The sequence below is a fragment of the Bidens hawaiensis genome, unplaced genomic scaffold (assembly GCF_021521415.1).
Source record: "Bidens hawaiensis isolate Kalapana, Puna unplaced genomic scaffold, B.hawaiensis_p1.1 tig00004931_1, whole genome shotgun sequence".
In the NCBI taxonomy this organism is placed as follows: Eukaryota; Viridiplantae; Streptophyta; class Magnoliopsida; order Asterales; family Asteraceae; genus Bidens; species Bidens hawaiensis.
In genome coordinates, this window is record NW_027491311.1 from 310,784 (window position 1) to 382,872 (window position 72,089).

A 72,089-nucleotide genomic window follows, 5' to 3' on the forward strand; every position below is an offset into this window, starting at 1 on the left:
ATATGATAAGTTCACTATTATATTTTTTATGACAAAGAGTAGTTTCTAGTTATTGATGACTATTCCTTTGATTTTTTGGAAAACTAGTATGAATTACACAAACTAATCACCTCAAATCATAATTGTAAGTGAACCTTTATGTTGAAATTTAAGGATTTAGATTATCATTCAATTAAGAGACTCAAATCTAACAACCGGTTGGAAAGATCACATGAAAAACACCTAATCCACCTATGGTTGATTTAATTAGACAAAGTTCAAGTATTCCTTTAATTTATGAATTTTCAACCCAAGTGTAATATCAAAATAGTTGTGTTAACAAAATACTTATAAAATTACTTAACAAGAATATCAATTCATAACAAATGTTCAATCTTTTCAAATCTAAACATGAGGATATGTGTTTAACCAATTTTCATGTTAGCATACAAGAATTATTTTAACTATTTCTAGATTAAAAGTTATAAAGTTGTATGAACAACATTTATAAATAAATGGTAAAATCAAGAGTTTTTCAACATAACAAGACATACCATTTATAATTCTTAAATACTACTTTCAATTATTTAAACACAATATTTCATCAAAAGATAACCAAGAACTTAATCAGTATTTCAACATAAAATTATCATATATTAGTTTTAACCATCAAAAGTTATCAAGTTTCATTATAAGTTAAGGTTATATGATAAATTTAGCTCATGATAGTAATGAAATATACATCAAACTAGAAGAACATAGCATCCATAATTAAGTTTAAGATAATCTAACCAAGCTAGATGATTATGTGAATGCTTAGAACTCCTTCTTGATGTTGTATGGATCTTCAAGAGCTTCTTATTGCCTTCAAACTTCTGGAATAATAAGGTGAGAATGGTGGGTTAGAGTGTGATTTCGGATGTGTCTTGGCGTGTCTTGAAATGTAGCTTGAAAGGCCAATTTATAGGCAAAGTCTGCAGGAGGCATGGGGCGTGCCTCACTAGGCACAACACTGTGCTGAAACCTAAATCTCTGACATAATATCCTATTGTACTTGGAGCACATGGGAGCATATGTATGTACTTGACATAGGGCTATGCCAAATCGAAGCATGGGGCATGCCTAGCCACGTCACCAGACAAATAGTACATCTTGCATATGTCATTAGGCATGGGGTTGTGCCAAATCATAAATAGGGCTGTGTCTTCCTGGGCATCGGGCTGTGCCTGATTGAAGCATGGGGCGTGCCTGTCCACCCCACCAGACAATAGTACATCTTGCTTATGTCACGTTAAGCATAGGGCTGTATCTTTCTGGGCATCGGGATATGTCTGACTGCAGCATAGGGTTGTGTCTTCCTGGGCATGGGGCATACCGAGCGTCTGGAAGTTTATTTCATTGTATTTCCTTCTAGAAAGTGCTTGTTTCTCATTTATTAGCTCGTTTAACCCTGGAATTCAAATTAAACAAGTTAAGTATCAATTCTAACTAAAATCAATGTTGTAAAAGTAGGTTTAGAAGGCCGAGTACTCCCCGAGTACTCGCTACAAGGTATGTCACCGAGGCGAATTTCTTTAAGTCCGCCTAGTTACTAAGAATCGATCAAATGTGGTCAACCTCAGTCAAAATCTCATCTAGTCGGTGAACTTGGGCCGATTTTGACTTAAAAAAATAAAGCATTATTCATATTTCTATAATATTAAAGAGAAAATATCATTTTTTTAGTTAATGGTTAATAATCTTAGAATAATTTATTATTTCAAAAATGTAATTATGTGATTTATATTGATATTCACCTATTTTGTTATAAATATTAGTAAACTTATGACTGTTGACATATATCTAACATCCAAAAATGAATTTTCTTTATATTTACCATGTCCGAGTACTCTCCGAGTACTCCCCGAGTACTCCGAGTACACTCAACTCCCCAATCGGTCGCCTAGGGTCCGCCTAGCGACTTTTGCAACCTTGACTAAAATTCCCAAGAAATAACAAAGATTGGAGCGTATTTGATGTATAAAAGATGTATAATTTTGTGTACATCAAACATCTCCACACTTGAACCTTGCTTGTTCTCAAGCCAGCTAAACATGAAAAATCTTCAAATGGTAAATGATAACAAGACCGTAGCTGGTGCATCCCCAAAAAGTTAAGGTGGCCTCGTAGAAAGACACTAGAACAACACAACCAACGGGGATCGTATGAATATATGTAGTGACATATGAAAACATGGTTTGTATTTATGAGTTTCTTTTTATGCCAAACTACACGTTCTCACAATGTTCACTCACACCCAGTTTTATATCTGATCATACATGTAATGTTGTATGTATATGAACACTCGTGTCAAAATGTGACTTGTGAAAAATAAGCTTGTCGAGGGATCAATTCTCCACCCGCTTATTGAAATGATTGTATAAATAGGGAGGTAATATATGTTGGTGTCTGGTTGTAGTGAAGGTATGGATAGTGCGTGGAAGGTTTGTTGGTATGAGGTTTATAGCTTTAAAAGAAAAGTATTTACAAACAAATATAACTTGATCGGGAGATGTGATAAATCTTTCATGATTTTTGAGTTCGCACAATTTTCTATTTCTCCTTTCATCACCTTTTGTGTTTGGTGATTTCTTCCTTTTCTTTTCTTTCTTTTTTTTCCTTTTCTTTCTTTCTTTTTTTTTGCATCTAAGTAGTGACCAACAATTGAAATATATGTCTTGATTGTCGTCGGTCTTCTTGAAATTGATCTTAAAATAAAAAATGAAGCAAAATAGTTTGAAGTTAAAAGGGTTTATATGACTAGATGATTTTATGTTGGGTAAAAGGGAAGGTTTGCTTGGAGTAGGGTTAATGTGGCTTGTGATGGTGTTTGAGGGAGGTTTGGGGGTAGGTCATATATTACCTCCCTCTTTATACAACATTTCGTTCGGATCTCGAAAAGTATACCCAAAACAAGTTCTAAATCACAAGAAACAAATGACTCACTCAATCCGTCAAAACATAAGCGATGATATCTTGTAATAAGGCTTGAAGCTTTGCTCACGGAAACAGAAGGATTGGGTATAAACGCCACATTTTGCATAATTTTTTCTTAAGAAATACAAACCATATTTCGGTTTTCACATTAAGTTAAAGTTGATTCGGTGGTTGGTTTGGACGAGCACTTTTTGAAATGCAACCTTAACCCTTGGTTTTGTCAAAAATTCATTAAAAGCTTAATGGTGTTTTATTATAACTTTATTTTATTTTATTATTATTATTATTATTATTATTATTATTATTTTGCACAAAAATTATAATTTGGAGAGTTTTTTTTTTAGAAAAATTTTAGACAAAACAAAGTTCAAGTAAACCCCTCCCCACACTTGAATCTCACATTGCCCTCAATGTGAAAAGAAATATAAAAATACAATACAAAAATGTAGGGTAAAGGTGAAAACTAACTCCCCTAAATGCCGGCGACCTTGGGTTGTGTCCGAAATCCATAATTGTCTTCCAGGTAGATGTTCCAACGAAAGAAGCAACAACCATCCAAACAAACAACAAAAAGTAAAAGTCATAAAAATAAGATAATATGATGTCAACACTGGGCACGGAACAACTAGTACCCAAATATGCAGAAAATTTTATAAACTTTTCCCGAAAAAGGTTTTTGTTTTTTTAAAGCAAAAACTATAGACAACTGCCAATTTTTAGTTACGGGTCTCTGGCTAGACCCGAACCTTCCTTTCAAGGGTTCGTGGTATGAAGGACAATCACCTCCGAGACGGATCCAGTTTGTCCTTCGACGTAGAGTTTTAAACGATGACCATTAAATTTGAATGACTGGTCATCCTCATTTTCGATTTCCACAGTCCCGTAATCGAAAACCTTCTTTACCAAGTAAGAGCCTGACTAACGGGATTTCAGTTTTCCTGGAAATAGACGAAGGCAGGAGTTGTATAACAAAATGAGATTACCCACTTGGAATTGCTTGTGGTCCTTCAAGCGAGCATCGTGCAGCTTTTTTGTCCTTTCCTTGTAAAGTGATGAATTTTCATAGGCTTAATTTCTTAACTCTTCGAGTTTATGGATTTGAACAAATCTGTTTTCACTTGTGCATGCAAAGTCAAGATTCACAATTTTAAAGCCCAATAAGCTTTATGTTCAAGCTCAACGGGTAAATGACATGCTTTCCCATACACAAGTTTAAATGGTGTTGTGCCTATAGGTGTTTTATAAGCAGTGCGAAAAGCGTAAAGAGCATCGTCAAGCTTTTCAGCCCAATTCTTCCGGTTCAAACCAACTATTTTCTCGAGAATTCTTTTGATGCCTCTGTTTGTGACTTCAACTTGTCCACTAGTTTGTGGATGATATGGTGTTGAGAATCGATGGTGCACTCCATATCGGGACAAAGCTTTTTCCATTTGGGTATTGCAAAAGTGGGTCCCTCAATCACTGATTAAAGCTTTCGGGGTACTAAATCGTGAAAACAACTTTTTAAGAAATTTGACAACAACTCTAGCATCATTAGTGGGGAGGGGCTTGTGCCTCAACCCACCTAGAAACATAGTCAACCACTACTAGGATGTATCGGTTTCCAAAAGAACTTGGAAACGGTCCCATGAAGTCAATTCCCCAAACATCAAAGATTTCACAAACTTGAATGCTCTTTTGAGGCATCTCATTTCTGGATGAAATATTTCCTGTTCTTTGACAATCATCACAAACTTGGATCAAGGACTGGGCATCTTTAAACACTGTGGGCCAAAAGAATCCTGAATCAAAGACCTTTTTTCTGTGAGGGTTACACTATGGTGTCCTTCAGTAGGTCCTTCATGGCAGTGTTTAAGAATTTTCATGGCTTTATTTCCAAAAACACACCTACGTATAATCTGATCTGCCCCAATTTTGAACAAGTATGGATCTTCCCAAAAATAATTCTTGAGACCAGAAAAGAATTTTTTACGTTGTTGGTGTGTTAAACCTTTTCGCATGATACCACATGCTAAATAGTTTGCATAATCGGCAAACCATGGGCATTCGTCTTCATCTTCTTTCAAAATTGTTTGAATGTGCATAAGAACCTTATGGGGGAAATTGTCATTTATGTGAGACCCCAATGGTTCGTGTGAAGTTGAGCACTCCAAACGTGAAAGATGATCGGCGGCAACATTTTCCGCGCCCCTTTTGTCTTAAATTTCGATATCAAATTCTTGAAGCAGCAAGATCCAACGAATTAGTCGAGGCTTTGCATCCTGCTTGTTGGAAAGATAGCCAATGACTGCATGGTCGGTATAAATAATGGTTTTTGAAAGAACAAGATAAGATCTAAATTTGTCGAATGCAAACACCACGGCCAATTACTCCTTTTCGGTGGTTGTGTAATTTTCTTGTGCATCGTTGAGAGTCTTGCTGGCGTAGTAGATTGGGTGAAAATGCTTATCTTTCCTTTGTCTAGAACTGCTCCTATAGCAAAATCGCTTGCATCACACATGATTTCGAATGGTAATGCGCTATCTGGAGCAACCATGATTGGAGCATTGACAATTTTTTCTTTCAAACGATTTAATGCTTTCAAACAATCTTCAGAAAAAACAAATGGTGTATCTTTTTCAAGGAGTTGGGTCATTGGTCAAGCGATTTTTGAAAATCTTTTATGAAGGGCGGTAGAAACGGGCATGACCAAGAAAACTCCTAATTGCTTTGACAGATGTTGGAGGTGGGAGTTTGGAAATTATTTCGATCTTTGCTCTATCAACTTTAAGTCCAACTTGGGAAATCTTATGACCGAGAACAATGCCTTCACGAACCATATGAAAATTTTCCCAATTAAGAACAAGATTCACCTCTTCACATCTTGTTAACATATTCTCTAAATTCTTAAGACAATGATCAAAAGAGTCACCAAAAACAGAAAAAAATCATCCATGAAGACTTCCATTGAGTGCTCGATCATCTCATGGAAAATGGCTACCATGCAACGCTGAAAGGTAGCAGGTGCATTACACAGCCCAAAGGGCATTCGCCGGTAGGCAAATACACCATAAGGTCATGTGAATATATTCTTTTCCTGATCTTCAGGAGCAATGGGAATTTGAAAATAACCAGAAAAACCATCAAGGAAACAATAGAACATTTTCCCAGACAAACGTTCAAGCATTTTATCAATGAAAGGGAGTGGAAAATGATCCTTCCTTGTAGAGTCATTAAGCTTGTGGTAATCAATGCATACCCTCCATCCTGTGATGGTTCTCATTGGTATAAGCTCATCTTTCTCGTTCATTACCACAGTCATTCCTCCCTTCTTGGGTACAACTTGAACCGGGCTTACCCAAGGTGAATTAGAGATGGGGTAGATTAGCCCTGCATCAAGGAGTTTGATTACTTCTTTCTTCACGACATCCTGCATGTTGGGATTTAGACGTCTTTTATGTTGAACTACAGGTTTGTATTCTTCTTCCATGAGGATTTTGTGAGTGCAAAACGAAGGGCTGATGCCTTTGATATCAATTATCTTCCATACGATGGCTTTTTTATGAAGTTTAAGAACCTCGTGAAACTTTTCTTCTCGTCAATCGATAAGTTTTCCGAGATGATCACAGGGAGTTGGGAGTTACTTTCTAGGAAAGCGTACTCCAGGTGAGATGGTAGTTCTTTTAATTCTAAGGCTGGTGTTTGCTCAGTGGACGGTTTATCTTTGGATTCGAGTTCACGATCGACAACTTCGAAAACTTCTTATGGTGAAGACGTTTCTTGGTTCTCCGGTTCGATGATTTCTTTGACGATGTGATCCTCTCAAATGGATTCAGAGATAGGTTCCTCGAGAATTTATGTATCGAGAGCATTTGAGATGATGGAATCTTTCACATGGAAACTCACAATCGAATCAATAACATCAATGCAATAAAGTGAATCATCATGGTGTTGTGGGTGCTGCATGGATCTACCTATGTCGAATGTAACTTCCTCATCATTTACTCTAAGAGTCAGTTTGCTCGTGCAAACATCTATGAGAGCTCTAGCCGTGGCTAGGAAGGGTCTCCCTAAGATGAGGGGTACATTCTTGTCTTCACCCATGTCCAGGATCACAAAATCTACTAGGAACACGAACTTGTCAATTTTGACTAACATGTTCTCAACAATGCCCCGTGGGTATTTATGGATCGGTCAGCTAACTGGAAGCTCATGCGGGTGGGTTTTGGTTCACCTATCCCTAATTTGGCAAAAGGCATCAAATTGATACTAGCTCCTAAGTCGGCCAGGGCATTGCTAACAGACAAATTTCCTATAAGGCAATGAATAGTGAAACTTCCTAGATCAGACATCTTCTTTGGAAGTTTGTTTTGCAGAATGGCTGAGCATTCTTCATTCTATGTGACATGGGATAGCTCCTCTAGCATCCTCTTATTGGTGAGAACATCTTTAAAAAAACTTGGCATATTTTGGCATTTGTGAAAGAGCTTCAACAAATGGAATATGATGTGGAGTTGCTTGAAATACTCGAGAAACTTTTCATATTGAGCCTCCAACCTTTCTTTCTTCAAGCGAGCTGGATAAGGAATTGGTGGAATGCAGGTTCTAACTAGTTCTTTTGGTTGTGCGGTACTTGCTGGGACTAGCCTCTCGTGTACCTCTACAGGAATCTCAGCTTCCTTTTCCTTGGTTGGTTTTGAAGTTGGCTTAGCAATTGTAGTGGTTCTGCCACTCCTAAGGGTGACTACATTCACAGCTGCATTCGGGTTATTTACCGTGTTGCTTGGAAGGCCACCTGGCTGTCTTTCAGAAAGAAGTTGAGCAAGTTTCCCCACTTGAGTCTCAATGTTTTGCAAGTGTGACTTCTAATTCCTTAGCTCTATCTCATTCTTCTGGAATCTCTCTTCGATCAGTTGGTTCCTTTGCTCAGCTAGTTCGTTTGCAGTTTCAATGCTGACTAACAATTGTGCTAAAAGACTATCTGTTGTAGTTCAATTGTTTGTTTGTTGGCTGGTACTTGGCTCTTGGTTTTGGTTGGGAGGTTAGATTTTGGTTGAAAGGGCGTTTATCAAAACCAGGTGGTGCTTGATTGTTTGTTTCATCCTTCCAGCTGAAATTAGGATGATTCCTCCAACCAGGGTTGTATGAATTCCCATAGGAGTTGTTTTGACGGCTTACGAAATCGACTTCTTCAACCTTCATGCTTCGCTGGCAATATTTTGTTTTATGTTCACCCCCATATCTATCGCACTTGGTCTTGGCTTTCACCAACTTCGTTTGTAGCTGCTCAAATTTCTTCAAGAGTGCTTCGAGTTGTGCAGTGACAAGAGTGTTGGAGTCAACTTGGTGCATACCCTTCTGTGATGGGGTGGATCTTGGTGGGTTGTAAGAAAATATTTTCTTGGCTGCTTTCTCTAGGATTTCGAATGCCTCATTTGGAGATTTGGTTCCGAGATCTCCGCCGGCAATTTGGTCAATAGCCTGCTTATTTTGGCTTGATTGGGCATCGAAGAATGTCTGGACTTGGAGACATTTGTTCAACCCATGATGTGGACATCTTCTTAGCAGGCTCTTGTACCTCTCCCAGGCTGCGTGCAGCGATTCGTCTTCGTCGGTTCTGAATCCAGTGATGCTGGCTCATTATTTTGCGGTTTTATCAGGTGGAAAGTATTTCAGGAGGAACTGCTCTACAAACTGGTCCCAATTGGTAATGGTGCCAGATGGCAGTGACTCTAGCTAATCCATGGCATGACCTTGGAGGGAGAAGGGAAAAAGCTCGAGCCTAGCTTGGTCCTTAGAGGAGTTTTGGATTTTGAAAGTACCGTAGATTCGTAAGAATCGAGAGATATGAGACAAGGGGTCTTCGTAGAGAAGCCCATGGAATTGAACAGAATTTTCTACCATATGAATGGTGCTGGATTTGATTTTGAAATTTTCAGTGATTGCAGTTGGCGCCACACCATTGCCATAGCCTTCGAGGGTCGTCTTGCGTATTGGCCCATGTTAGGTTCGTTGTCTGGATTATTTGGTACGGCCATGTTTTGTTCCGTTGTGTTTTCTTCGTTTGCCATATCCGCAAATGCCTCGTTTTCGATCCTCTAAGCTTCTACGCGTGAGCGGTTGCGTAACCTTTGGTGAAGGTGTCGCTCGGGTTCCGAAAGTGGCGAAAGAAGCTCAGGTGCGGGCGTGGTAGACATGTATTACTTAAGAAAATAAATAACTAAACAAGTAAAAATGAACAAAAAATAAAGCGGAAATAAATAAACTCTTTTTTTTAAATAAGATGAACTGGATTTTTTTTAACAATTAGAAACAACGGTTAAAATAAAAACTTGGATTTGTCTTATAATTTTACCGTGTCCTTGGCAACGGTGCCAAAACTTGATGAGCGTGCGGTGTATATATAAATATATGATTATTTTTCACACAAAATCTTGTTTTAAAAATGGTTCTCACCTAAATTTAATAAAACACACACAAATTGCAAGTATACCAATCGTGTATGTAATATAGTTGCGGTAAGAACCGAGTATCAATCCGTGAACACGTAATTTTTATTACTAAATCTTTATAATTAAAATAACCGTAAGATATGATCTTAAAGTTTTTTTTTTGTTTTTAAAAGTAATTTTTAAAGTGACTTATAACAATAATTTAAAGTGAGTAAAAATGATAGGAAGGTTCAAGATTTAAAAGCTATCACCTTAACTTTAGAATCCACTTGATTTCTAATGATGGTAATTTTTAATATATGATAAGTTCACTATTATATTTTTTATGACAAAGAGTAGTTTCTAGTTATTGATGACTATTCCTTTAATTTTTTTGGAAAACTAGTATGAATTACACAAACTAATCACCTCAAATCATAATTGTAAGTGAAATTTTATGTTGAAATTTAAGGATTTAGATTATTATTCAATTAAGAGACTCAAATCTAACAACCGGTTGGAAAGATCACATGAAAAACACCTAATCCACCTATGGTTGATTTAATTAGACAAAGTTCAAGTATTCCTTTAATTTATGAATTTTCAACCCAAGTGTAATATCAAAATAGTTGTGTTAACAAAATACTTATAAAATTACTTAACAAGAATATCAATTCATAACAAATGTTCAATCTTTTCAAATCTAAACCTGAGGATATGTGTTTAACCAATTTTTATGTTAGCATACAAGAATTATTTTAACTATTTCTAGATTAAAAGTTATAAAGTTGTATGAACAACATTTATAAATAAATGGTAAACTCAAGAGTTTTTCAACGTAAAAGACATATCATTTATAATTCTTGAATACTACTTTCAATTGTTTAAACACAATATTTCATCAAAAGATAACCAAGAACTTAATCATTATTTCAACATAAAATTATCATTTATTAGTTTCAACCATCAAAAGTTATCAATTTTCATCATAAGTTAAGGTGATATGATAAGTTCAGCACATGATAATAATGAAATATACATCAAAGTAGAAGAACATAGCATCCATAATTAACTTTAAGATAATCTAACCAAGCTAGATGATTATGTGAATGCTTAGAACTCCTTCTTGATGTTGTATGGGTCTTCAAGAGCTCCTTATTGCCTTCAAACTTCTGGAATAATAAGGTGAGAATGGTAGGTTAGAGTGTGATTTCGGATGTGTCTTAGCGTGTCTTGAAATGGAGCTTGAAAGGCCAATTATAGGCAAAGTCTGCAGGAGGCATGGGGCGTGCCTCACTAGGCACAGCCCTATGCTGGTACCCAAATCTCTGACATAATATCCTATTATACCTGGAGCACATGGGAGCACATATATGTACTTGACATAGGGCTATGCCAAATCGAAGGCATGCCCCAAACAAATAGTACATCTTGCATATGTCATTAGGCATGGGGTTGTGCCAAATCAAGCATAGGGCTCTGTCTTCCTAGGCATCGGGCTGTGCCTGTCCACATCACAAGACAATAGTACATCTTGCTTATGTCACTTTAAGCATAGGGCTGTGTCTTCCTGGGCATCGGGCTGTGTCTGACTGCAGCATAGGGCTGTGTCTTCCCGGGCATGGGGCGTGCTGAGTGTCTGGAAGTTTATTTCATTGTCTTTCCTTCTAAAAAGTGCTCGTTTCTCATTTATTAGCTCGTTTATCCATGGAAATTCGAATTAAACAAGTTAAGTATCAATTCTAACTAAAATTCCCAAGAAATAACAAAAATTGGAGCGTATTTGATGTATAAAAGATGTATAATTTTGTGTACATCAATGCATTAAGACAACACCAATGTAGTGAGCATAGCTGATCATAGTAAGCATAGTAAACATAGTTAATGATGGTAGTTATAGGATAGTTAATCAATTGTAAACATACTATACATACTTGATGATGGTAGTTACAGGATAGTTAATTTAGTTGTAAACATAGTTGATCATGGTAGTTATAGGATAGTGAATCAGTAGCATATGCCAGTTCACATAGTAAACATTGGTAAACAGATCATGTTAATCATTGCAGCAATAGTGGTCTTATGTATGCAATGTATATTTTAATCAGGTTTAGTTATGGACCTTTCACACAGTCAACACACGAGTCATGCTTATTTGGGAAATTATCATGTCTTCATGAAAATGCACTTCTTTTATCAACTGAAAATTTGAGCTCAGGCCAACGAGCCGGGTCATATTCTTTTAAACTTGAAAACTATATGGATGGATATAACAAAAAGAAAAGATGGATAGGGGCTCAAGTTGGGTGAGAGGATTGTCTTACCTATTGGTGGTTTCCTCCTAATGATGAAATGGAAATAATCGAATGAGTCAGTGATCCAAAATTACTGTAAAAAAAATGAAAACCAGGTTTCCCACTTGTTCTAACAAAGTTGCTCAAACTCTTTGCGTTCTTCTAAACTGACTTGTTGATGTTGTAAATGAATAAATGATTTCTTAAATATGCTACAAAAATAAAATTAACAGACCTAAATATAACATATATAAATCCTAGTTTATAATTAGTAATTATTTTATAAATGAATTTAGGCCATGTGCTATGGCTCATTTGGTTCATTTTCCATCATTAATCATGTCTGAGCAACTTCAATGCCACCTTAGCTTTTCCTTAATCATTTAATCCCATCATTCAACCCATGTCATACCTCATTCTCCACCGTTGTATTATTTAATAAGAAAAAGAAAAGAAAACAAAAAAATCTGATTGATGGATGGCCCAAAGGAGCCGTGTGACCATGGTCATGCACACCACGTCATGCATGAGGGGAGGATGGGGGAGGTGTAGTGTTCCTCACCCACCCTTGAGTGATGGATTGTCCACGTAGGACCTAGTGAAGGACGTGAGTGGTGCATCAATGGTGGTGGAATTTTGATAAAAAGAATAACTAAAAAGATGCTAGGATCAAGCCTCCTAAAAACAACAAGAGCACATTATGTGGGCCTCCACCCTCGGCGATCGGGGAGACTAGACGAGTACGTCAACTCTTTCTAGAAGAGTTTAATAAGTGTTTGTAAACACAAAGTAGTTTGTTTTAATGTATGGTGTTCTTTGTCTTTTGTTAGTGTGGATCTACCCTGACGCTTACTAGGGATAATGTTAACGCTTGCAGGGACAATCTGTGTCTTAACAGGTTTAACAGCTCAGAAACGACGCGCTCAACACAAGTATTAAATATGAATATGCCTTGTTTAACTACTTTATATGTCATGACTATAAGACAGTTTTAAGTTTCGTGTACCAAAAGAGGAAAATGATAGAGTCTGGCTTATTAATTTCAAATATTTTAAAAAAATATAAAATAATAATAAAATGGAGTCTGGCTTATTAATTTCATGTCTACCCAGCAACCAACAAATGTAAATATATAATAAAAAATAATAAAGGGATTCGATATTGATAAAAGGTAAATTGGGTATATGAGTAGGGCTGCCAGTTAATGACATGAATCTGTTAACATGACATGGCACGGGTTTTAATAGGTTTGAATTTGAGCTTAACATTAACAGGTCGACCTGTTTAAGACATGTTAATATTCGTGTCCTAACAGGTTAAAGACTTGTTAACCTATTAGTAACATGCGTAGATTTTTAATTTTAAAAAAATAAATAAATTGACACTCCTAAAGTCATAAACCTAAAGTCAGACTTATATACGACATTTCACTCATGTCTGTCAGAACCCGCTGTTATATTTTTAATGGATATTATGATTTGCTTCTATGGTTTTTTGTTTCAAGTATGTTATGGATTTGTGGTTTTTTGTTTCATATATGTTAACGATTGTGATTTTTTGTTTCAAATATGTTATAGATTATGCATTAATTCAGACTTTTATTCTTGTTTTGAAAATTTTTGTTTCGTTATACATGCATTTTTCATTATGTGTTTAAATAGGCCCCTTAACACGTCTTAACACTAAACAAGTTCGTGTTCATGTTTGGAAAAAATGACACGATTAGTTATCGTGTCGTGTTCGTGTTTAGTAACACATGTCATCTTATCTTAACGTGTCGTGTCTTATCGTGGTCCGACATGTTATAACCGCCTTATAAATGAGTCAATCGGACAGTCACTTTTAACAATTGTTTATATTTCTGCATCGCCTCCCGGTTTATCAACCGTCGTTGGAAAACAGAAGTACGTTTCAGTGTGATGTGACTCTATCTTTCCATCATATTACTTGTCTTTGATTTTACAAGTTCTAATGTTTCTTTCGCCGGCTATGTTAGCTTATTTTATGATTTCATTATTTCATCTAGTTGATTATGTTGTTGGTCAGTTTGCATTGAATTTATGTTCCTGCAATTTTTTAGGGCTTTTGGTTTAGTAAGCATTTGAGATATGTTAATATCAGTTTATACAGAAAGTTCGTCAATGCTTTAGTAAACTGTTCGTGAACCGCTGGGAAGTTCGTTCATTTGATAAACGAACGAAGATGAACATAATGTTTGTGTTCATTTAAACGAACGAGCATGAACACGTGTTTTCTTCGTTCATTTATGATCTTTTATTTATGTTCGTTTATGTTTATTTTTGGATGAATTATCTACTTAATGCTTTGTTCGTTTTTGTTCATTTAATTGTATGTTCATTTATATTCGTTTATGTTTGTTTGTGTCCGTTCGCCTTTTACATGGTTTTTCATGTTCATTCATCTGTGTTCAATTATGTTCGTGAATTGTTCGTTTAGATTTTAAATGAAAACATTTGTCCAATTAAGTGTTCGTTTCCATTTTCATGTTTGTTTAAACTAAATGAATGAACACGAACATACCTTTGTTCGTGTTCATTCCGTTCTTTTACGTGCCTACACTTAAGTGTGTCATTTCATCTTCAATTTGTTAATAAAGTGACTATAAATCATATATGTAAATTTGTAGGTGAATCATTTTGTTCGGTTTGTGCATTACAAGGTACTAATGCATCAAGAAAAGGCCATCAAGTTGGACGTTGGTTGTAAGGTGGAACAACCGACAAGGAACTAGTTGGATCTCCCATCAGAATTAACTGCCAATATACTCCACAGAGTTGGTGTTGAAGACATTCTTATGAGTGCCCAGAAAGTATGCACCGCTTGGCATGAAATTTGCAAGGACCCTGCTATGTGGAAGGTCGTTTATATGGGCGTCTGTAACATGTTGTATATTCGCTATATCGAGATGTATAGGCATGCTATTGACAGAAGCCAAGGCCAGCTGGTTGGTATTACCATCGTGGAAATTGGCAATGGTGAGATTCTTGAATACATTGCTAACAGGTATGGAACCTTAATATGACGGTCACTTTTGTAAAACTTAAAAATGCTCAGTATGCACCAATAATCATGTTTTTTTGGCAGATCAAGTCAACTTAAATGTCTCACAGTCGAATGTCTTGGTTCTTATGTGAAAAGAACTGGACGGTATCTTTGAAGAATTTTCCATTATCGGAGGAACTCAGGTTAATACAATCAGCGTAAAGAATGTAGATATTGAAACTGTCGGCCGTTATTGCCCCATGCTAAAACACTAAAACTGAATCAAGCATATTTTAGACACCTCCATGAATATTGTAGATACTGGGATAGAAGTCAATTCTTTGATGAAGAAGATATTGTTGATGATGAGATAGCTATGGCTATCAGGCAACACTTATAAGAGTTAAGGCATCTTGAACTCATTGGGAGCACCAAATCGAATGAAGGACTGAAGATGATTCTAGATGGTTGTCATCACCTTCAGTCACTTGATTTGCATGGGTGCTACTTGATCAAGCTTGATGGAGATTTAGGGAGAAATGTTTGCAACAAATTAAATGTGTAAAACTCCCTAACGATAGTGTTGACATATCTACTACTTATAGGGTTTGTTTGGTATGGGGTACGTAATGGAATGGATGAAGAAATGAATTTGGTAATGAAATGAATAAATGAATGAAATGAATCATTACCATTCTATTGTCGTATTTAATTACTGTGAAGTAATGAAATGGTCATATCTTATTATTATTATTATTATTATTATTATTATTATTAATAATAATAATATGAATATTTATAACCCGTTTTAGGACCAACCGTTACAACAAGATTGTTGAATCAAATAAAAATAATCATCAAAATGTTGAAATGCATGTGTATCATGAATCATTAAAACAAGATTGTTAAATCAAATAAAAATAATCATCAAAATATTGAAATGCATGTGTATTATGAATCATTAACGCATCAAATGATAATAATAATAATAATAATAATAATACAATAACTCTAATATAGAATGGTTCTATTTTAATATAGAACTAGTGTTTTGACCCCCCGTGTTGCGGGGGTTACCATACCCGAAGAGCCTAACGACGTCAAACATTACCAAGAAATTGGCCGTCGACTAACATTAAGTTACAAATCGAAGTAATCACGGTGTGGAATTGCAAGAAATTAATGCAGACAACCAAAAAAAAACAAAACTCAAAATTACTTGAAAAACTCGGTTATCTAAACTTAGAAATTCAAAAAGAAAACCGAACTGAAGTCTCTAATGGCATCCCGTCTATTAGTTCAGCAAACAAAAGCAGTATACAAAGTTATTACTAAATACTTTTTTATTGGTTGCAGGAGCCTCTGAATAAGCCCCCTTGTACACGGGCTGCTTGTATTTTCACTCCTTGCTCAGTTGCTGGAACATAAATGGAGATAAAGTTGTAATGAGAAAGAAGTCGTTATAAAACAATTCACACTTCAAGAAAAGGAACACTACATTTTTCTGCAATTTGGCACGTTCTTGTTCAGTCAGTACCTTCGCATGACTGAAAGTCATTCACTATCAAATCGGGTGTTGAATCAACTTCTGATAGTATTAAGTCTCCAGGAAAAGCAAAACTATGTATGTCTTATGTTTATGGGTTAGAGCGATTGCAAATATGCTCATATAACCTAAACATGAATGAGAAACAAAAGGCACGCATTTGCTAGACACATACAAAATGTTTAGCAAATCTAGACACAAACAGTCAGATACACATGCATATATTTCCCTATAATAATAATAATATGATGGTAAAGGTCTACAAAGAAAGTATTAGTAAATATTAAAAACACTTTTGTATACCTTCAATAAGTTGGCCAAAAGATTGGAAAGCATTTAGCAAGCAATCTTCAGAAGTCCTAAATGAGAGTACATTGCCATTCAAAGGTCCAAGACCAGTTTAGAAGCTCTAAATTTATAGTACCTGGAAAACACAAAATGCAGCCAACAGTAGGCAGGCTAGCGGGTAAGACATTCAATTATAAAATCAAACATATTCATACCAAGAGACATTACCCCGTTAGAAGTAGGCTAGTAATTAGCCAGAGCTCCGCCCTAATTTTCACCACCAAATTCACCAGGAGGTCCTCTACTCTAGGCCCACCAAGATAACCATCAAATCCTGAACAGGTACCCTTCAAATCCTAATGCGAAAGCGATACCGTGAGAAAAAAGAACACGGTTTACAAATTAAGTGAAAGACTACAGACGACATGCAAAACAAAAATTAAGGAAGGTTGAACAAACATCTGCCAGGTAGAAATTAGAAAAACATAAAATAAAATGGGAAGAAGTAAAAAGGAAGGTTGGAACCGTACGTGGCAGAAAAGGGGATACGTGGAGCACAGATACAGAAAAATAACTTATGCAGGTGCCAAGTGGAAAACCAAGTTACAACCAATAATTAGTAACGTACAACTAAAATAGTCAGGCATTATTTTAAGTTTTAACTACAATCACTAATGCACGTAATACAAACATCATATATAGCAATTTGAATGAATAGTGAAGTTGAGAGTATGTCGACGGATCAAAAATATAATTAATATATATAATACAATATGATAATATAATAATATAATAACCTTCATATAATAATATTTATAATATAATAATAATCAAATAATAATAATAATAAAATTTTGATTCCATTTCATGAAGGAATAAAAATAAAATACCTACTTTCAAAAGAATGAAAATCCTATATTTGAAAGAAATTTAATTTCTTGTGGAATAGTTAAATAATCGAACATTTTTTTTTTCATTCCTTTGTAAAGATTCCACCTCTTATTTCTTTATATCAAACGCTACCATAGAGTAGTATCGCTCACATGACATGTGAGGACGACGAATCTGATGTTTTTCTTTTGAAGGTGTAGCTGAACAACCTTTTTCCGGCTACTTTCACTAATTTATGTTATGTTGATGATTTAGCAATTACAATTTCATACCTGCAAACAAGCATATGGCTCGTTTCCATTTTGTACTTTTGACTGAACATCTTTGTTTAAGAAATTATCGCATCTTCATGAAAATGCATTTCTTTGTTTATTTTTATAAAAGCATTTAACTATATTTGGATTTATCAGTTCAACCTGCAAATGAATCTACATGAAATTCAGGACCGCTTGACACATCTTTTAGTTGAATTATTTTTAATTCCGCGGGATCCTGCAAATCAAATCCCGTGCTTGTAGTATAGGCACCCGTGTGCAACTCATCGCAGCAAAACCGCTTTATGCACTCAAAGGCGCTGCAACCAGATTGACACTAAACAATAGTTTAGCTCGTGTGCGCAACGGTAAAACCACTTTGTGCAGTCAAAGGCCCTGCCATAGGATTCCCACCCGATTCCGACCAAATTGTTAAAGGCGTTCCCACTGGATTCCTACCCGATCCTGCCCAAATTCTGCAAATGATAATAAAATAATTAACAAGGTGAATGCTAATACAAATGCTCGTCACTGTGACAGAGTTCTCGTTTTTATTAACTTTCGTTGCGGTTTACGAGTAAAACTATCCTAGTTTTCTTTGGTAGACTCATCAATGGAGCATGTGTTTCTAACAATATCATATAGACCAAAACTTTTATTTACAAGTGAGGAGCCTACCTCGGAATTGCGCTCTTGAGGTAGGCTAAGATCCATTAAGCAAGAAAGAAGGCCCAAGACAAAAGGAAAAAGATCATTCTAGAATGATGCTTGGTGGGAAAGAGATTTGGGAGGGAAATGGTCTCCTTTTTACCTGATCCGGTTGGTAGCCTAAGATATATTGTCTCAAGACAAGAAGCATGATCCGGGGGATAAAAAGCCAAGGAGTGATCGGACCCAGTGGCGGATCCAGGATTTTTTTCCAATGGGTTCACTTTTTTAAATGCTCTAATTTTATATGACCGGTCATAAAAAATTTCGGGTCGATTCAACGGTTTGGGTCGGGTAAGGTTCATTACATAACATAAATATGATAAATTAACAAAAAAACAAACATCGTCATAGAAAGGATAACGTACATAATAAAGATACGATTGTCTTTTTAAAATTAAAAAAAAAAAAAAGAACTTACTTATAGTTGTTCTCTACGAGTTTTCATTTTTTGCAAACGTTGCATCACATCTTCAATCGAAACTTGTTGAAGGAACTCTCTTTCAATGTAAAAAAATACAAGCATCGTTCAATAATCCATCACCCATCCTATTACGTAATTCCGTCTTCAAATGCTTCATTGAAGAAAAACTTCTTTCAACACTCGCCGTTGCAACCGGTAAAACTAACGATATCTTTATTAAACGATAGACCAACGGGAAATCGATGTGTTTTCTTGTTTCCACCATCTTTTTGGCAAGCTCACTTACCCCATTCAAGTTGTCAAAGCGTGTATCTTCTTTCACATTAGCAATGTAGGTGCCGAGTTCATAGATAAGTTTGTCTTTTTCATCAAAATTAAAATCACATGGATACATCTCGGCCAACTTTAGCAAATTTAGTTTATCAAAGGCTTCAAAATTTAGACACGGGCTCAAAGAACTCACATAAGTAAGCAAGTTAGTGGTTACCTCGTTAAAACGGTTACCAAGCTCTTGAATTTGCATATCGAGAACCGTGTTAAAATTGTTAACCACATAATGGTGACGATTAGTGATGTCGGTCTTCTTTCTTCGATTTTTCAGGTCAACATAAGCGGCTTCCATGTTAACCATTTCAATATCATACTTGTCACAAAAGGATGTGACATTTATCAAAAGCGAGTCAAAACCTTCAAGTCGATAGGTTTGTAATTCTTCTTTAGTAGTTTTGACTAGCTTAACCGCATTCAATATATCTTGATCTTTTCTTTGAAGTGCTTCACACAATGTGTTAGTAACACCCAAAATGTGCTTCATCAAATGTAGATAAAACACAAAAGTAAATGTTCTCATGTATAATTGAAATCCATTTGCTTGACTTTTGTGAGCATCAATTTCTCCCGAATTTTTTATATATTCAAGCACGTCAATAACACTAGGATATAAAGAAAGCAACCGGGTCATCGTTTTTTCATGAGAACTCCAACACATATCTCCGGCTCTTGCAAGTGACAGTTCTTGATTCTGTCCACTTCCAGTTTCAACTTCCGGATTCAATCCCAATCTTTCTCTTTGACTTTCTCTTATCAAATCTACCCGCTTGCAAGATGCACCAACAACATTTACTAAACTTGATACTTCATTTAAAAATTTAAAAATGTCATGATGTTTGTTTGCAAGAGCCACAACAATAAGTTGAAGTTGGTGAGCAAAACAATGAACAAAATATGCCGATGAATTTTCTTTCAAAATCAAAGCTTTCAAACCATTAAACTCATCGGACATGTTGCTTGCACCATCATATCCTTGGCCTCTAATCCTACTCAAACTCAAATTGTAGTGAGCAAATAATTCATCAATTACCTTCTTAAGAGATAATGCGGTTGTTTCCATTACATGAACAAGGCCAACAAATCGCTCTTTCACAAATCCAAATTTATCAACATATCTCAATACCATAGCCGTTTGTTCCTTTTTAGAAACATCCCTCGATTCATCAACTAATATGGAAAAGACATCATCACTAAGTTCATCAAATATCTTCTTTAATACTTCTGCTGCGAAATAATTACAAAACTCTTTTTGGATTGATGGAGCCGTCATTTGGTTATTCCTTAGAGCATTGCTTAATATAACTTTATCAATTTCTTCATTTACTACTCCAAATAATTTTAAAAGCTCTATGAAATGTCCTCTATAAAGAGATGTTTCCGACTCATCATGACCACAAAAAGATAACGCACCATTCAACAATCCTTTAGTAGCTATAACCGAAGCACTTAATCGAATTCTATATTCTTTTTTGTTTTATCAGTTTTTTATCAAGTGCCACATGTACAGATTGAGCTTGGTTAAGCAAGTCTTCCCCTTTTTTACGTGCTTTGTCGTGTAAACTATTGCATTTACCGGCATGAGTTGTAAATCTTGAGATTCTATGCCAACACCGTACCCCTTCACTCACAAAAGCATCATTGTGTCCAATTTCCTTAAACAAGTAACAATATAAGCAATACGCTTTATCCGTTTTGACACTATATTCCAACCAATTTCCATAATTTTGTGTGTACCAATCCTTATTAAAATGTCTTGCTTTACCACTAAAATCTGTTTGTGGAAACTCATGCTCTGTTGGTTGACATGGACCTCTAAGCAAATAAGTTCGTCTAATTTCATCTTTTTGACTTGGATGATATGATGAAATTGGTTTCCTTTCCGAAGGATCCCATGGAAGATCATCCAAATCTATTCTTGAGGGTTGTTTACTACTTGAAGATGATGATTGAATGTTTGATGGTTCACTTGAGAAATATCTTTTAATATTCATAATGCCTACAAATCAAATTTAAACATCACTAATTTTCTAATTCAATTAAAAACTTCAACATAATAATTCTTTCTAATTGTAATTTCAATAAATAAACAAAAATAATTGAAGCAAAACAACAAAATATTGAATATATCAAATACCTTAACTTGAAAACTGAAGTGAAGGAGAGATGGAGATTAGGAGAGATGGAGTCGGAGAGGAGGACGGCGGGTGAAAGAGTGACGGCCGTCGGCAAACGGAGGCGGAGTGGCGGACTGCCGGAGTTCAAGTGCTTGATGGTGGAATGTTGGGCAGTTAGGGTTTGCTATCTGTTGGTTCGTGTGTCTGTTGTGCTGTATGTTTTGTTTGTGTTAGCAGATGTGGGGTAATTGGCTAAATAATTAAAAACCCTAAGGTAGCTGGATAAAAAAAAGAAAAAAAAAGGCGCTGATGACAAGACTCAAACCCGGGTTTGCTGTGTTGAAAGGAGGAGTGTTACCACCAGACCAGAATTATAGATTGTATATGGGTTCACTCTCAAACTATATGTGGGTTCACTCTCACAAAATATACCTATATTCTATATAAATTTCGAGACTCAGTGGGTTCCCGTGAACCCGTATGTTACTCTATAGATCCGCCCCTGATCGGACCGAATGAAGAAAGGAAGAACTAGAGGAAATGTATAATATCAATATACCCATTGTACATGTTGTATAACCCTTTCTCTCTATATAAGGGAAAGGGAGATCACAAATCATTCAACCAATACAAGATACAAGAAACATATTACTCATGCTTTCTGTAAGGCCCTGTTCCCGATAACCCTACTTTGGTGTTGGATTTACTCATAAACACAGTTCTAAAATCAGAGTTAATTAAAACTTTCGCGGAATAATTTAAAACTTCATACATCACATTACAAAACATTCATTCTTGTATTAACATACAAATTGTGATTAATTAAAACAATCTTGACACTTCTTCGTAGATGCCAATCTTTTCTGTCCATGCCATGTGTCCCTCCTCAAGCCAACGGCCTCAATCTATTTGCCTGCGTGCATACTAAATGTCAGCTACGCTGAGTGAGTTCTAGTTAATCATTTAACATACAATACATTCATATCCTTACTCATACGCATCCGAAGATACGTATTCATACCTTATTTACTCCTACTTCTTTCATATAAACTTTATATACATGCACACGCGCTTACATACTTTCTTTCATAAAGCCTTGTGATTTACCATAGGCTATTCTATCTCTACCATCACATATATTATTAGGGTCTGGTCCCTTATGTCTCAGATATTATCAGGGTCTGGTCCCTTCTGTCTCAGATATTATCAGGGTCTGGTCCCTTCTGTCTCAGATATTATCAGGGTCTGGTCCCTTCTGTCTCAGATATTATTAGGGTCTGGTCCCTTTGTCTCCAATAACCATACCTGTCACGTTACTCGATCATACATTCATTTTCATTCAATACTTAGTCATACATATAACATACACATATCATACACTTACCGCTTAAGTGAAGTGTATTAACAACTATCACAAGGAGTATGCACACAGTCTCGAAAACATAACGGATAAGGGGGCTAGAAACTCACCTGAAGTCGGTTTCTCTCGCCGTTAATAGTAATGCCCTTCTTTAGCTGTGCACGGCTAACTGTATAACGCATTACGAGTGTCAAATATCCATTACTACTACTTCTTATATCTAAGTCAATGACACCCTCAACTAAGGGGGTTCGGGGGCAGCGCCCCTGGTAGCGGGGTCTAAGGGCGGCAGCCCCTAGCAGGGTCCAAGGGGAAGCGCCCCTGGGTGGGGTTGAGCAGAATTTTATTTTCATTAACGGTCCTTTAACAAAAATGCATCAGAAAATGAATTTTATAAAATTTCTCATGGAAGAATTTCGCTTCGCATGCATGGAATTTCGCTTCGCATGAAACTGTTTCGCTCCGCATGAAACTGTTTCGCTCTGTTTCGCTTTGCATGGAACTGTTTCGCTTCGCATGACTGTGCGATGCGAAATTACCTTTTTCGCTTCGCATGAAACTGTTTCGCTTCGCATGACTGTGCAATGCGAAATTACCTTTTTCGCTTCGCATGGTCATGCGATGCGAAATAGCCTTTTTCGCTTCGCATGGCTTATGCGATGCGAAATTCTTCTTTTTCTTTGTTTTTACCATTTAATGACCATTTTACTTCGTGACTCTTCCGTAGGACCCGATTTTACCCTTTTTAGGGGTTTTGGGTTGTACCAACTTTGCATACTTGCGTTTTATAAGGCCCGAACATCACATTTTTACCATATAACATTCTCGTGGCGTTATAACTTATCAAGTTCATGTTTTTCTTCCATCATATACCCCGATCTATCCTTCTATCGGTTTGCATGTCGAATCCGACCTAAAACTTAACCTTTAAAACCAAAACTCACCTTTTGTTGGTCTCGAGTTCGGATCTGGACAGATCCGTGGAGCTTGGTGGTGTTTCTTGTTGTTTTATGGTGTTTTCACCCAAGATTCTACCTTCCTTTTGCTTGGATCCGAATCCGAATTGCTAGAGAGAAAGTGTGTGTTTTCTACCGTGTGTGTTGTGTAAAGAAATGGTAAAGAAACGTTACCCCAATCGGTAATAGGTTTCAACACTGGCGCCATCCGTGGGACCTCTTGATCACGGGTCTCATTTAAACCTCTAAAAGAATGGTCTATCAAATTCGCCGCCGCCACGTTGTCTCGCCGGCAAAAGGTCTTGGTTTTTCGTCCACAGTTTCGGTAAACAAGCACCAACCTAGTTCAGGTTCTCCGACGTTATTTCAGTCGCCGGAATCTTTTTCCCAACTATTCGGAATATTCCGTGAAGTTAAGGATCTTGAAATATTCTCTGGCGGGTCTTGAAAAGTCAGACACGGCGACTGCTTTCAACCAACAAGACACATGCTCGTTTTCTTTTACTATTTCAACCACTTTGGTGACAGACCATCGCAACTGCTTGCCCCGGTTCCATCCGAACCAGCATCGTCACTAAGTACAAAGTTCCCACAAGTGCACATCCATAACAGGAAGATATAAAAAACACTAGTGGACCAGTTTTGTTCGAAAATGAAGACGATATGGAGGTTGAAGACATTACGGTCGAAAGGCCCAAGATAACCTCGGAGTTCATATGAACTCACAGAGACATTTAGCATGCATCGAAGTGCAAAAGCGGGAAAAAATGCAATTGTCTACACCTTATTTAGGTCTACACATGGTTCAGTAAAATGGGGGAGTGAAGCAGCTCAGTTTTGTGCCCTTTCCGTTCAGTTTTGAGCCTCTTTCACTCACGTTCGAGCCTATTAGCTCAGGATAACTAGTCTTATAGTGGGACCCGTCCAAAGGAACAATAAATGTTGTCGATATGTCTGAAGATATTTTTATTACTGTTGACTCCGGAAACACCTCACCGGATGCTCCCCTCCTAACAAATATAATCAGCAGTCCACTTCATCAGGTTTCTGTTACTTTAGCACACTATATAGGTTATAAGAATTGTTTTATATCACCATTGAAGCTTGAAGTTCCATCAAAACATCAAAGTATGAATTTCTATCTAAAACCAAGAATATATATAAAAAAAGGGCAAAAGAATATATATATATATATATATATATATATATATATATATATATATGTAAACACCATTCTCTCTCTCTCTCTCTCTCTCTTTGGTGAAAGAGGAAAGAAAAATGATGATGACGGTAGGGATAAAAGTTTTACACATTGAGAACTCAAACACATTATTTGGCCACTTTGACTTCTACAAAGGCTTAGTCTAACACATAGACAAAGATGTTGAGAATAAAAATAAACAAAAAGATCTTTTCCAAGAAGTTATGATAGGTCATCCAAAGTTTTTCATAAAAATCTAGACATGTGTTTATATATGGCGATTACACTATATAAACACGATTAAAATTCAATTAAACACACCAAACCATCCTCACTCCATCGCCACTCAAACCCCTATCCTAATTGCAACACCAGAAGCCGTTAAGATCAAGTTTTAGCTCGTGTTCTTGACCGAAACTATAATCCAGCGGTTACCTTCAATTCGAACTTAAAACGGGTAATTGTTATATTCATTCAGATCGTTTTTTACCAATGATCAGCAACCCTAAATCAGTTTTAATCTACAATGACCAATTAATCCGTTTTACAATTCTAAGGTTTATACTTGATATTGGGGAAAGTCACCTGGTGTTCTTAATAAACCATTTTCATAATATAACCAAGTGCCTGCTCTGTTTGACTTGTGAACCGGCCTAGGGTGCAGGTTTGAGTCCCCCAGGTCCAGTTTTGTTATTATTTTTTTCAAACCCCCTTTTCTTTTATAATAATACTATCATTATATATTAATAACATTTAATAAATAACGAAACCGAACCTTCGATACTCCCCGACCCGGTTTTTTTTTCTTTCATTTTTAGTTTATTTAACCTATTTTATTTTAGGTTTTTAAATAGTAATCATTTTAAATACTAGTAATAATAATAATAGAAATACTAACACTAACACTAATAATAATAATAATAGTGTAAACCCGAAAAGACTTCAAAATTCTTTTTAAACAAATTTGTAACCGTTATACCGTATTGCATTAGCTTATTGTTTATACCCTCTAGTTTATATTAATTACATATTTTCGATAATTAAACTAATGATATTTTAATCGTATTTAGAACCTAATCGAATCCCAAAATTCATTACAAGTCTTGTTAATTTTTCATTATAATTAATCAATATTATATGTAACAACTAGGAACTTTTGTCGACGTATCCCGATGAGCTCGACCATTTCAATCTAAATTTTTATCGTCATCTCGTCTCCGTTAACCCACTCCTTAAGGTGAGTTTACATACCCCCTTTTTTCCATCTTTTATATTTTGGGGGTAGCATGTATAACTTATTAACTTTACTCATGTTTTATTTCCTCATTATTCAAAACACAATTCAATTTATGTTTATGTGTGATTATTGCATGCTTTATGATTATGCTCTATGTGCTTAAGTGTTTATTTTATGTTTGGTGGTTGGTATCTCATCCTCGTCTATTCTCATCTAGTATGATCATACACCTACCCAAGTACATTGATTTCGTATCAATAGGAACGGGTCCACATCTATTTAGTTGTTTATTTTCATAGAAATTGTAATGCTCATCATTTACATATGAATTGTGATTTTCCTATACATATATACAACAAAAACTTATGTAATTCTCACCAACATTCGTGTTGGCAAACTCTATTTTTATATATGTTACAAGTTCAAGTATTTGATATATTCAAGATCGAAGATCATTAGTTGACCTTAGGATGTTTACTCAAATTACAAGTTATAATGTATTTACTTATTGAATTTGTTTACTTGTTTAATGTTAATGAAGTTAAATAATTATTGTCGCTTTAATTAGTGTCTTTTGAGCTACTGTCCAATCAATACGTTACGCTCCAGCATGTTCCGCCTTTGGTCGGGGTGTGACAGTCACATGAGAGATGAAAAGTAAGTACAGTTTGAAAGCATGTACATTTGACCTTTTCTAAACAAAAAGTTCACGTTTTACAAGACATATACCATGGCAAATATGTTTTTCAAATGTCAATTTCTCACCCACTCTCCTACATCAATGTTGGGATGATATTTACCTTTGTCATGATGACAATCTTTTAAAGCTATAAAAAATCTTTTTTATTTTATTTATTATTATTGATTGTTGTATAATACTTTGGTTTAATCAACATATAAAAACTTTGGTTTAAAAGTGGAACATATTTCCTTGCAAAGCATAGATATATGTAGTTGACTTTTTACAAGAAAAGGATATGACAAACACGGGGGAACCAATAAATCTTGATTATCACAAAGCTTGTCTATCATTTATGGAACATATATATGACAACATGAGAACTAATAATCCATTCAGAACTAAGCCCGTTACAAGGAAGCCATTTCATAAGTTAGCCCCTTCCAAGACAACCCCTTCGGAATGACGCCCCCCCCCCCCCCCCCTACAAAACACTTCATTCATAATGAAGCCCCTTACTAAACAATTGCTTCAGATGAAAGTCCCTTACTAAACAATCTCTTTAGAATGAAGTCCCTTACTAAACAATATCTCCAGAACAAGGTCCCTTACCGAAAAATCTCTTTAGAATGAAGTCCCTTACTAAACAATTTCTTCATAGGATTGAGTACAAACATGTTTCAGTCCCGTCATGCAAAACGGCCATATCTTTTTCTTTTCACGTACTCTACATGAATTTTCGATCTACCCATGTTCAGGTTCTGAATCTTTTAACTCTCTTTAGCATAAGAAAATAAGTCAAAAGAAAATTAGGAGGAAATGCAGTTTCACCATTATTTCTTTATCTAAGAATAAAGCAAATAGATAAATAAATAAAAAAGTTGACTTTAATGGAAGATTAGTACAACACGTGGCATATAAAGTGTTGAAAACTATAAGAAGAAAATATGTGTTGCCTTTTCAATTATGAAGGGGAAAAAAGTAAATGTACTAAAGCATTTACAATATAAGAAGAAAATCGAAAACTTTATGGATGAAAAAGACATTTTGACAAAAGATAGCACATGAGTGCTTATCCCGTGCTCTACAAAGAGCAACAAGTATTCCACATACAATTTATATTTTTATATTATTAATTCTCATCAATAGCCCACTGCTTAAAAAAAAGAGAGAACAAATAATGAAGTCAATTGTGGTAGGTAAAGCATTTTTCATATTAACTTTTGTTTGTGTCAGAATCAATAATCAAAGATCCTTTTTGAAAGTGAAAGCCCTTTGAAAGATTCAAAACACACAAATTACTTTCTAAAATTATTAAATTATGTTACCATGAGTTTTGAAAGACATACAAGAATATTTTACAGAAAGCATTAATGATTTGAAATGTTTTATACATATAGCTACACATTTATATTAAAGCTTATAGTGCATACTTAGATCTCCCATATGGGAGACAACTCTTAAGTTTGTCATGCAGGAAATCTTGAAACGTTAATGAAAAAATTGTTACATATTTGAAAGTGTTTCTTAAGAAGAAAGAATCTCTCCTAGGTACTGCAGGATTTCCCCTAAAGAGGGGAACAATACCCTCCCAATAGATCAGGAATTCAAAAAGTTCCTTTTAGAAGAGGGAAGCCATATTATTATCCACCTTCAAAGGTGCACCACCTACTTTAATTAAGCGATCGACTACAACAAACCACATGCAACCTTGATAGGAATACTTGGGATATATGATCGTAGAAGCATCAAGATAACAACTTTCGTTCTAAAGAACTCGGTCGAACAAGACAAGCACCAAATTATTTGGCATAATATAAAGCTCATAAGTAATGAAGAAAGTTTCGGATGTGGAAAGTAACTTCAAGAAGTGTTAATTTGTTACTACCGTAACCACAAGGTCTCAAAAAAATAAAGACCACGTCAAAAAAAAGCTTCACGAACATCACAACGTCTCACACCTACGTCTCACACCTCTGGTGCTCTCCCAAGAAAAAGAGTCCCCTTCCATGAGACAGGGTTAAAGAAAATGTTCATTCCACAAAGAAGGGACCCCTTCCTACAACAACATTCCACCTTCCAAGAGTTTCCTTTAAAGAAGAAGAATTCCCTTTCAAGGGAGGACGTGTTTAAAAAGGTCCTTTCCATAAAGAAGGAACCTTTTTCCTACTTCAATGTTCCATATTACAAGAATTCTCTCTAAAAGAATCCCCTTCCATGAGAGGGCATGTTTAAAAGTTCCTTCCATAAAGGAGGAATCCCCTTCTCATAACATTGTTTCATATTACAAGATATTTCACTAAAGAAGAGTAACCCCATTCCAAGGAATGGCTATTCAAAAAATTCTATCGATAACGAAAGGAAAAGCCTTCGGTGGCAACACTTAACATTTCAAAAGTTTCTTATGATGAAGAAACCTTTATACCCATATTATCTTAATGGAAGGGAGCAAACCCCTTCCATTAGCCCCTTCCAAAATATTCTTTCATAACAAAGCCCCTTCCAAAACATTCTTTCATAACAAAGCCCCTTCCAAAACATTCTTTCATAACAAAACCCCTTCCAAGACAAGCAAGTCATAACGGAGCCCCTTCCAAAAAGGAAGCCTTCTTTCAAGACAATTCATTCCTAATGATGCTCCTTCCAAAACAATCACTTCATTACAAACACTTCTCCCAGGCAACCCATACTGAATCCCCTTGCCATGTTACAAGAATCTTTTCAAAAATAAGATGCGCTTTCCAAGGGATAAGGTGCTTAAAATTCCCTCTATAAAGAAAAAATATCATTTGGGCAAGAATTCTCTGCAAAGGAAAGCAGCCTCTTCCAGATTTTCTTTTTCAAGAAGAATAATCCCTTTCCAATGAAAGAAGTATTTAAAAGGTTCCTCCCATTAGAAATGAGCGCCTTCTATAGCAACATCTATGTAAGACCCCGAATCCCGGGAATCCTACAGTTGGTAATCATACAGGAAACTTAACAAAATTTTTAAACCCAAGACAGTTCATTTCATTTTCAAAAGTTCAGAGTATAAGATCAGTGGAAAATCATAAGTACTGAAACAAGTTCCCAAACCCGGGAATTATGCCCAAAACCAAAATTAAATGTGTCTAGTAATAATTGAAAAGAAACAGTGTTCGTTATTGAATTCCCCGACTAGATATGTCTTCAACCGTCCAAGTAGTCTCGAGCAGGTCCAAGCGGTAAGCATCCTCCTCTTAACCTGAAAATCACACTAACGTACACACAAAGTCAGCTTGAGCTGAGTGAGTTCAAGTTTTAATAATTGACATTTATATAAATCATTCCAATAGTTTAGATATAATATGGAATATGAGTAGTTAGGCCATAATAAACGATAAATAGTCATACTTATATATCTATATAATTATATCTCTATGCATAACATCTAAGTAATAACATCAGGGTCGAGCACACATACAACCCAAACAAGTAACATTCCATCCGATGGTGATCATGCCACTTGAGCCTCCACCCTTACGGGCTTTCTAGGGCCCGCCATAAGATTTTAGAACATGAGTAGTATAGTTTGGCCCGGCTAAGATCACCACTCACCGTATGCAAACACAAAGTAGGCATACGGAAACATCCATAGTTAATAATAACTAATTAACATCACTAATCATAGGCTATAAGATAACATACATACAAACATACTTAAATATCATTCCAAGACATACTCTAATACAAGTAAACCAGGGGGCAGTATTGGAGGATCCAGAATTTTTTTATACGGGGGGTACAATACGAACCGACACAAAATAGATCAACAAAAAATAATGTTAAAACAACCATTCATTAAATATTCAAAATAAAATTCAAAGTACGTCGATTACAATTGTCCTCTATGTGTTTTCATCTTTTGGAAAAGCTCGATTACATCTTCATTAGTTACATTGACAAGTTCATCTACTTCCACAGCACAAATGACACAAGCGTTCAAGAAATCATCACTAATACGGTTGCGCAAACTTGACTTTATTCATTTCATCGCCGAAAAAGATCTCTCCACAGATGCAGTTGCAACAGGCAAAACCAATGCTAGCTTTAATAGTCAATATACCAAATGATAAGATAGATGTTTCCTTGTCTTCACGATCATTTTAGAAAGGTCGGCGATACTCTTCAAGTTAGCAAACTTTGTGTCATTTAGAACACTATGATGATATAAGGATAGTTGATGCTCAAGCTTAATCTTTTCCCTATCATCAAAATCATATGGATAGAACTCACTCAACCAAAGTAACTTTGATGTGTTGAATTGAGCAAAAGAGTCACGCGGACTCAAAGCCGCCATATTTTTAAGCAATTCCATGTTAACTTCATTAAATCGATCACCAAATTCTTGAAGCAACTTATCCATAATAGCGTTAAAACAATCAAACTTGAAATAATGTCGATTGGTGATTTTGTTCCTTTGGTTCCGAGATCTTGAAGGAACATAATCTTTCTCCGTGTCCAATATTTGAATATTATGCTTACCACAAAAATTAGATGCCTTTGCTAAAACTTTATCAAATCCACTTTCTCTAAAATTTTGCAAGACCGCTTTGGTTGATTCCACCATTGAAACCGCTTCTACCATATCTTGATCTTTCTTTTGAAGTCCTCTTCATAAAGTATTTGTTATTCCTAAAATGTGAAACATCAAATGTAGATAAAACAAAAATTCAAATGTTTTGAAGTATTCTAAAATACCATCCGCTTGACGTTTGCTAAGATCATTAGGGCATTCCTTTACAATATATTCAAGCACATTAACAATGGATGGAAACATATCAATTAAGCGCATAAGTGTTTTGTAGTGAGAATTCTACCGTGTATCTCCTGGCCGTATAAGAGAAAGCTCTTGGTTTAACCCACTTCCGGTCATAATTAACCCACAATTAATCTCCTTTGCTACCCTTTCTCTCTTAGTTTCTCAAAGAATGTCATTTCTCTTACAAGAAGCACAAACCACATTCAACAAAGTGGCTATCTTATCAAAAAAAACGCCCAACACCCAAAAATTATGGATATCGTCCTTAGTATTTAGAACTTTAGAGCATTCTCAACCTGTTCTTTAAAAATATGTGAGGAAGATTTGTATATTATATGTTATAATTATTAGTAGTTGTAAATGGAGGAGAGATAAAATATTATACGAGAAAGTTAAATTTGAAGTTTCACTACTCATACCGTATAATTTTTTAATATTTTTTCAAAGTGGCTGTGAGCGGTGGAAAAATAAAAGATAATGATAAGTGTAAAAAAATATTATTTAATTAAACAGAAGAGAGAAAAACATTGATTATATGGAAGAGAATGGGTTAAGAGTGCTCTTAGATTATGAATATTATGTGTTTTGTCCTAGTTAAATACGTGTTAAAAAATAAAAAGATTTTTATATATATCCTCTTTCTAAACACTAAGGGTATGTTTGGTTGGAGGTAATAGAATGAAGAGGGAATGGAATGGAAGAAGGAATGGAATGGACAAGAGAATGAAATGGATCATTACCATTCATTTTCCTTGTTTAGTTAACCTATAGGAATGAAATCATTTATTAATTTTTATTGTTTAGTATCTAAAACACTTCTATAGGAATGAAATCATTTATTAATTGTAGAAATGAAATAAAAATAATAAAAACACTTCTATCTCGAAAAAGTGAATACTTTTTAAACAAAAAAAACATACAATGGCGACGGTGGTAGCTCCGGCGACGAAATTGGTGGTGGCGGTGGCGGTGGCGATGGTGGTGGCAACGGTGGTGGTGTCGGCGGAGTTGGTAGTGGTGCCGATGGTGGTGGTGGTTGTTAGGTGATGGTGTTGTTGAGAAAGTAAGGTGAAGGAGGAATGGAATGGAAAAAAAAAGAAGAGGGGTGGGAAGGAATGAATTTGATGAAATAGGATTCCATGTGTAATGGATGATTCATTTCCATTGAGCAACCAAACACCACTTTTTTTATTCCTACGTAATAAATCATTCCATTCCTATTGTTATTCCTGCGTGCCAAACGCTACCTAAAAGTTAATTACGTATTTCCCTTCCTCATGTCAATTCACCCATTTACCCTTCTTCAATTTACAATACCTAGTAATCATATTGGAAAAATCCAAGCGTCGGCTTCTTTTCTCCATTGACGAAGACTTCTTCTTTAAGCGATTGTGCGAACGACATCCTCTGGAGCAACATGTTATTCGCAGCCTCTAGATTCACGTCTGGTATGTAATATTTTTTTAGGGTTTTTTTGTTGTCCGATTATGGCAGTGTTTTGTTTGTTCGATTATGAAAAGTGTATAAGCAGATGATTCTCTTTAAGAATTATTTTCATGTATTATATAGTTGTTGGATTGGATTTCTCGTTAATGGAAAGATATTTTAATTCTACGGCATCGGCATCCATTCAAGGCCGAGTGAAGGTCAATCAAACTGAACCAAAGGATTTAGTAGCTAATTAATGGCCAAATTCTGAACTACTTCAACAATGAAAGGTCGTTATAAATTCGTGTTTAATTTTGTTAGATTGTCTTTTTTACCTAGACGCTGTTTTTATATTGATTAGTCTGAATGTTTTGTTTTTAGGGTTTGCCAAAACAGTAAAGCGATTACATGAGCTTCAAAATTGGTATTGTTGGTTTTGGTGGAACCGGTTAGTTTTGGAATTTTGTTTATGGACTTTGTATCTGTTGGGTATGACATTATCATCTTTTACATCCAGTTTAGGCCAAAGAAAGAAATTTGTACCGAATACTACCTCAAAAGGAGTTCTATAGCATTTTCAATCTAGTTTTCGCTATTGCAGACTTTTGTGATTGTTTTATGTTGAAAGTATCTGATCCTGCATAACTCAAAAGAGGTTCTATATCATTTCCTGATATTGATAATTGGTAGTGTTTGATTAGTTACAACATTATTAGGTTGATGTTGGTGGAGTATTTTTATTTGTTATAAGGAATTGTAATGTTCAAAAACCAAAATGGGTCAAAGATGGCAATTAATCAAGCACATTTTTTAATAACTAGAATATTTACAAATCTATGTTGTTCAATGGAAAAACTTTATCCATTATTTTTTATTTTGACTTAATCCTAGATGGTGATTAGCTCCGCTAATCATATGTTGTTGGATTTGTTTGTGATCAACAATTTTACCTAACTTTGTTTAACTTAGTATGCTATTGGATTAAAACTGTTGGCAACTTAATCATTACTCTTTGTTTTGGTTTATTCGCATTAGGTAGATTATGGAAGACGAAAATATGGATGCTATAGAAACCTACTCAATTACACTAGTATGGGAGAATATGGATCAATCACCAACACTTGAGAATGATATCATCCAAGATTTGTAAGTATAGGATAAAATTAAAATATGAAGGCTACTTTCGGTCATCTAAAGGGACAAAAATATCCGCTTTATCATCACTATGGACTCTGTGAAAAGAAATGCAAAAGGTTCAACCCCTCAAGATTCTATTCAACTTCAAGCCTCAACAAGTAAAAGGGGACCAAAAAAAAGAATTCAAAAGATCATGAACACAATTAATCAAAGTGGAGCAATTGCTTTTTTTTTTTTTGGGTATCATAATTGGTAGACATTGACAATTGTGTTTTTGTATTTGGAGAGGTAACTATGATTATCGGTGATTGTTATTTTAAAACAATCGTGTATGATGGTCTCTTTTGATCAACTACTGTTGATTAGGGCTGAATGATTCAATACCCAATGTTTTGTTAAGGAGCTATAAAGAAATACTATGTACAACAACTATTGGTTTATTAGTTTTTTTTTATGCTCGATATATAACGGCTATTGGAATATTCATATATTTGTTCTATACATATGACTTCTGATTTATATATTTGAAAACAACAATAAAAAGTTGAAATATACAAATATTATATGACAAAATATGTTCATATGCCTATAAAGTAATTACGTAAGTAAAAATACATTTTTTTCTATATTTGCTAACTATTAAAAAAAATCGACTCCAATAGGATATATGTAATTAATGTTTTTACAAAGGGGATATATGCAAATAGTTGTTTAATTAGTTCATTAAGTGTAAAACAGTCATTTAATTAGTTATTTCTAATGAAATGTAAAGATATGTAATATATGTAGTTTGGAGAGGAGAAATATGTAATTGATTTTTAAAGGTTTGGGTAAATATGTAATAACGGAATTTAAAGTGGGGACATATGTAAATGCCGCAAAAATAAAAATATTATTCCTCAATTAAAGAATGAAAGTATTAAAAAATTTGGGCCTACATACTTTTTTAAAGAGTAAAGTGTCAAAATGGTCCTTGAGGTTTGGTCAATAATGCGACTTTCCTCTAAAATTTTTGCTTTGTGCATCTGGGCCATCAAGGTTTTCCTCTTCTTGTCATTTACATCCAAATCACTAACCCCATTAGTTTTTATCATTAAATCAAGGGGTAGAATGGTCTTTTAATATTGCGTGTTTAAAAAAAAAAGAAATAGAAAACGTTACATTATTATTATTATAACAAAAAAAAGAGATAAATGGGTCCGATGAAACCTTATCTTTTTTTTTTTTGAATGTTTAAGCTTGCCTCCTACTATTTACAATAAATCGCCATTGCCAAGGATCGAACCCTGGACCTCTCACCCAAAGGCCTAAGCCTTTACCATCCCACCAAAGTAGAGATGGCCTTATCTACACAATTACCCCATCTCCTTCCACATCTTCTTTTGCAGACAACTACCACAGCCTCCACTCGATTTCCGATGACCTCTGACACCTTAATCTTTACCTTGTTATTATTGTTTTTATTTTTTAATAAGAATAAAACAAATAAAACTACATTATATAAAAAATAAAAAAATTACATTAAAATTAAAACACTAAATTAAAAAAAACTAAAAGTATACATAAAAAGTTGTTTTAAAAAAATTATTACTTATCAAGCTTATAATTTTTAATAATGATATCCTTTTTTAATTAGGCTAGAGCCCGGAATGGTCCAATAAGATGGTTCGATCGGTCATGTAAAAAGAAGAGCCATTTGTCTTTCTTCCAATCAAAGGCAGATCCAGAATTTTTTTTATACGCGGGGGGGGGGGGGGGGGGACAATACGAACTGACACAAAATAGATCAACAAAAAATAATGTTAAAACAACCATTCATTAAATATTCAAAATAAAATTCAAAGTACGTCGATTACAATTGTCCTCTATGTGTTTTCATCTTTTAGAAAAGCTCGATTACATCTTCATTAGTTACATTGACAAGTTCATCTACTTCCACAGCATAAATGACACAAGCGTTCAAGAAATCATCACTAATACGGTTGCGCAAACTTGACTTTATTCATTTCATCGCCGAAAAAGATCTCTCCACAGATGCAGTTGCAAGAGGCAAAACCAATGCTAGCTTTAATAGTCGATATACCAAATGATAAGATAGATGTTTCCTTGTCTTCACGATCATTTTAGAAAGGTCAGCGATACTCTTCAAGTTAGCAAACTTTGTGTCATTTAGAACACTATGATGATATAAGGATAGTTGATGCTCAAGCTTAATATTTTCCCTATCATCAAAATCATATGGATAGAACTCACTCAACCGAAGTAACTTTGATGTGTTGAATTGAGCAAAAGAGTCACGCGGACTCAAAGCCGCTATATTTTTAAGCAATTCCATGTTAACTTCATTAAATCGATCACCAAATTCTTGAAGCAACTTATCCATAATAGCGTTAAAACAATCAATCTTGAAATAATGTCGATTGGTGATTTTGTTCCTTTGGTTCCGAGATCTTGAAGGAACATAATCTTTCTCCATGTCCAATATTTGAATATTATGCTTACCACAAAAATTAGATGCCTTTGTTAAAACTTTATCAAATCCACTTTCTCTAAAATTTTGCAAGACCGCTTTGGTTGATTCCACCATTGAAACCGCTTCTACCATTTCTTGATCTTTCTTTTGAAGTCCTCTTCATAAAGTATCTGTTATTCCTAAAATGTGAAACATTAAATGTAGATAAAACAAAAATTCAAATGTTTTGAAGTATTCTAAAATACCATCCGCTTGACGTTTGCTTAGATCATTAGGGCATTCCTTTACAATATGTTCAAGCACATTAACAATGGATGGAAACATATCAATTAAGTGCATAAGTGTTTTGTAGTGAGAATTCTACCGTGTATCTCCTGGCCGTATAGGAGAAAGCTCTTGATTTAACCCACTTCCGGTCATAATTAACCCACAATTAATCTCCTTTGCTACCCTTTCTCTCTTAGTTTCTCGAAGAATGTCATTTCTCTTACAAGAAGCACAAACTACATTCAACAAAGTGGCTAACTTATCAAAAAAACGCCCAACACCCAAATGTTTTTTTACAACCACCACAACCACATAATAATACACATAATAAGATGATTTGCTTTCTTCTAAAAACTTTGCCTTCAACTCATTAAATTCACTGCGCATGTTGCTTGCTTCATCATAACCTTGACCTCTTAACCGGCTCGAACTCAAGTTATGTTTTGCAAAAAAAGTGTCAATAGACGACTTAAAACTGTTGAAGACGTTTCCATCACATGTACAAGTCCTACAAACATCTCTTTAATAATTCCATATGTATCAACATATCTCAAAACAATTGCCATTTGTTCTTTCCCGGATACATCACTAGACTCATCAACTAATAACACGAACACATCATCACCGATTTCATCAAAGATACGTTTAAGCACTTCTTCTTTAAAACAATGAGCAACATCCTTTTGAGTACTTGGACATAAATATTTGTTATTTCCTAATGCTTTTGGTAACTTTTTTAGTTCAACATTTTGACTTATGATCAAATCCATTAATTCCAAAAAAATTCCTTTAAAACTATTCATCGTGACCTCGAAATGATAATGCGCATTTCAAACAAAACCGACTGGCATCAATCATAGCAGTCAATCGAACTCGATTTGCTTTCCTCACAATATCATCTTGTTTATTGGCAGCAACATTAATAGACCGAGCTTGGTTTACTAGATCTTCACATCTTTGTATTTATTAGGAAAACTATTAACATCACCAACATGTTTATCAAATCTTGGCTCTTTCCAATTCTTATAGCCCGTTGTAATATATGTATTACGCCCCGCTTCATTAGAGTTTCTAATCCCGACAGTGTCTCTACATAAATAACAACATAGACAAAATACATTGTCTACTTTTACACTATAATCTAACCATCTGCGATGTGAATCAAACCAAGAAGGATGAAAACTGCGGTATTTATCCCCGTACATTGTTTTTGGAAACTCATGATTGTGTGGTTGGCACGGTCCTTTTAACCAATATTTTCTCCTTATCTCATCTCTTTGATTTGGATGACAATTAGAAATTTTTATACTATCAGCGGGATCCCACAGAAGATTATCCAAATCAACTAACTTAGGCATAGTCGGAGTAGAGATAGGAATCGGACCATCACTACTACTAGAAGGAATTTCACTTGATGATGGAACCTTTCTTTTTAAGAAATTGTTAAGAGTTCCTAGATGACAACAAAACAAATCAATTTACATGACAACAACAAAAAAAACAAAAAACAATCATCACAATTATATAAGAGGGTAAAAAAATGAGCACCTTGTTTTTGTTTTACTTGTGAAGACATCACCGGTTTAGTAAACGAGCAAATCACCAATTCACCAAATAAGCTAAAAAGGATCTACACAAAATTATGTAAACAAGAACAAGTTAGGCATGCTCGCTACAACTTACAAGGCCTATAAAAAATTGTAAACCAACAATTCAATTAAAAAACTTATAACAATTAACAAGATTATTAATATTATGAATTTGTTATATGGACTATCAAACTTTTAGCAAACAAACAATCAACTTGATAAATGATAATTACAAATTGACAAAAAAAAAAAAAAAAGATAGACATCAAAATATAAGCAGTTCCGTCCTTCCACTGTTCCACACCGAGTCATCGACTTACCGAGTAAAATCAGTTAGGCATTAAATTACTTAACAAAATAAAATCAATTGCTTCAATACTCAACAAAAGATAGGCATAAGACATTCAGACGTACTCGTTATTCCGTAGGGTTCTTTGAGGTCTGAGGAGGAGAGCTGCAGCATAGAGTCTACGACGTTTCATGTTCAGGCCCAAGTTTAAAATCAAAAAAATATTTAATAGGTTTGGGCTTGGCTCTTGGGCTTGAATGGTGGGCACTTGAGTTTAAAGGAGGGTGGGCATTTGGGCTTTAACAAGAAAATAGTATAATAAATACACTACATATATGGGCTGGACGGTGGGTCTTGGCCCACCCTCGCAATGGGCTAAATCCGCCCCTGCTTCCAATATCTCGGCAAACTCGATATTGGATTGAGAGCTTTGTGGGTTGGTTAAGTTGGTTGGGTTCGATTGAGTCTGCTGGGTGGTGTTCATGCATTGATTGAATGCAAATTGCCTAAAACCGAACGCCGAATGGTTGAATGGAGTCACATTGGGTTGAATGTTTTGTTAAATATATTTGGTAGAGAATGAGAGAAGGAGTAGTTGTGTTTAAAAAATTTTGATTAGTTGGGTTTATACAGGGTATAGATTTTAATAAATAATATGATTTTTTTAATTTACGTTTAGCCGTTGTCAAACGGCTAGTTTGACCAAATCACTCCTTCACCCCGCATTTTGTGGGAAGCGCCACCCTCCCAAAAAAGGCCCAAAGGGGTCGAGGGGAGGTGTACACAGGTGCTTTGGGAACCGCACCCACTACACTCGGTATTACAATTGAATAGCAAAAATTTCTTTTTCATTCACTCACAAGTCAACCATTTACAAACCTATGTTATCATCCTATAATTTGTAAAACCCCCTCACATTTTTAAGAAAATGGACTAAGACTACTCTAAAACACGAACTTCGATAACCGGGCATGAGTTCGAAAACACCTAAACCCGTCCCGACCAGGGTCGTCACTTTTACCTGAAACCCAACCCGGGAAAAAACGTACCCGAACTTGAAATAACCTGACCTGAAAAACCTGAACCCGAAAAAAGCCTAAACTGAACCCGAACCCGAACCCGAACCAAAGTAATTTGAGTTGGTTCTTAGTTCTGATTTCTGGGTTTCGGGTTAACCCGAATAAACTTTTAGTTTTAAAACCAAATATGTTTTAGGTGTCATAGGTTAAGCCTTAGCTACTAAAGCTATCAGAATCTAGCTCTAATCGACTGTTGTCATTCACTCATTCCACCTATTATGGATCGACCACTTATTGTTAATTTATGTTTCTAGTTTATGACTAATAGCAACCGTAATCGAACAATCAAATCACGTCTGATTGAAGACGATTATGATTGGATTTTGTTTTACTCTTATCTTGGAATTGTTTTATCAAGTTATGTTGGTATTTTATTTGGTTATTTATGTTACGAGCAAAAAAAATATGTTTTTAGCATTATAGTTTTTAATTTTTTTTCGTTTTCTGTGATACTCGAAACCCAATTAATCTGACCCTAAAAAGGTCAAACACGAAAAACATGTAAGAGATTTGAGTTTGGGATCGAGTCAAGTTTTAAAACTCATTCTGAAACCCAAAATACCCAACAAAAAACTCAAAGCACGACAAACAAACCCGAATAACACCTGGTCCCAATCCATACCCATTGTCACATTTGAAAACCAATTACCCTTAAGTTTTCCATTCTTTCCTCCTGGGTTTGTACGGTCTCCGACACCTCTCCAGAAGCCACAGCCCGTAATCGGAAAACAGGTGTACTTTTAAGTGTGAGTATCGTCTCTTGAAATTAGTTTAAATGTTATTAGAGGCTGTCGAATGTCACTAAGTTTTAGGGTTTGCTTGGTTTTTTAATTTTTCTCATTTCGAACAATTCAATTGAAATTTATGTTGCGAATTGAATTGCTGTGCCATCGTTAATTTGATATATTTGTGACACGATGTGATTTTCTTAATTTAATTGTGAAAAAGATTACAGTTATAAACTTGATGATGGAATAATACATGTATGTAAACCACAATGTGTAAATTTGTAGGTGATTAATTTTGTTGTTTGCTCTCTGCATAATAATAAAGTGATGATGAGTCCACAAAAAGCCATGAAATTGGAGACTATTGTTTCACAACCAGCAAGGAATTGGTTGGATCTCCCACCAGAGTTAATGGCCAATATACTCCAACGAGTCGGTGTTGTTCGCATTTTCCAGACTGCCCAGAAAGTAGGCGTGAAATATGCAAGGACCCTGCTATGTGGAGGGTCCTTTATATGGACCCTTCTTTGGACCCCCCGAGGGCTAATATCCAGATGTGTAAGCATGTTGTTGACAGGAGCCAAGGTCAACTGGTTGACATCACCATCGTGGACTTTGGCAATGATGAGATTCTTGAATACATTGCTAACAGGTATGAGAGGTTATTATATCTGTCAGTTGGGTTTCTTTTGTTCTTAATGCTTTTATTTGTTTTGACAGATGTTGTAAGCTTAAACGTCTCACAGTCGTCTGTTGTGATGAAATGTATGAAGCATGGAGGGAATCTTTGGAGAAATTTCCATTATTGGAGGAACTCAATGTTTATGCAACAGATTTGTCGGAAGCAGGTATTGAAACTGTTGGATGTTATTGCCCCATGCTTAAAACACTTAAGGTGAATCAAAATGATTTTAGAATATGGTATGAACGTAGGTCTAGGGGGTGTAGGTATCGGGGGTGTTCGGTGGAAGATAAAACTTATGTTGATAATGAGGTACCTATGTATATTTTGGACGCCACTTAAATGAGTTAAGGCACCTTGAACTGATCGGGAGCATGATGACGAATGAAGGGTTGGAGATGATTCTAGATGGTTGTCATCAGCTTGAATCACTTGATTTGCGTGGGTGCTTCGAGATCTGTCTTCATGGAGATTTGGGAAGAAGATGTTTACAACAAATTAAATGTGTAAAACTTCCCAATGATTCTCTTGAAGGGTGTCCATATATTTATCAGATTGATGGCATTGCATGTGATGATGAATGTCACACCCCGATCGTGATGGCGGAATAATCGAGGCGCGGCGACTAAGTCGTGATTGTTGAGCACAATAGTATAAAAGTCTAAATGCATAAACATAACCAAAATGTCAAATATTACACCATCCAGGTAACATGAAACAAATTGTTTTAATACAAAATATCAAGTTTCCAAACAACTCCTAGACTAGCCTTCATCTCTCTAAGGCCTCTAAACTTGCTAGGGATTTCTTGCTGCATTATTTCCTGAAAACATGTAACAAACTGTCAACTACATAAAGTAGATGAGTGAATTCATAGGTTTAAAGAAAAAGAGTTTATACACAAACATACTAGTATAGGTTGTAGGGGTTTATATATAGGGTGTACCTGCGGCTAACCCACCACTCCTACAACTTATACTACTATGTTTGGATATAATACCCGGTTTTAAGATGGTTTATAAGAAAAGGTCTCTTGGTTTTCCCAAAGAGGTTTTTGTAGTAAGTAAAACATGAAATGTTCTCCTGGACTCTCAGCGGGCTTATTATTCTCCCATTAGAGTCGTTTGTGATAAGATTACTCAAAGATTTGTGGTCTCCCAACGGTACATGTAGCACATAGCAGTTAAGCATAAATAAGGACATATAGATTTGAGCATGCTAAGTTTACTAGATAAACCAACACCAAGATCCCACTGTTTACTAGTATCCAAGATGATGGTGAATAAATGATGATGATGATGAATGATGATGAAACTCAATGATCACACAAGACTTGATTGATCCCACGCAAGACTTAAACCAAGACTACCTCGTTCTTGTCATCCAGGACTCAGCTAGGTTCTACCGAGAGTAGGATAGACTCCCCAAAGAATCCTGGGTTCCCTTGGTCCCTACCGAGACTAGTATAGGTCCTCAAGAGTTATGGATTTCACCGAGACTAGTATGAAATCCCAAGAGTTACGAGTGCCACCGAGAATAGAATGCCACTCATGGTCGCGAGTTCTACCGAGAGTAGAATAGACTCTCGCGTCCAATTCAACTCATGATGCTTTGATCTCTAGATTTCCATGCTGACACAATGACTATGATGATATGAATATGATTCCCATTCCCATGATGTCAATGTTCATAGAATTTCCCATACTCATTGATTTCCAATGTTCTTAGATCTCCATAAGTTGATGAGTTTTCCCCATGTTCATAGATTTCCAAAGTTTATAGATTCTTAAAAAGCTTGTGGATTTCCGCACGTGTGTAGAAATCCAAAAGTTTATAGTTTAAAGAGTGTTTGCATAAATGATTTTATCCAAACGTGTAAAGTTACCATGTTTCCACCCCATAGTTTTGAAAAGCTTAAATAGGGGCTATGAACTCACCTTGATCTCGGGTTAGGATGGTGCTACAATAGATCTCCTTAGCCTAGAGTTGAACATATATATAAGGTTAACAACGTGCTATAAGTCTAAGAAAACGAGCTTACGCGGCCTCGAGCAAAAACTGGGTTTTAAAGACGAAAACAGCTTGGTTCTGGCTTGATTCGATCGAATAGGAACACGTTCGATCGAATAGACACACATTCGGTCGAATCTGAGGCACACTCGATCGAACTAGAAACACATTTGGTCGAACCAGTTGGAAAAACTCGTTCGGTCGAACATGGAACTTGTTCGATCGAATAGACACTCGTTCGATCGAATACGAAACTCATTCGGTCGAATGAGTTGGAGACCATTCGGTTGCTTTCCTATTCGATCGACTGGACTGATTCGATCGACTGGTTCGATCGAATGAGTCTGATTCGACTCCTTCAAGCTGGGCGACGGAGAAACCTACGGGTTTTTCAGATTTTCCAGATTTTTGACCCAAAATCGAAGTTTTTGACATGGAAATGCTCGGGATTGAAAGGGCTATCGATTCCTAGTGATTTTAAACACAAAAGCCTGCATTTTGACACCAAAACAAGACGGTTTTTGACCCGAAAACTCTAGAAACGAAAATGGGTGTTTTTGCTCGATTTGAGGCCGAAAATGGTTATGAAAATGGATGATTTTCAAGAAGATCTTACCAAGAATAACAACAAACAGATTTGTGGACTCGGATTTGAAGTTTGAAGACTTTCTCTCTCTAGTTTCTCTCTCTAGAATGAGAGTGTTTGGGTGGGAAGTGTTGGTGGAAATGAAAGAGATGGTGTAAGAATACTTGATTTTCCGCTTAAATACTCGGGTGACTCGGGTTCGGGTTTAGGCTACCGACGGGTCAAGACTAGTCGAGTTCATAAGTTTTTAAACAAACTAAAACTTTTTCAGCAAAACTTTTATAAAACCATTTTCCGAATAATTATTTGAAATCTTTTTAAATAAGAACATTTAATTTTTCGAAAGCATAAAAATTAATATTTTTCAGGCGTAAATGTCGTTTTATAAAATAAACATTTTAAATGATAAAAGCAGATTTTTCCAATGATATGGGTTCCGAACTTATCGTCCAGAATCCCAAAGTCTATAGTTTCCGATGATTTCACGATCCTAGTTTACCAATCGAATTTCAGGGCGTTACATCCTCCCCAATTTAGAGGAATTTCGTCCCGAAATTTAGAACTTAGTATAGTTGATGCAATGATGTTTTAGATCAAATGATCCCATGATGACCACTATGCGCCACTACCCCTAATTTTCGTCTTGGATACCACCCAAATCAAGTTGAAGGGGTTTATATATAGGGTGTACCAGCGGCTAACCCACCACTCCCTCAACTCCACTTGGGTGTTTCTTTCGACTCCTATTAGTTCAATGACACATAGGACGACACACTATTTTCCACTACAAGGCATCACCTTCAAGCTTTACATCAGACATATTCATTTCGGATTGAAGGGGTTTATATATAGGGTGTACCAGCGGCTAACCCACCACTCCTTCAATCTCCAATGAATAATTCCCTCAATAACTCTTGAATTTAACGCCTCACAGCTGCCACGCTAACTATGAGTCCCTAATTCCAAGTCTCGCTTCAGACATAATCAACTTGTGCCGAAGGGGTTTATGTATAGGGTGTACCAGCGGCTAACCCACCACTCCTTCAACATTCATTGATTAATTCCCTACACGAAGCTTGAGTTCACGACTCATAGTTACACAATAGCATATTGTTTATACACGTATACACCTGTGAACTTGATGTAATTATATTCCGGACTATAATTACGAGTTCACCTTGTATCAATGTATAAACTCCATTGTGTGCGGCTAGAAAAATCGACACGACACCACACACACACACACAACCATGCTTCATGAATGCTAGAATGATGACAAATTTTGGCTCAATGATACATAGTTTACCCCAATGTTTACATGATTAAGTATGCACAACTTGTGTTTTCCAGCACGAGTCATGGGTAGCCAAACTTGGTGTTATGCAAATAAGAGAATATTTATAAGCAAATAGGAACAACATGATACTTCATTGATTGATATTGGTCCCTGATTACATGATTACGATTACATAGACTCCAAGATTTCTAGAATTACAAAGATGATGACTATGCGAACAGATGAGGGTATTCCTCCTTCATCTTATCCTCTCGCTCCCATGTGAACTCGGGTCCACGATGGTTGTTCCAACGTACCTTGACTATGGGTATCCGGCTTCGCTTAGTCCTTTTGACTTCTCGATCTAGGATCTCGACAGGTTCCTCAACAAAGTGTAGTTTGTCGTCGATGCGAACCGTGACGATCGGGATTTGAGCGGTCTCGTCAACGAGGCACTTTTTGAGTTGCGACACATGAAAAACGTTGTGAACACGGCTGAGTTCTGGAGGCAATTCCAAGCGATAGGCTACGGGTCCGACCTTTTCGATGATCTTGAAAGGTCCTACGTACCTTGGAGCAAACTTTCCCTTTTTCCCGAAGCGAACAATGCCCTTCCAGGGGGAAACTTTGAGCATTACGCGATCGCCTATTTGGAACTCCAGAGGTTTGCGGCGTTTGTCAGCGTAATACTTGTGTCGACAGCGGGCGTCCTTAAGTCTTTGCTGGATGATGGCGATACTGTCAGTGGTTTCCTGTATCAGTTCCGGGCCGAGGATTCGAGAATCTCCGGTCTCGGACCAACACAGTGGAGAACGACATTTCCTGCCATAGAGTGCCTCGAATGGTGCGCATTTGATGGTAGCATGATAGCTGTTATTGTATGAGAACTCTGCAAGAGGAAGGTGAGTCTCCCAGCTACTACCGAATTCAAGGATACAGGCTCTGAGCATATCCTCCAGGGTTTGTATGGTCCTTTCGCTCTGTCCGTCCGTTTCAGGATGATAGGCAGAGCTAAGTTTCACACTTGTCCCAAAGGCTTTCTGAAATGACTTCCAGAACCTTGACGCAAAAGAGGGGTCACGGTCAGACGTGATGCCCTTAGGCACACCGTGACGGGTTACGATCTCACGAATGTAAATCCGCGCCAGCTTCTCCGTAGTGTAGTCCTCGCGGACAGGGAGAAAGTGGGCAGACTTGGTCAAGTAATCCACGATAACCCAAATCGTGTCATAACCGCTGGGTGTCCGCGGGAGTTTGGTAATGAAGTCCATAGCGACTTCGTCCCACTTCCACTGCGGTATGATCGGTTTTTGTAACAGGCCAGATGGTCTCTGATGTTCAGTCTTGATCCGCGAGCATGTTAGGCACCTACCGACGTACAAAGCTATGACTTTCTTCATACCCGGCCACCAGAAGTGAGACTTGAGATTCTGATACATTTTATCACTGCCCGGGTGAATAGAGTATCTGGATTTGTGCGCTTCGTTCAGGATAAGTTCTCGAAGTGGTTCAGAGTTTGGAATCCACATGCGATTTAAGTAGTAAAGTATACCATCATACTTGGTTTCAAACTTCCGTTCGGCACCGCAAGATAGCATATTTTTGAGATCACCACCAGCAATCGCTTGCTTTTGAGCTTCAAGAACCAAGGAGGGAAGATTGGACTGAATACGGATCGCATGCAACTGGGTCCTTTCCTTGCGACTTAACGCGTCAGCCACTACGTTAGCCTTTCCAGGGTGGTAGCGGATTTCGCAGTCGTAGTCACTTAGGAGTTCAACCCATCGACGTTGTCGCATGTTTAGCTCCCTTTGGTTGAGGATGTGTTGTAGGCTCTTGTGGTCGGTGAAGATGACACATTTCGTACCGTATAGGTAGTGTCTCCATATTTTTAAGGCAAAGACCACAGCACCCAATTCCAAGTCGTGGGTGACATAAATCCTCTCATGACTCTTGAGTTGGCGCGAGGCATAAGCGATGACCTTACCGCGTTGCATTAAGACGCAGCCTAGACCTTGGCTCGAGGCGTCGCAATAAACAACAAAATCATCGTTACCCTCAGGAAGTGACAGGATTGGTGCATGACAGAGTTTATGTTTCAATGTTTGGAAAGCCTCTTCTTGCTCTTGGTTCCAAATGAATGGTTCCCCTTTTTGAGTTAACATTGTGAGAGGCAATACGATCTTTGAAAAGTTCGAGATGAATCGACGGTAGTACCCAGCTAAACCAAGAAATGAACGAATTTCGGTTGGCGTTGTAGGCGCTCCCCAATTTTGATGGCTTCAATCTTGGCAGGGTCGACATGAATGCCTTCCTTGTTAATGATGTGACCTAAGAATTGAACTTCCCTTAGCCAGAATTCGCATTTGGAGAATTTGGCGTAGAGTTGCTCTTTCCTCAGCAGATCCAAGGTAAGCCTGAGATGAAGCTCATGGTCGGCTTTAGAGCGGGAATAAACGAGAATATCGTCAATGAAGACGATAACAAACTGGTCCAGGTATGGACGACAAACGCGATTCATGAGATCCATGAACACCGCAGGGGCATTCGTCAAACCAAAAGGCATGACTAGGAACTCGTAGTGTCAATAACGAGTTCTGAAAGCGGTTTTCGCGATGTCGTCCTCCATGACGCGTACTTGGTGATAACCTGAGCGTAGGTCGATCTTGGAAAAGTAAGTGGCTCCTTGCAGCTGGTCGAAAAGATCGTCAATCCTTGGTAATGGATACCGATTCTTGACCGTGAGTTTGTTAAGCTCACGATAGTCTATGCACATCCGGAAAGATCCGTCCTTCTTCTTGACGAAGAGGACTGGAGCTCCCCATGGAGATGAACTAGGGCGAATAAAACTCTTGTCTAGTAGTTCCTGTAGCTGGCTCGATAATTCCTGCATTTCTGACGGAGCCAACGATACGGAGATTTTGCCACGGGGGTTGCACCGGGAACTAATTCGATGTGGAATTCGACTTGTCGGCTAGGAGGTAGTCCGGGTAAGTCTTTAGGAAAAACGTCTGGAAATTCACGCACAACGGGGACATCAGAGAGCTTCTTCCCCAAAGATTTCTTGATGGAGACATGAGCTAGGAAGGCGAGACACTTCTTTCGAAGGCATCGCCGAGCTTAAAAGCAGGAGATTAATTTCAGACATCTGCCTGATCTTTCTCCTTGAATAATTATGGACTCGCCAGAAGAACAAGGAACGCGAATGAGCTTCTCAGCACACACCACTTCCGCGTGGTTGATGGACAACCAATCCATCCCAACAATTACATCGAAACTTCCTAATTGCATAGGGATGAGGTCAATGTTAAGAGACGTCTGATCAAACGTAAGCGTGCAATTGCGAACGCTTTTGTTCACTTGGGTAGACTCTCCGTTTGCCATTTCGACAGAGAAAGCGGGGTCTAAGACAGAGGTTCCTAGATTAAGCAATGGGACCAACTCGCTAGAAATAAAACTCCTATCTGCACCCGAGTCAAATAGAATAGAAACCCAGAGATTGTTAAGGATGAACGTACCAGTAATGACGTCAGGATTTTGGCGAGCTTCAGCAGCGCCAATAGTAAAGGCTCGGCCTCGGGCCGGAGGAAGATTTGCAAGACGAGGACACCTGCTCCTGAAATGGTCCGTGGCTCCACACTCGAAACAGCTTCGAGTGTTGCTGGGTTGGGAACTGCTGCTCTGTATTGCCAGTTGATTACCTTGAAATCTGCAGCGTTCCGCTAGGTGCCCCAAACGTCCACAGTTCGTGCATTTCCAGCACGGGGTTCCGGCAGGGTGATGAAATTGGCAAGTGCCGCACTTGGGGTGAACCCCAGTGTACTCCCTCTTTGGCCTTCCAGAAGGGGTGGGAGCAGGAGCGACAGAGCTGATTGGGGTTGCGGGAGTAACCATCGCGTAACTGCTAGCCTTACGCTTTTTGATGCGGTTGATCTTTTTGGATGAGCCCTCAGCGGCCTTGCCCGCACCTTTGGCTAGGACCCCAGTCTTAACCTGGTCCTGGGTCAGTCGGGCAGCTAGTTCAATGGCCGCTTGTAGGGTTGATGGGTCAGCCCCGATAACGATTCCACGGACAGTGTCAGGTAGGCCATTGATGTAAAGCTCAATAGCCCGGGAGGGAGGGGTGACCAAGTGTGGTACGAGAAGGGAGAGCTCGTGAAAACGCTCCGTGTACCCTTGGTGATCAGCGCCCTTCATTTTGTGCACCCAAAACTCAGCTTCAAGTTTCTGCACCTCACTGCGAGGTACGAACTCGCGGGTAACCAAAGCTACAAATTCCAACCAGGTCATGGCCAAGGCAGCCTCACGCCCGCGGGTTCTTATCTCGTTGTTCCACCAGGTCAGCGCGCGTTTAGACAACATGCTTGCCGCGTGCGTGACTTTCAGTGTCTCAGGGCACGAGCTAATAACAAAGGCAGCCTCCATCTTTTCGATCCACTGGAGGAGACCAACGGCGCCTTCTGAACCGCTGAAGCTGGTGGGTTTGGTAGCCATGAAGTCCTTGTATGGCTTATTTGCTGGTTCATTTGCGTTCTGAGCTGGAATTTGGTTGGCCCCAGAGGTTCCTTCTTGCCTCAGCCCCTGGCTGATGGCTGTTACCATGCCTGGTAACACAGCCGCGATCTGCTGGGCTATAAGGTTGGCTAGATCAGCGGAGTCCAAGGGGGCGGGTGCACGTCTGGGAGGCATTCTTGACAAACGAGCGTTAGATAGAATCGATGACACGCCAAAGATTAAGAATAGAGGACATAGATTATACCAAGAACACAGAATGACATGGCTCAAGAGATTAACAGTTAATATACAACACATAAGCACGCAGCACGTATATAAGTGTAGACATGTGATTGTGATGCATGAGCTATCTAGAGTCAAGGATCCTAGGTTATAGTCTAGGTCGGTTTCCTAATTCCCTATAACCACTGGCTCTGATACCAATCTGTCACACCCCGATCGTGATGGCGGAATAATCGAGGCGCGGCGACTAAGTCGTGATTGTTGAGCACAATAGTATAAAAGTCTAAATGCATAAACATAACCAAAATGTCAAATATTACACCATCCAGGTAACATGAAACAAATTGTTTTAATACAAAATATCAAGTTTCCAAACAACTCCTAGACTAGCCTTCATCTCTCTAAGGCCTCTAAACTTGCTAGGGATTTCTTGCTGCATTATTTCCTGAAAACATGTAACAAACTGTCAACTACATAAAGTAGATGAGTGAATTCATAGGTTTAAAGAAAAAGAGTTTATACACAAACATACTAGTATAGGTTGTAGGGGTTTATATATAGGGTGTACCTGCGGCTAACCCACCACTCCTACAACTTATACTACTATGTTTGGATATAATACCCGGTTTTAAGATGGTTTGTAAGAAAAGGTCTCTTGGTTTTCCCAAAGAGGTTTTTGTAGTAAGTAAAACATGAAATGTTCTCCTGGACTCTCAGCGGGCTTATTATTCTCCCATTAGAGTCGTTTGTGATAAGATTACTCAAAGATTTGTGGTCTCCCAACGGTACATGTAGCACATAGCAGTTAAGCATAAATAAGGACATATAGATTTGAGCATGCTAAGTTTACTAGATAAACCAACACCAAGATCCCACTGTTTACTAGTATCCAAGATGATGGTGAATAAATGATGATGATGATGAATGATGATGAAACTCAATGATCACACAAGACTTGATTGATCCCACGCAAGACTTAAACCAAGACTACCTCGTTCTTGTCATCCAGGACTCAGCTAGGTTCTACCGAGAGTAGGATAGACTCCCCAAAGAATCCTGGGTTCCCTTGGTCCCTACCGAGACTAGTATAGGTCCTCAAGAGTTATGGATTTCACCGAGACTAGTATGAAATCCCAAGAGTTACGAGTGCCACCGAGAATAGAATGCCACTCATGGTCGCGAGTTCTACCGAGAGTAGAATAGACTCTCGCGTCCAATTCAACTCATGATGCTTTGATCTCTAGATTTCCATGCTGACACAATGACTATGATGATATGAATATGATTCCCATTCCCATGATGTCAATGTTCATAGAATTTCCCATACTCATTGATTTCCAATGTTCTTAGATCTCCATAAGTTGATGAGTTTTCCCCATGTTCATAGATTTCCAAAGTTTATAGATTCTTAAAAAGCTTGTGGATTTCCGCACGTGTGTAGAAATCCAAAAGTTTATAGTTTAAAGAGTGTTTGCATAAATGATTTTATCCAAACGTGTAAAGTTACCATGTTTCCACCCCATAGTTTTGAAAAGCTTAAATAGGGGCTATGAACTCACCTTGATCTCGGGTTAGGATGGTGCTACAATAGATCTCCTTAGCCTAGAGTTGAACATATATATAAGGTTAACAACGTGCTATAAGTCTAAGAAAACGAGCTTACGCGGCCTCGAGCAAAAACTGGGTTTTAAAGACGAAAACAGCTTGGTTCTGGCTTGATTCGATCGAATAGGAACACGTTCGATCGAATAGACACACATTCGGTCGAATCTGAGGCACACTCGATCGAACTAGAAACACATTTGGTCGAACCAGTTGGAAAAACTCGTTCGGTCGAACATGGAACTTGTTCGATCGAATAGACACTCGTTCGATCGAATACGAAACTCATTCGGTCGAATGAGTTGGAGACCATTCGGTTGCTTTCCTATTCGATCGACTGGACTGATTCGATCGACTGGTTCGATCGAATGAGTCTGATTCGACTCCTTCAAGCTGGGCGACGGAGAAACCTACGGGTTTTTCAGATTTTCCAGATTTTTGACCCAAAATCGAAGTTTTTGACATGGAAATGCTCGGGATTGAAAGGGCTATCGATTCCTAGTGATTTTAAACACAAAAGCCTGCATTTTGACACCAAAACAAGACGGTTTTTGACCCGAAAACTCTAGAAACGAAAATGGGTGTTTTTGCTCGATTTGAGGCCGAAAATGGTTATGAAAATGGATGATTTTCAAGAAGATCTTACCAAGAATAACAACAAACAGATTTGTGGACTCGGATTTGAAGTTTGAAGACTTTCTCTCTCTAGTTTCTCTCTCTAGAATGAGAGTGTTTGGGTGGGAAGTGTTGGTGGAAATGAAAGAGATGGTGTAAGAATACTTGATTTTCCGCTTAAATACTCGGGTGACTCGGGTTCGGGTTTAGGCTACCGACGGGTCAAGACTAGTCGAGTTCATAAGTTTTTAAACAAACTAAAACTTTTTCAGCAAAACTTTTATAAAACCATTTTCCGAATAATTATTTGAAATCTTTTTAAATAAGAACATTTAATTTTTCGAAAGCATAAAAATTAATATTTTTCAGGCGTAAATGTCGTTTTATAAAATAAACATTTTAAATGATAAAAGCAGATTTTTCCAATGATATGGGTTCCGAACTTATCGTCCAGAATCCCAAAGTCTATAGTTTCCGATGATTTCACGATCCTAGTTTACCAATCGAATTTCAGGGCGTTACAATGAATCTGATGATGAGTTTGTGGAAGGGTCTTATAACGAATCTGACATAGAACCTGAGGATGTATATGAGGGTGGCTCTAGTGATGAATAGGTGATGTTTTTTCTTTTGAAGGTGTAGCTGCTGCTTGCAAGAACAACCTATTTTGTGCGCCTTGTTTCAAACCTGCAAACAACTGTGATTTGTGACTTATTTCCATTTTTGTGCTATTAAGACCGGATACTGGTTTGGAATTATCTATCTAACATATATAAATGTAAAGTTTGGTGCCGCTAAGTCGTCATTGGGCCACTTGGCGGCACCTTACTTGTCCATAGTAATTTGTTTTTTTCGTTTTGGTACCGTAACGAGCATAACAGAAGCTGATCCAACAACGGCGCCTTACTTGTCCATAGCAATTTTTTTTTTGTTTCGGTACTGTCCGAACGGCAATTTATTTGTTTTTTTAATTCCGATAAAGTAACAGACGTGACGGAAACCAACCGAATTCGCATAGACTTACTGCCTCATCGTCCGGGACCGACAACACCCTTGGTCCAGACAATTTTTATATTTTCCCTTTTGTAGCTGCGGTACCATAACAAACATAGCAACCGACCGAATTTGTGTCCAATAACCGTCTTAATGCACGGGATTGACAACGCTTGGGTTTTACCACCACTCGGGTTTACCGACCAAAGAAACATCATTTTAAATAATTTTTTTTTATATGTTAATTTAACGAATATGGTTTAACGCATAGGTTTTACCAATGGTGTCTATACCATAACGAACGCAAACGATGCTGACTTAATTTCCTTGACTCACCGACGTAACGCTCGGGCTTTACCAACGCTCGAGTTTTGCGAGCACCCGGTTTCAACAATGAGGTTTTATCAACTGCCCCGGTGCATCGTGCCGGGTACAATACTAGTTATCATATATTCATGAAAATGTTTTTTTTTGTTTTTATTTTTTTTTTAAACTTGGTATGTTACAACATCTAGGAGCCTTCAGTTATATTTTGATGTAAATCATTTAAATTTATGGTTGATATCTTTGAGACGATTAAATATATGGGTTGTATTATGATAAACGTGACGAATACCATTGACCCCATAAGCCAATCTACCTGAAAAACTAGCCAGGTGCTCGCGTGATGCAACGATGTACGCACAAACGCAATCGGTGTTAGTACGTTTGTAACCTCGCAACGTTACGTGCGCAACCCGACGGTGGTATGCATTTAACGTGGCATTGGGCCTGTAATCGGTGCTAATAAGCGAGCCACATAATGCTTATACGCGAGTAATCCAATATGTATAAACAATGTTATCTGCGTAAATGTTGCTTGAACGCGTGTAACCGGTGGCGACAATCAAGAAGCAAAGATAAAATGTAAAGTAATTTCAAATAAGCTACTTTTTAACCCAATCCGTTTTGACGGACATGTTTCGACCAGAAAACATTTTAACCCGAAGCCCGTTTTGACATGACCCCTTTTGATCTAAACCCATCCCAACATGAACAACCTTCTTTTTGTATTAACTTGTTCCAACCCTAACTCGCTTCGATACCATCAGTCAAACTTGCTCGACCCGTTGCCGGTAATAACTGGTAATCACGTAACATGCTAGGTTTTTAAAAATTTATAAACTATAGGCATATAGCAATACCATACTCAAATTAAAGATAATAAAATGCTCGTTTTTATAGTGTAATTTTTAAAAAAAAATATTAACATGTGAAAAAGTTATAGCCGTTAAAAATCCCGGGGGTAGTTGGTTTAGAACGAGAGGAAAATGTGTAAATATTTAATAAATTAATAAAACTTGATTGAAGTTGAAGGACCAATATTGTAAATTATTTTTGAATGTGAAAAGACTATATTATTCCTACATTCCTAAAATTCTATGCATTGTTCTTGTAAAGTATGAAACAAAAGTGACACCTCTTAAAATTTAAGAGGTCACTTACTCCTATATTATATATAGTATATATAATTATACAAAACCTTCAATTAAAGTAGTTGGATCACTTGATTCCCAAAGCCTTGTATTTGAACCTTACAGATCTACTACTTGTGCATTCAGAACCTTGTTGCAATTGTTTCTTAGCGTGAATTCTTCCAATAGATTTTTGATTTTGAGAGATTCCACATCTCAAATAACAAGAGTCAATTGATAGTTTGTTAGTATTGACCTACCATGATCTTAACACTTTGATGTGAATATAAGCTTGTCTTTCGGCTTTAAAATTTAAAACATAAGGTAAGTGTATTAACTAAACACATAAGAGTATGTACACAGCCTCGAAAAACATAGCAAAAAAATGGGTTAGAAACTCATCTGAATCCAGTTCCTCAAAATTGTAAATATTAACGTGCTTATAGTGCAGGCAATTTTGAGTATGCAAAATGAGAAGTGTGTCGCGTTGTTTGATTTGCATAGATCTTAACGTGCTTATATGAATTCGTTTATGATTGATTTTGGTCTGCATGGATGCATGGTGTATGTCCTGGATGTTGTGAAAGTTGGTCATTCGAAGATAAAGGAAAATCCTTATAAATATTAGGCATGTCTAAGTGGTGAGTTTGCGGACGAACATCCGGGGGTATGGGAGTACATGGACACTAGACAACAATTTGAGTGTGCAAAATGGGAAGTGTGCTGGTATCGTAACGAAAATACCGACTAAATTCTCGTCGCATCGTGAGACCTACATTGTATTTTGCAAGTTAACGTGTAAAACCAATACTAAGCAACAAAAATAATTTATATTTGATGTATCATAAATTTTGATTTATCTTATGATACATAAAATGCAACATCAAAGTTTACACTCTATAAAGATTGAACTGTTAACATCATATTCTACACATAGCACACGTTAAACACCTTACCAATATCAATGTGAGATTGATGGTTAAGGCTTAGTTGAGAGAAAAAAAAAAGTAGTTGCAGTTTGCTCTCATATGGTGAATACCATTTTGCTGGTTGCAACCCGTGTCTTTGATTTTTGGCATCCCACATCATGATGTCTGTAGGGTGTGGCAAGTTGAACCATATCGTTAGTCAACCGTGTGAAATTCGATGAAAAAGCTATTATACCCTGCACTTTGTATCCTTGTGATTTTTGAAAGTATAAAGTTTGAACCCTCGTTTATTTGTCCCTCCAGATCTATTTATTATTAAAGATAAACAAAACGAACCACTTTTTTTTTTTTTTAAATAAATGAATAACATAAATAAACGAATCAAACTCTTTTTTTCTTTTTTATAAAAAATAAACGAACCGAACTAATTTTTAACCAAAATAAATGAATCGAAACACTTTCTTAACAAAAAAAAAGGGTCGAACTACTTTTTTTATAAAAAGTAAACGAATCGAACCACTTTTATAAAAAAAAATAAACGAACTAAACCACTTTTTTAACAAAAATAAATGAACCGGACTACTTTTTTAACAAAAATAAACGAACCGAACTACTTTTTTTTATAAAAAATAAACGAACCGGACTACCTTTTTTAACAAAAATAAACGAACCGGACTTCTTTTTTAACAAAAATAAACGAACCGAACCACTTTTTTATAAAAAAATAAACGAACGATCACTTTTTTATAAAAAAATAAATGAATCGAACTACGTTTTTATCAAAATAAATAAACCGAACCACTTTTTTCACAAATAAACGAACTACTTTTTTTATCAAATATAAACGAACCGAACTACTTTTTTTTAACAAAAATAAACGAACCGGACTACTTTTTTAACAAAAATAAACGAACCGCACTACTTTTTTAACAAAAATAAACGAACCAAACCACCTTTTTATAAAAAAATAAACGAATCGAACTACTTTTTTATCAAAATAAATAAACCGAACCACTTTTTTCACAAATAAACGAACCGAACTATTTTTTTTATCAAAAATAAACTAACCGAACTACTTTTTTTTAACAAAACTAAACGAACCGGACTACTTATTTAACAAAAATTGATGTCGTTTCGGAAGCGATCAATGGCTCGGGAGACTCATGATTAATCAAAGACGATAAAACGAACCAAAGGTTCAAGAACAATGTTCTTTTTAAATAAAAACTTAATCAAAAACTAATCAACTAACAACCATCTAACCCTATTTATACTAAGCAAAGAAAATCAGATAAACATGGAAATGAGATAAACATAAAATAATAAAAGGTAAACTAATAGTTTAAAAGATTTCAATTTCATATAATGCTCCTGCATCAAAAATAAACTAACCGAACTATTTTTTTAACAAAAATAAACGAACCGAACCACCATTTTATAAAAAAATAAACGAATCGAGCTACTTTTTTTTTATCAAAATAAATAAACCGAACCACTTTTTTCACAAATAAACGAACTAAACTACCTTTTTTTATCAAAAATAAACGAACCGAACTACTTTTTTTTAACAAACATAAACAAACCGGACTACTTTTTTAACAAAAATAAACGAACCGAACTACTTTTTTTAACAAAAATAAACGAACCGAACCATTTTTTTATAAAAAAAATAAACAAACCGAACTACTTTTTTATCAAAATAAATAAACCGAACCACTTTTTTCATAAAAATAAGCGGACTGAACTTCAAAAATAAACGAACTGAACTACTTTTTTAATTGAAACAAATGAGCCGAACAATTTTTTTTAACATAATACACATCCGAACTAGTTTTTTTTTTCTTTTTTATCAAAAAGTTGTTATGTTCATTTGTTTTTATTAAAGAAACTTCGGTTAGTTTATTAGTGATAAAAAAAGTAATTCGATCGTTTATTTTTAATAAAAAAAATGGTTCAGTTTATTTATTTTATTAAAAAAAAGTGATTCGATTTATTTATATTTTTATAAAAAAAGTATTTCAGTGCATATATTTTTGTTTTTTTTGAAAAAAGCTATTGAGTTTATTCACAAAACTATTGCGTTCATGAGTCGGCGGTCCTCATTCTAAGGCTGAGGGGTGTGGGGCTTCAACGGGGGCGCTAGAGCCCCTCCGCTCGCGCCCCCAGGCGCTAACACCACACCACCGGGGCGCTAACGGGGGCGCTAACGCGAAAAACAATGCAGGCGTGAGCTGGTTAGCGGGAGAAGAGAGAGAGGAGCACACCTTTTGAGGTATTTTGGACCGTCGGGAGCCGAAAAAACAAAAAAAAAAAATATTTTCTATATAGGTTTACGGAAAAGAGCCGTTGAGCTCATATTAAATTAAAAAAAAAATATTTTCTTAAACTATAAATATATATCTTTATAAAATATACTTCATTTCACAATTATACACCTTTCCTCCTAAAATCCTCTCAAAACTAACACAAAAAAAATGTCGTTGTTTGAATATATTTATAAAAAAATAAAAAAAAAAAATTTCGCTGGAGCCCCTGCTGGAGCCCCTCCACACCAGGGGCAGGGCTCCAACGAGGGCTCCAACAACCCCCTTATCCAGTTTCTCTCTCTGCCACACGTCATAATATTATTGGTTGGAGCTCACACTAAAGCCCCCATTAAAGCCCCCGACACCCCTCGGCCTAATGACCTAATCTTCATCGCCGCGACGATTATCCGAAGCCCCAACTTTAACCGGAAAACACAAATACGTTTCAAATTGAGTCTGCTGTCTTTGATTTTCCAAGTTCTATTCTAGGGTTTCTTTATCTCTCATTTCGATAAATTGTTTGTTTATAAATTCAAGCAATCGCATGTTCCTGTTATTCAATTAACAGGAGCAAATTGTTAGGGCTTTTGACCTTCATCTGATACTGTAATTGTATCAGTTTTGTGTATCATATTGCCTAGAAATTTGTTATATTAAGTAATTATTTTTATAAATCATACATGATTTGTGCGTTATAAATAAAGTGATGATGATGAATCAACCGAAAGCCATCAAGCTGGAGACAAGGAACTGGTTGGATCTCCCTTCAGATGTGACGGCCAATATACTCCACTGAGTTGGTGTTGAAGACGTTCTTGTGAATGCCCAGAACGTATGCACCGCTTGGCATGAAATCTGCAAGGACCCGGCTATGTGGAGGGTCGTTTATATGGACGCCTTTACCATGCTCTGTATTCGCTATACTGAGATGTATAAGCATGTTATTGACAGAAGCCAAGGCCAACTGGTTGATGTTACCATAGTGGAAATTTGCAATAATGAGATTCTTGAATACATTGCTAACAGGTATTATGGAACCTTAATATAATGTTTCACAGTCAAAAATACTCTGCACCGCTAATCATGTTTTCTTTGGCAGATCTAGTCAGCTTAAACGTCTCACAGTCGAATGTAGTGAATTGTATATGAAGGAAAACTGGACGGCATCTTTGAAGAGATTCCCATTATTGAAGGAACTCAACGTTTATGCAACAGACGTAAAGAATGTAGATATTGAAACTGCTGGCCGTTATTGCCCCGTGCTTAAAACACTAAAATTGAATCAAGCATATTTTAAATCCTTGGATGCATATATTAAATTCTGGGACAAAAGTCGTAATTTATGGGAAGAACAAGATATTGTTGATGATGAGATAGCTATGGCTATTGGGCAACACTTACATGAGTTAACACACCTTGAACTCATCGGGAGCACCATGTCAAATGAAGGACTGAAGATGATTCTGTATGGTTGTCGTCGCCTTCAAACACTTGATTTGCGTGGGTGCTACATGATCAATCTTGATGGAGTATTAGGGAGAAGATGTTTGCAACAAATTAAATGTGTAAAACACCCCAAAGATACTGTTGAAGAATTCTCTGCATCTACAGTGACGTGTGTAAAACTCCCCGACGATACTGTTGAACAAGTTACTTCATATACAGTGGCATCGCATCCCATGTGACATTGATGAGGAATCTGATGTTGAAGGTATGGCTGCTGCCTGCAAGAACAACCTTTTTTTCCTGGCTACTCTTAGTAACTTTATATTATCCTGATCATTAGGAATTACAGTTTCCCTCTATCATATCTGCAAATGACAGTGGCTCGTTTCTATTTTGTGCTTCTATAACTGAACATGTTTGTTTGGGAAATTGTCAGATCTTGTCATGAAAATGCATTTTTATGATTATTACCTGGTTGGGTTTCTACTTTTTTTTTCTTTCTTTTTCTAAGCTAGGGATGGTGTGTGATTGTGTGATGGCAGCAACTGGAGGTTTGCCAAACTAGGAAATGGAATGTGCAGTTTCTTGTTTTTAATAACAAACTTCCACCGCGTTTTATGAGTTATAAAACTTAAGGAGAAATTCCATTAGAACTAGCTGTCCTGATTTTTCTTTGACAGACTCATCAACTGTACAAGCTTTGTAAGAAGAATGGAGGAATACAATATACCCGGAAACAAACATTGTTTTCCTTCTAGTTTCCCATACATGGGACATCTATTTACACATGAATAATGTTGCATTTCTACCATAACAAGCATTGGTTAACAACTTCAATGTTAGTTTTCCACAATCCTCAAATGCATTCGTAAGAAAGTGTTGATGGATTTGCTCTGCTCTATAATAATTTCACTACCTACATTATTTGGTGTCGGGTTTGGCGCTAGTTTTGGTGGTGGTGCTTTTGTTGGGGCAGATGGTGCGATTGAGCAGACTTGTTTTGGTACCGTGGTGAGATTCGTAGAACTTGAACCTTGGCGAGAATTAATGGGTTGCAGGCGGATATGACTGATATTTCGTGCCAGCATTTCTTTCACTTTCAAGTGAAATTCCTCCTCAGGTCATCGGGTGAGTTGCGAGAAGATCTGAATATTTGTGAGATTTAGGAAAATGCAACGTGGGAGAGGGAGAGGGAGAGGGAGAGGGAGAGGGAGAGGGAGAGAGAGAGGTAGGGTCGGCCCGTGGATTAGCGAAAACAAGTTAGGGTTTTAGGCTTACACTTAATTAAGGTCTCCAAGTCCAATAAAAACATTATAATATATTATAATGGGTAAAGTAAATTCAAGGTAATATAATAGTGTGATGGTAGGCTTGGTTGTTACTAAACTGTAGGTCATGGCTATAAAATTTGTAGTGAGCATTTTTTTTCTTAACATTTGTCATAAAAAGGCCTAAAAATCTTATTTTGATTTAGGCCTCCATATTTGTTGAACCGGTTGAGAAGAGGGATCTGCATCATTGCAAGAGCTTATGAATTTTCACGTATTAATAGGAACGTTTATCAACCTTGTGTGGTAGGCTTTGGGGAGTGGTGGAGGTCAAAACTGCTATTGATGATTAGGTGGCTTGGACACCACTTACATTAAGGCACCTTGAACACCATGATGTTGAAGAAAGGGCTGAATATGATTTTGGTTGGTTGTCATCACTTCGAACTTCTTTGTAACATGTACTTGAAACGAGATTGCACCTAATGAGATGGTCGTGATTTCTTTTTGGAGTAATCCATTCTCTTTACTAAAATCTACATAACACACGACACAATACTTGAGCACTTAGAATTCTTAGCGGTAACACTTGTAATCACGATCAGCTATAATTCCACCCTTTGTAATCCTTTCAAGTCCAATATAATCGGTAGTGATAGTTTTCACTGCCCGAGGTTTTTATGCCGGCGGGATAATAGTTACCAAGGGCTTTTCCTCGTATAAATATTTGTGTTCATTTTATATAATCATTACTTTGATCATATTTGTTCGTACAAGCACCAATCCTCACATACGAATTTGGTTAAGCGTTTAGGCCGATTTTTGACCAAAACAATTTGGCGCCTACCGTGGGGCTCCTGGTGCTTTAATCACAAAAAAACCTTACATTTATTCAAACCCTACATTCACTCACTCAATGGCCTCTCAAGGAAAACAGTTCTCACAACCGCTGCTTCAAGTGTCTCGGCTCAAATGGCTTTGCAACCACTGCTTGCATCCACGAAGCCACAAAAACCCATAACCGTTGCTCAGAAGAAGGAGACTGCTGTTTTCTCTTGACCAAAACCCACTACTTTCTCCCAAGCGGTAATTGCTAACAATGATGTTTCTGTTTTATGTTCACAAATAAAGAACTATATGAAGCAGCAGAACAAGACCAACCAGAGGATTAGTGAGATCGAGGAAATCAAGAGAACTAAGAAGACTGCTGAAAACACAAGTCCCATCATGCCAAAAATGCTCGACTTCAGCACTCCAGATTTCCCGGGTCAAAGGTGTCCAGCATCCACTTATCCTCAGCAAGGATCCTCGGACCTCCTCCTGAAGAGATACTCTGACCAGTATTCGCAAGGATCCTCTATCCTTCAACAAGGATCGTTAGGCCAACCCTTGGGATCCTCTAGTCACCATTTGCAAGGATCCTCGGCCTTCCAATCTTGACCCGTCAAGGATCCTCCACCCACCAACTTCAAGGATCCTCGGTCTTTTAACCAGGATCCTTGGGTTTCCAAACATAATCCATTATCCATCAGCATCCATAATCCTTCTATCCTTATGGGAAGGAACCTCTGAAAGAACCACGATCCGGGCCACTGGAGGTCTATGAAGGCGACTTCATACCCATGCAAACCACTGCTCCTACTGGACCAACTGTTGATGCTGAAACAGTGTACCCCGGACGCAGCAATGGAGCGAGATCTTTTGATCACGCAAGACGTAACATTTATGATAATCTATCTTTTGGCACTAATCATGGTGGTATGCAGGATACCGGGAACAATCAAACCATAGCCCGTGAGCTACAAAAGCTCAAGGATATGATATCAAGTGTACCTGGAGTCATCAAACCTATTCCTGAATTACCAGTAGGAAGCCATAACATATCCAGGTTCGCTCCACCAATTTGTGATGCTGAGATACCAAAGCGCTTCACTGCCCCTAGTATGAGGTTATATGATGGATCCACGAATCCTGAGGAACATGTGGCCTTATACCGTGAGAGGATGGAAATTAATCCAATCCCAGATAGATTGAAAGAAGCTTGCTTATGTAAAGGCTTTGGCTCAACCATCACTGGATCCGCCCTTAAATGGCTGCTAAGTCTTCTTCCTTATTCTATTACTTCCTTTTCTCATTTGATCAATTTGTTTAATAGTCAATTTTCATGCAGTAGATCCTTTGAAAAATTAACTAGTGATTTATATAAAGTTGTCCAACCTCGTGGGGAACCTCTTAGGCAGTTCCTCACTAGGTTTGGAAGAGAGGCCTTGGAAATTCCAAATTTGGATGTCCTGACAGTTGTTGAGGTATTCAAGATGGGGTTACAAAAGGACTCTCCATTTTATCAAGATCTTGTGATGACCCCTTGCAGGAATTTAGATGAAGTCCGAAACAGAGCTTTAAGATTCACCAGGTTGGAGGAGGATCAAAGAATACAAGATCAACTGAGCACTCCGGTGAAAAATGAATCTCAAGATAAGAAGCAGGGATCCTACTTTAGAAACAACAACTCCAAACCATACAATAAACTGAATGGACAGAAGATCAATGCTGTGGAGGAGAAAGAGAACGATGAAGATTGTCCGAGAATATCTGATTACTTCTTCTCTATCGATATGGGAGGAGTGATTCTTGGCGTTAGGAACTTGGGTGACAAAGCAAGGTAGCCAAGGAAAAATGACAAGGCACCACCCCCTAAAGACAAATCGAAATGGTGTGCCTTTCACTAAGAATTCGACCATATGACAGAGGATTGCATAGCCTTAAGAAAGGAGATAAGCTACCTCCTCAGGAAGGGCTACTTTAAGGAGCTGTTTGGATGAAAAAAGTCCAGGACCCAGGATCCTGAACCAGTCCCGGAAAAGGCTACTCCACCTCCCCCAAATGCTTGAGTTATCAACATGATCTTTGGAGGATCTAATATATACGGAACTTCATATTCAGCTGCGAAGAAGTACGCCAAAGAATGCAAACTGGAGAATAGTGAAAGGCCGATCAGGACTTCTACAACATCTGAGCAAAGAATTATCTCCTTTGATGAGGATGATCGAGTCAATGTCCAGAATCCTCATAATGACGGTTTAGTCATTACCTTATTTATTTCTAACCATTATGTTCGCATGATACTCATTGATGAAGGAAGTTCAGTTAACATCATCCAATTGGAAGTACTCAGAAAAATGAATATCCCAGAATTGAAAATTGTCCCACGATCCTCAGTTCTTGTAAGATTCAGTGCGGAAACGAAGAATACATTGGGGGACATCAAACTACCTATATATATAGAGGGAGTAAATTCTATTAAAAAATTTTGTGTTATCGATTCCTTGTCTTGTTGCAATGTTATTCTTGGCAGGCAGTGGATACACGAAATGATGGCGGTCCCCTCCTCTTACCACCAATGCGTAAAGCTACCTACCCCCTGGTGAATAGCGAAGATTGAAATTGATCAACAAGACGCTAAGGATTGCTATACTTCTTCAATGAAGCCTACAAAGAAGTTGAGGGAAGCATAGCAATTACAGAAAGCGAGAAGAAATGTCATAGAGAGTAGGGAACAAGACTCTAAAAAAGTAGCCTTGAACCTAGAGGATCCTGACGACAAAGTCCTAATAGGTGTTAAAATACAAGAGTCCATTGAGAAGGATCTAGTATCCTTTTTATAACGAAGAATGTCAACCTTCGCGTGGAAGTACGAAGATATGACAGGTATTTCTAAAGGTGTAATAACCCATAAACTTAGAATTGATCCTTCTTTCAGGCCTATTCACCAAAAGAGAAGGAAATTCGCTCCGGAAAGAAACGCGATCATCCAAGAAGAGGTACAGAAACTACTAAAGGCAGGTATGATTAGGGAAGTAAAATGTCCAAAATGGTTAGCCAATGTGGTTGTAGTTCAAAAGAAAAACAGAAAGTGGAGGGTATGTGTTGATTTTACTGATTTAAACCCAAGGATCCTTTCCCTCTCCCCCACAATGACTTCATGGTGGATGCAACCGCAGGGCATGAAATGTTGTCCTTTATGGACGCTTCGTTAGGATTTCAACAAATCCAGATGGAACCATCTGATCAAGAGGATACAACATTTATAACCCATACGGGCATATATTGTTATATTGCTATGCCGTTTGGTCTTAGAAATGCAGGTGCTACATATCAAAGACTAGTCAATATGATGTTCAAGGAACAGTTGGGAGACACCATGGAAGTCTACATCGATGACATGGTAGTAAAGTCAAAGAAGGCGGAGGATCACCTTAAGGATTTGGAAGTAGCATTTGACATGAAAAATACAACATGAAGCTAAATCTTGCTAAATGTGTATTTGGTGTCAAAGCCAGAAAATTCCTTGGGTATTTAGTAACCAAAAGGGGAATAGAGGCGAGTCCAGAGCAAATCCAATCCATCTTAAATCTCAAGTCTCCAACAAATGTTAAAGAGGTACAAAGATTAACAGGAAGGGTGGCAGCGCTTAACAGGTTCATATCGAAATCCTCTGAAAAATGTAAAGATTTCTATGACATCCTGAGGAAAAACAAGAAATTCGAGTGTACGGAGAAACATGAAGCTGCTCTCACCGCTCTAATGGACTACTTATCCTCGGCCCCCGCTTTGATGAAGCTTGTAGATGGAGAACCATTGATCCTCTATCTAGCCGTCTCCCTCACTGCTTTGAGTGTAGTCTTGGTGAAGAACCACGAAGGTAATCAACATCCTATTTACTATGTACGTAAAAGTCTCCTCGATGCCGAATCCAGGTACTCTCACCTAGAAAAGCTTATTCTCGCTCTGATCATGGCTTCAACTAAGTTAAGACATTATTTTGAAACTCATACTATTGTTGTAAAAACTAATTATCCCATAAAGAATGCCTTTAGAAAACCGGAAATATCGGGTAGAATGGCCAAGTGGGCTGTAAAGCTAAGTACGTATGATATTCAATATGAGCCTAGAAATGCGAATAAGTCACAGGCACTAGCAGACTTTGTGGCTGATTTCAGTAGTGACATAGAAGAACATGCCAATCTTGAAGTTCAACAGCTTGAAGAGACCAAAGATCCTTGGTCACTCTTCACTGACGGAGCCTCAAATGTCAAAGGAACAGGATTAGGAATACTACTAAAATCGCCACAGGGGGACATACTACCCTATTCGATAGCTTGTGAATTCCAGACCACTAATAACGAGGCAGAATATGAGGCGCTTATTGCAGGTATACAATTAGCCAAAGGTATGAGAATCAGGTATCTTCAAATTTTTGTAGATTCATTATTAATTGCTAATCACTTTAATGGCTCATATGCAGTCAAAGGTGAGAAATTAATTAAATAGTTAGATATAGTGAAGGATCTTGCAGGATCCTTCGATTAATTTAACATTACGCAGGTACCAAGAGACGAAAATGCTGGGGCCGATGCCTTAGCAAACTTAGCTTCAGCTTTGAAGCTCCTAGAGAACATAAAAATTTTTATCATCCACGTTCTATTCCTTGCAATTGAGGAATGCCAAGCAATGAATATAGATGGGAATCTACACACGGATCCTAAGGATCATCCTTTTGATCATTCATCCTGGATCCTTCCAATAATGAAGTATATTCAAGATGGTAAAATCCCAAAAGAAGAGAACCCAAAGCTTTCAAAGCCAAGATATCCCAATATACTATTGTATATAATATGCTATATAAGAAATCTCTTGCAGGTCCATATTTAAGGTGCATCAAAGGATCCGAGATCCAAGAAGTGCCGAAGGATTTCCATGAAGGAGATTGTGGCAACCATACAGGAGGCAGAGCATTATTCTCCAGGATTCTAAGAACCGGATACTTCTGGCCTACTATGAAAAAGGATGCTATGGAATACTCCAGGAATCGTGATGCTTTTCAAAGGGATGGCAACATTCTACACCAGCCGACAAAACCCTTATGTCCCATCGTCTCCTCGTGGCCATTCATGAAATAGGGAATGAACATAGTGGGCAAGCTTCCTACTGCTCTAGGGGGAAAAGTCTTCATGTTAGCAATGACAGACTATTTCTCTAAATGGATCGAAGCTGAGGCTTTCCCTCAAGTTAGGGAAAAGGAAGTTATATCCTTTATTAAACATAATATCATTACTAGATTTGGAATCCCTTCTGAAATTATTTGTGATAATGGTCCCAATTTATTGGGAAAAGAACTACTAACTTTTGTGACAGTTGGGGAATCAATATGATCACTTCAACACCAGTCCATCCACAAGCAAATGGCCAAGCAGAATCAAGCAACAAAATCATAATCAACAACCTGAAGAAGAAGCTTGGAACGAAGAAGGGCAAATGGGCTGAGGAACTACCCTATGTGCTTTGGGTAGATATGACAACTCTAAAGAATGCCATAGGACAGACGCCGTTCTCATTAGTCTTTGGAGCTGAGGCAATGATCCCCACCGAAATGGTGTATCCAACAGCCAGAACAAGCATCTATGATCCTCAACAAACAACGAGAATCTTGTCCAAGATCTAGATACTGTGGAGGAACTTAGAGATCAAGAAAGATTCAAGATGGCCACCTACCAACAAAAGATAGCGGTGCATACAACAAAAATATCAAAATCAGAAGATTTCAAGTCGGGGATTTAGTTCTTCGAAAAGCATTCCAAAATACAACTAATCCCGCTGACGGGAAGTTGGCACCAAAATGAGAAGGTCCTTATGTAATTGAAGCTGAAGCAGGACAGGAGGCATATCGTTTGATGAATACGAAAGGTGACATGCTCCCAAGGGCTTGGAATACAATTCATATGAAAAAGTATTTTTGTTGATCAGGATCCAGGATCCTAGTCAGTTACTTCAATCCTGTATCTGGTAAAATTTTACTCTATGTCTATACTTATATACATTATGTTAAAATTTTGTTATGTCAAGTATATAAAGTTGCAGAAATGTTGAGCAATAGGGCCCTCAAGTGGAAAAAATTGGTTGGCCAACTCTCTCCTAAGTTTAGTTGGCCTTGTCGCCAGGTTTATAAGGTTTTCACCTTATCTCCCGAATTAGGGTTTTGACACCCTCGCCTAGAGCTCACGATTATCCGGGTATGATTGGAGGCTGTGGGACCAGTGCACTATACGTGGCTGAGAATTTCATGGCCAAAAATCATATCTTGGATCCTACGAATTAAATGGTAGACGTACCATATACACAAGTTAAGGTCAACGCCGGGTTAGGTTCGTCACCGCGTACAATTGGGCCAACACCAAGGATCGGCTCGTCGCTCGTATTTATTGGGCTTGTCCCCAAGTTTTATTTTTTATTGGGCTTGTCTCTACGAATTTATTGGGCTTCTCCCCACGTTTTATTGGGCTAGTCCCCATGATATATTGGGCTACTCCCCAAGTTAGTTGAATTTAAATCCAACTTTTCTAACTATTACGTTTTCTTTTGCTTATTTGTTCTAACAGGTAAATAATACAAGAAGAAAATCCCAAGTGTAAAGGATCCTCTATCCTAGTAACACAAATGATAAGACATTAATTGAAAGAGTGATATTATTATAAGCAAAAGGTGATCTGGGCTTCACCAGCAAAATGTGGACCATCCACCTGGATCAGGTTACGTCAAAGTTATCATATGTCCATGCAGAAACAAAAGAAAAGAAAGGCGATTAAGGTTCACCCCCAAAACAGAGGATCCCTCCAACCTAACCACCTTTCATAATTGTCTTAAGTATCATCGATCCTGAGGATTACAACTACTATTATCCATACAAACCATCAACAAAAAACCATTAAAACATCATAAAAAATGGGCTCCGGCCTTGTCTATAATATCCTTCATAGCCCATTGTCGTGACCAACTCCTTCGCTTCACCTCCGTCGCCATCACCAGCACCTTTGACCTCCATAGCATCATCTTTTGTCCCACTTGTGCCAGCATCCTCACCTTCGTCACCAAACCGGCCAATGTCTTCTTCCATAAAGCTACATTCCAGTTGGACTTGTCAAAGGCAGCGTCTTCGGCCTCCTCAGCAATCTTGATCCTGGTCGTTAACACCGCCTTGCTAGCCTACACCTTGGCCTGCTCGGTGACCTCAACCACCTGCTCCTGAGCTCGAATGTCAGCAAGAGCCAACTTATCCTCCAAGGCACCCTTTTTAGTTTTAAGTTCCATGATCAACTTATCGTTTAGGGATATCCCGACACGATACTTGGCTAGCTCCTTCTCTGTGTTGGCCACGTTTTCATCATACAGAGCCTCGAAATTGGCCACAGCCTGTAACAAGTTTACAACTTAGAGATACAACCAAAACATTTATGACTGTGGATAAAGGATCCTTACTTCTATAAGTTGATCAAACACTTGTTGGGCACCGTGGACCTCCACGTCAGGGTCTCTTTTTCTCTTCGTGCTGGCCTTGGAACGAGTAGTCATGGTATTTGGCGGTACAAGCTAGAGATTTTCATGGGTTTCTTCTCAGTGGAACGTGAGGAGATGAGACTGTCGACATTCTCTAGCTGGAATTGACCCAGTAGATTCTTGGATGACTTGGATGCTGACTTTTGGGCACCTGCACAAATGATATCAGAAAAAGATAAGTTTTCCTGAATCTACCTTTTCTCTAGTTATTTTATCCTTCTTATTGGATTTTCAAATTTAACTTACTTGACATTGTTTTTGAAGAGCTTGCTGTATCCTCTCTTGATTCAATTGATGATTCTCCACCAACAATCTTGAAGGTCCGGTCAAAAGGATCCAGAGACAGGAACACCTTTGCCTTCTTGATACCGTCTGAGTCAACAACAAGATCTGAAAAGTTGGATACTGCATAAGGAGCAACAAATTTGTAGTCAGTTAATCAATAAAACAAGGATAACCTATCCTCTGGATCCACTACCCTACCCTTCAGGATCCAGTGAGTTGGTGATAAATTCCCATTTGGGATACTGTCTCTTAAAACGAATAAGAACTGGTTCTTCCAACTTTGGTCACTGTGAGTGGTCTTGTTGATCTGTAGAGGCTGAAAAGGTTTACTCTTAAAGACAAATCTGCTTGAGCCATGGGTTACGAAGCTATACAAATAAGAAAGGGCCAGAAGAGTGCAATCAAGATCTTGCTCTGCAATCAGTCTTTCAACAGTGTGCAAAGTCCTCCACATCATCGGCATAGCTTGAATATAGTTGATACCAGTGAAAGAGAAGAAAGTAGTTGTAAGATCGGGAAATGGATACGAAAATCCAAGAAGGAATGGGAGTGCTGGAAAGAAAACCCAATCGATAGAGATGCAGTCACTCTTTACTTGGGGGTCGTAGGGTCTTAACACTGTTCCCTTAGGAAAATAACCGGAGATGCAACGGATTTCTTCATCGGTGAATTTGCAAATTTCAGAAACCGGATCTTTAAGAAGATGTTGGCTCTGAAGTTCAGGGATGATGTCCCTCAGGCTCGAACTAAAGGAAGATCTTTGGTTTCCTTTAGGCATTGTGGCAGAAGGATGAGAAATGTGAAGGAAATAATAGAAAGAGAAAGAAGGATACCTGATAATGATGCCGGAAACAAACTTATAATCCGATGAAGAAGGAAGATATAAGGGTTCACCTCTATTAAGTAGGCTTAATTATATGGTGGCAGGCAAAGGTCACATCCAATCCGAATCAACGGTTGCGATACAATTTTATCAGGATAAACATGACAGCTGTTATCCATTCACAATTTTCATGTTTGGGGGTAATTGTTGGTATCAGGATTCTTGATCCTCGTAAATCAGTTATCTGTGGTTGCTGTTTCTAGGACTGAGGATCCTCAGTGGTTCAAGGATCCTTAATAGTCGACTTCAATTATATTCTAATCTATTTTTTACATATAAAACACGTGTTTACCAGAAGGCCTACTACTATAGAGAGCATAATTTCTAAGTCTACCAAGCTCGTCCATATCTTCAAACGGTCAATACGAACAAGTAAACGAACGTGGCAGAGATTATAGGAGTTAGTTAGTAGACGTTATTTTTACTTGTATATGTACATCGAACTATAGCTGATCATAACACACGACACAATACTTGAGCACTTAGAATTCCTAGCAGAATAACTTGTAATCACAATCAGCTATAATTCCACCCTTTGTAATCATTTCAAGTTCAACATAATCGGTAGTGACAGTTTTCACTGCCCGAGGTTTTTATGCCGGCGGGATAATAGTTACCAAGAGCTTTTCCTCGTATAAATCTTTGTGTTCATTTTTTATAATCGTTACTTTGATCATATTTGTTCGTACAAGCACCAATCCTGACATAAGAATTTGGTTAAGTGATCATTAGGTCGATTTTTGACCAAAACAATACTCATATTAAACATAAAAAACGTTTATTATTATGATGATTCTTTTAAAGAATGTTGTATGAAAAAGTTATGGACATTTTAAAATGATAGGGAAATTAACATGTGTCTTGCATGTGGAGAGAGAAAGCCAACAAAAGTGGGTTATTATCTTTATGTCATTCCCATCAATTTTTTCTCTTAAACTAGTCCCTACCATTCAAATATAAGATTAATGGATTAGATTACTTCTCCCCCTTCTCATTTTTGTTTTGTTATCCTTTGTATTTTAATTTATCCTATTAATATAGGCCACTAATTGATAAAAAAGAAAAGAAAATTTTCTGTCAAACAAAGAAAAATCAGTAATTTATAAATATAAAGTAATATAGGTCCTAATTGATAAAAAAAGAAGGGTTGTGCAGGGGATACCCCAGCACCCCCTAATACGCCGCGTATAGATCTATACACGGCGTATTAGGGTTGTACAACCTAGGCTTACAAAAAGCAGTCCTAGGTTGTCACCTCGTACCATATACCCTGTATAATGCTATACGAGGCATATTAGGCCCAATTAAATAATTGGAGTCCGGCTCTCCCTCCTTCTCCCTCCTTTCTCTTTATTATTATATATACATTCATCGCCGACCCTTAAAACATCGTCAAACACACATACACACAACACAATTTTTGTTGGGGATATATACACACAATGTTGTGGTTCAACAATTTATTTCCAGACTCGAACGAGGAGGAGCCGGGTTACGCCGTTAACGATCAGCCTAGCACGTCGTGGTTACCGGACTTGAACCAGGTTTAGTTTTATATTTATGTAGTATGAAGTCATTAGTTGCTTTTTTTACTAAGACGTGTTACATTACATTTTGTTAGGAGTATGTCGGCTATGATATTCAGCCTGAACAATCTTACGGTCAGCCTAGCCGCCGGGCTTACCAAATTTGAACCAGGTTTCGTTATATCTATTTATTTAGTATGAAGTTGTTAGTTGCTTTTTTAATTAAGACATGCTACATTATGTTTTGTTAGCAGCATGTTGGTTATTATATTCAGCCTAAACAGTTTTATGGTCACCCTCGCCGGGCTTACCAAATTTGAACCAGGTTTCGTTATATATATTTATTTGATATAAAGTCGTTAGTTTGATTTTAAACTAATATATGCTTTTATTACCGTTATTGTTAGTATTTTTACTATATTATTATTATATTATTATGATTATTATATTAACATTATTATTATTATAATCTTATTATTATTGTTATTTTTATATTATGATTATTATTAAAATATTATTATTATAATAATTATTACTATTACTGTTGTTTGATTTTTAACTAATATATGTTAGGAATATTTCATGCTGGATTATGGAGGCTAGTTACATGTTGTTTACGATAGTCAGCTGTCGTACCAGTTACCTGTTGTTGGGTTGGATTATGGGGGTCAGTCTTCTTC

The 72,089-nt window shown here is 37.2% G+C and overlaps 4 protein-coding genes across 4 annotated transcripts; all 4 read right to left on the reverse strand.

Annotated features, from left to right (window-relative positions):
• Positions 1 to 18,852: 18,852 nt before the first annotated feature.
• On the reverse strand, positions 18,853 to 20,373 carry LOC143628357 (uncharacterized). Its single transcript, XM_077097973.1, has one exon. It carries the CDS (start codon positions 20,371 to 20,373, stop codon positions 18,853 to 18,855), a length of 1,521 nt encoding a protein of 506 aa, XP_076954088.1.
• Positions 20,374 to 30,725: 10,352 nt separating this feature from the next.
• Positions 30,726 to 31,256, reverse strand: LOC143628358 (uncharacterized). Its single transcript, XM_077097974.1, has one exon. It carries the CDS (start codon positions 31,254 to 31,256, stop codon positions 30,726 to 30,728), a length of 531 nt encoding a protein of 176 aa, XP_076954089.1.
• A 4,741-nt stretch (positions 31,257 to 35,997) lies between these two features.
• Positions 35,998 to 36,600, reverse strand: LOC143628359 (uncharacterized). The gene has a single exon (XM_077097975.1). The coding sequence runs from the start codon at positions 36,598 to 36,600 to the stop codon at positions 35,998 to 36,000; it is 603 nt and encodes a 200-aa protein (XP_076954090.1).
• A 228-nt stretch (positions 36,601 to 36,828) lies between these two features.
• On the reverse strand, positions 36,829 to 37,505 carry LOC143628360 (uncharacterized). Its single transcript, XM_077097976.1, has 2 exons — positions 37,252 to 37,505; positions 36,829 to 37,210 (listed from the first exon to the last, which is right to left on the reverse strand). Exons 1-2 carry the CDS (start codon positions 37,503 to 37,505, stop codon positions 36,829 to 36,831), a joined length of 636 nt encoding a protein of 211 aa, XP_076954091.1.
• Positions 37,506 to 72,089: the final 34,584 nt, after the last annotated feature.

Coding starts and splice junctions, on each gene's coding strand:
- LOC143628357 (XM_077097973.1), bottom strand. CDS start 20,373: ATGACGGCTCCATCAATCCAAAAAGAGTTTTGTAATTATTTCGCAGCA.
- LOC143628358 (XM_077097974.1), bottom strand. CDS start 31,256: ATGGTAGAAGCGGTTTCAATGGTGGAATCAACCAAAGCGGTCTTGCAA.
- LOC143628359 (XM_077097975.1), bottom strand. CDS start 36,600: ATGGTAGAAGCGGTTTCAATGGTGGAATCAACCAAAGCGGTCTTGCAA.
- LOC143628360 (XM_077097976.1), bottom strand. CDS start 37,505: ATGGATTTGATCATAAGTCAAAATGTTGAACTAAAAAAGTTACCAAAA. Junction 37,211..37,251: donor TATGGAATTATTAAAGAGAT/GTTTGTAGGACT, acceptor CGTCTTCAACAG/TTTTAAGTCGTCTATTGACA.